The following is a 71,164-nucleotide window of genomic DNA, read 5'->3' as shown; positions in this document are numbered from 1 at the left end:
CCATTCTGCCCAATTTCTCAGCCCTGAAACAGCAGGCACTTTGAGGGGAAGCAGCAGGAAGTCAGACTCACTGAAGTCTTGGGATTCAGGCCCCTCGTTTATTTGTTTTTGTGTGTAAAGCATTTTTATTTAAACTCTTAATATAACAAGGACAACAAAAGAGCAAATGACGGAGTTTATAGTTTGGGAGTTGATGCTGGTTCATATCAGAGGAAAGTCAGCCAACTGTGGGCACAGGTTTTGAAAATTCTTCAGACCTTGAGACTCAGACACTATGCCCTTTTCATGTCCACTGGAGCCACATAGCTAAAGTGCTGTATGTTCCGTCTTTGTTTCCTTCAAATGCCTCTTCCTATCATATTCCTTGGCTCCATGACAAGCAGGTCCTGCATCCCTCCTGCCTGGGTTATTCTTTCTTTCTTTTTTTTTAAGATTTATTTATTTATTTATTTGAGAAACAGATAGAGATTGTATCCACAAATAGGAGGTAGGCAGAGGCAGAGGGAGAGAATTTTCAAGCAGACTCCCTACTGAGTGTGGGGCTAGACTCAAGACTCGATCTCAGGACCCCAAGATCATGACCTGAGCCAAAATCGCTAGTTGGACACTGAATCGACTGTTGGTCATTGAACCAGGCTGAAAGCACCCCTCCTGGGTCACTTTCTAACCAAAAACTCCAGGCTGGGTAACTTTGCCATGTGTTTCATGTCAAAATAACACAAACTTATATCCATTTATCCAGAGAAAGGGAAGGAGAGAACATTTCCAATTCAATATCTGAGGCTAGCAAACCTTGATACAAAAGCTTCACAGAGGCATTAAATAAAAGGGTAATGAAAGTCAAATCTATAATCACTAAAGAAAACATTACAAAACTATATGATATAAAATGCTATCAAAGTATCAAACAGTATTAAAGGGTAGTACAGTGTGATCAAACAGACTTATTCTAGAAAAGCAAGATTGATTTAACATTCAAAAATATACTTAAGTAATTAACCATATCTATAGAACATATGATCATGTCAGTGGAGGGAGAAACATTATTGTGTAAAATTAAAAATCCATTCATGATAAAAAGAAAAAACTATGAATAGAAGTAAATTTACTTAACCTGTTGATGTGTCTTCAAAACACTCAAACCAAACATCATGCTTGATGGTGAAGTCTAAAAAATCCTTCTCCTTGAGGTTTGGAGCAAAATACAAATGGCTGCTCACACCATCCCCATTCAATGATGGGCTGGAGATGCCACCCAGACTCAATAAGACAAGAAAGAGAAAAGTAATGAGACTGGAAAGGAGTAGATAAAGATGTCATTAGTTATTGATTACATCATATGAACACTAAAAAAATCCAAAGAAGTCTATGAGAAATGACTATGATTAATAATCAGAGTTACTGGACACAATTTTATATTTCTAAACAACAGCAACAATTGAAAAATTAATTATTAAATGACACCATTTATAATTGCTTCAAAAATACCAAACACTTAGGAAAAGATCTAATAAAGTATATGCAAAAATAAAACCCTGAGTGTTTGGAGTGCCTAGGTGGCTCAGTCAGTTAAGTGTCCAACTCTTGGGGATCCCTGGGTGGCACAGCGGTTTAGCGCCTGCCTTTGGCCAGGGCGAGATCCTGGAGACCCGGGTTCGAGTCCCACATCGGGCTCCCAGTGCATGGAGCCTGCTTCTCCCTCTGCCTATGTCTCTGCTTCTCTCTCTCTCTCTCTCTCTGTGACTATCATAAATAAATAAAAAAAAATTTAAAAAATAAGTGTCCAACTCTTGATTTTGACTCGGTCATTGATCTCAGGGTTGTGAGATGAAGCCCTATGTCAGGTTCCCTGCTCAGCACAGAGTCTGCTTAAGATTCTCACTCTCACTCTCCCTCTGCCCCTCCCTCCATCTGCACCTCTCTCTAAAACAAATAAATAAATGGATAGATGATTGTAAAACATTATTGAGAGACATAAAGAAGACCAAAATAAAGACAGATATGCCTTATCCATGGATTAGAAGACTCTATTATAGGGGAAGCCCGGGTGGCTCAGTGGTTTAATGCCACCTTCAGCCCAGGGTGTGATCCTGGAGACCCGGGATCGAGTCCCACATCAGGCTCCCTGCATGGAGTCTGCTTCTCCCTCTGCCTGTGTCTATGCCTCTTCCTCTCTCTGTGTCTCTCATGAACAAATAAATAGAATCTTTTAAAAACAAAAGACTCTATTATAAAATGTGAATTCTTCCCCCAAATTATCTATAGAATCTAACAATCCCATTCAAAATTCCAGCAGGTATTGTGGAAGTCAAGTTAATTCAAAAATTTATATGGAAATGCAAGACTAAAATAGCAAATACAATATCAAAGAAGAATAAGAAAGAAGATTTACATTACCAGATATTAAGACTTACTAATTAAAAGCTACAGAAACTCAGACAGTATGATATGAGCATATGATTAAACAAATAGATCAACAAAACAGAATAGTGTTTGGTGGGTACAACCACTTTGGAAAATTATTTAGCAGAATCAGGTAAAACTGATCATATGCAGATTCTACGCTCCACAAGTCCCCCCTCTCCTGAGCATGTAACTGTGGCAGGTGGAATGATGGCACCTCAAAGATGGCCACCTAATCCCCAGCATCTGTATATATATTCTGCTACATACAAAAAATAATTAAGGTTACAGATAGAATTAAGGTTACCTTATCAGTTGACCTTGAAATAGGGAAATTATCTGGAATTACTCAAGTGGCTCCAATCTAATGAGATGAGTCCATAGAGAAGGAAAGCAGAAGAGTCTGTGAGAAGCACTGGACTCACCATTGCTGGCACTGAAGATAGAGGAAGGTGTCACAAATCAAGACATGTGAGTGGCCTCTGGAGCTGGGAATGGGGGCACCTGGGTGGCACAGTCAGTTGAGCATCTGACTCTTGGCTTTGGCTCAGGTCATGATCTCAGGGTCATGAGGTCAAACTCCGCATTAGGCTCCACACTCAGCACAGAGTCTGCTTTGGATTCTCTCTTCCTCTCCATGTGCCCCTCCTACTTATTCTCTCTAACAAATAAATAGATGAAGAAGGAAGGAGAAGGAAGGAAGGAGGAAGGAGAAGAGAAGAAGAAGAAGAAGAAGAAGAAGAAGAAGAAGAAGAAGAAGAAGAAGAAGAAGAAGAGAGAAGAGAAGAAAAGAGAAGAAGAAAGAAGAAGGAAGAAGAAAGAAAGGAAGAAGAAGAAGAAGAAGAAGAAGAAGAAGAAGAAGAAAGAAGGAAGGAGGAGGAGGAAGAAAGAAGGGGAGGAAGAAAGAAGGAAGAAGGAGGAAGAGGAAGGAAGAAGGAGGAGGAAGGAAGAAGGAGGAGGAAGAAAGAAGGGGGAGGAAGAAAGAAGGAAGAAGGAGGAGGAGGAGGAAGGAAGAAGAAAGAAGAAGAAAGAAGAAGAAAGAAGAAAGAAGAAGAAGGAAGAAGAAGAAGAAGAAGAAGAAGAAGAAGAAGAAGAAGAAGAAGAAGAAGAAGAAGAAGAAGAAAGAAGAAGAAGAAAAGAAGAAGGGAATGGCCCTCAGCTCATAACCAGCAAGGAAATGGGACCTCAGTCCGACAACTTGTTGAATCCTGCCAACAAGCTGAATGAACAGGAAACAGCTTCTCCCCTGGAGCCTCTAGAAAGAAATACAGCCCTGCTAACCACCTTAAGTCTAGCCTGGTGAAACCTGTATTAAACCTCTGACTCCTTACAGAACTCTAAGAGAACACATTTGTGTTGTTTTAAGCCACCAAGAAATTTGTTACAACAGCCACTGACAATTAATACAACAGAGCAAGCAAAAAACATTACATATTCAACCACAGTCCACCCCCTCAGTTCCTGAGTATGCATGCAAATTTGCATACACATGTACACACACCCTTTCCCTAACTAATTATTCCAAAGACTGCACTTCTCATAATGCAACAATCCTTCTTTCAATCACAAAAAACTCCTCTTCCTTTGGAAGATGGCTCAGGCCTGGATCCAAGTAGATCATACTGCAACAAGCTAAAAACCTGGAGGTGCTGTACATGTATCATGGAAGGTGAAAATGTTCAGTTTCATGATCTTGGAACCATGGATTTAACAGTTACCCAGATATCTAACCTAATCAAGGAGGGAAAATAGAGCAATCAGAATAAAAACTCTCTTTCAGAAAAGGAAATGTAAATCCAGTCATCAGTAGTCTGAATAACACATCACGCCCCTCTGGATAGGGAGAAAGTGACGTCCTGCTCAATGGACAGCTTGGCTGGCTGGGTTCCCCCTGCACGAAGACTTGGTTTCTGCTCCCTTCTGTTCTCTGTGGCCCTACTAAAAGGGTTATTGCCTGGGGACAGCATTCTGAGGGTGGAGGTAACTATCCTGGAGGTGGCCTTGGGGACTGAACAGTAAGAGGCTCCTGCGCCAGGGCACCCTTCGCTGACACTGTCCCAAACACTATTTTGATGCCAATTGATTGATTTCCTGAGTCCTGCCATGACTATTGGTCCTATCTCTTTAGTCAGTGGCTTCTGGCCCAGCCTTCTCTCTGCCTCCAAAGCAGTGGGAACAAAGAACTAGGATGGCCAGGCGGCCCCAACCAGTTCAAGAACACTTCTCAGTCCCCAGGCCACCATCCCACCCAGATTTATGGTAGAGCCAGAGGCACAGAGGCCTTCAGCAGCAGCAGGCGTATCAAGAGTGGTTTGGGGGGCAGGATCCCCCGATCCTCCAGGCTATCACATCCCAGCTTCCAGAATACCACAGTTTGATGATCCCATCCCTAACGCTGCCATGGGCCAAATAATTCAGCTTTTGCAATTCAAGAAGGTAGACAATTGCTGAATTGTAAGTGGCCCTGGTCCTCTGCACTCTTAAATCTCGGGAGACTTTCCAGCTGGCAACTTCCTGCTGTCCAATCTGCAGGACTGAAACGAAATGCGTCAGTTGTGTACTGCCTCACTGATGGCCGCAGTAAAGAGCCAGCACGCTAACAGTGTTGGCTCCTCCCCACAGGTGCTAGGCACCAAGACCCAGTGCCCTTGCTAATAGTGAGCAGAGCATGTCCAATCATACAATGAAACACACACCCTGGTTCTTTTAGGAAGCCTATACGGTATAAGCCTATACCCTTTATCCAATTAATTATTACCAAGTTTTCCTTGTTGTAAAGTCCAAAGGGTCCAGTTTAATACTCACATTATCCACATCATCTGTTTTTTAAAAATATGCAGGGAAAAAACACTAGAGGACACCATGGACAGGGAAATTAGGCAATACCATTGAAACTCAAGTGATTCTAGGAATAAAGATGCCACTGAATTAGCAGAAGTCTTAAAAGTCTTTTTTTGAGAAAAGATTGTAAAAAGACTTAGAGACCACTTTTTCAGCCCCCATTACATTAGAGATAAAGAGGCTGTGGCGCATGGATCCCTGAACCTGCAGCACTGGCCCTTAAGTCCCAGGCTGTGAAATGTATTCCCAGATTTTGTTGGAAATGGCCTCTGCATCACCCGGGAAGAGAAGGAAGAGGGAGAGGAACCCAGGAAGGAGCGCCGTCTCTGTGGCACCACCATGACTCTCTTACTTGTCGGGGGGGGTCTCCAGCTATGGCTGTGGAGGGACTGCAAAGGCGCTGCTGGGGGGATGGGCAGGAAACGCTTCCCTTCCTCCACCTTCAGCCCGGGCCCTAGACCCCTCCGACTGCAGTTCACAGTTGGCCGGGTGCTCTTCTGACGTCTGCAAACACTTGGGGGTAAGCTGCTCTCAGGACTGGGCCCCGTGTTTCTGCCTCCACTCCTCGAATCAACTTCCTTAAACTCAAGGAAGGGGTCTGATGTGCAAAGGAAAACACCGAGATGCCTATCACGCCTCCTGGAGCATGTACAGTCGGTCACTAATGTATCGTATTACTGGTGTTTTTTAAATACCCTTGATTATTTTCATTCTATGATCAGTTAAAATAAAAGCACTCCTACATCATCCCCATACCTGAGGGGTGCGAAGCCTACTCTTCAGGAGCCTGAAGCACCTGGAGCATCACACACGCAGCGGGCACAATGGGGGAACGTTTCCTGGGCACACGCACACAAACACGCACTCACACAGGCCCCCGCTTGGGCACTCCCGGCTCCACCTGCAGCCACCGAAGAGCGGGGTACACCCTGCCGGGCGGTGTGCCTAACCATCAAAGAGCTGGGGTACACCCTGCCGGGAGGTGTCCCTAACCACCGAGGAACTGGGGTACACCCTGCCGGGAGGTGTCCTATAGCCACCGAGGAGCGGGGTACACCCTGCCAGGCGGTGTCCCTAACCACCGAGGAGTGGGGTACACCCTACCGGGCGGTGTCCCTAACCACCGAGGAGCTGGGGTACACCCTGCCGGGAGGTGTCCCTAACCACCGAGGAGCAGGATACACCCTGCCGGGAGGTGTCCCTAACCACCGAAGAGCAGGGTACACCCTACCGGGCGGTGTCCCTAACCACCGAGGAGCGGGGTACACCCTGCCGGGAGGTGTCCCTAACCACCGAGGAGCGGGGTACACCCTGCCGGGAGGTGTCCCTAACCACCGAGGAGCGGGGTACACCCTGCCGGGAGGTGTCCCTAACCACAGAGGAGCAGAGTACACCCTACCGGGAGGTGTCCCTAACCACCGAGATGCTGGGGTACACCCTGCCGGGAGTGTCCCTAACCACCGAGGAGCGGGGTACACCCTGCCGGGAGTGTCCCTAACCACCGAGGAGCGGGGTACACCCTGCCGGGAGGTGTCCCTAACCCGCAGAGCTTGGGAGACCCGCAGAGCCCGGCCGGCGTCCACAGGCTTCAGAGCGCTTCCCCAGGGATGCGGAGACCCGGAGCAGGGAGACCCGGAGCAGCCTCCAGGGGCACAGGGTTCCTTCCCAGCACCTGGAGGCAGGTTTGTGAGAAATTTCCAAAGCCTCTAGAAGTACCGATCCTAATTCTGCGTAAAGTGCCGCGATCAAGGCCATGTACAAAACAGCAAATGGCCCATGACACCATGTGTGAAATGTCCAGAATAGCTAATCCAGAAAGTAGATGAGTAGTTGCAAGGGAGTGGGAGAGGGGAGGCGACTCCTACCGGGTGAAGGGTTTCCCTGGCCTGATGGAAAAGTTCTGGAACCGGATAGTGGATATGGTTATACAGCATCCAGAGTGTACTTAATGCCACTGAATGGTTAAAATGGTAACATTTATGGTGTGTGTATTTTACCACAAATATATATATCATAAAACTTCCTGGTAGGGGCATAGGTATCCCAGAACCAGCTCATCAGAAGTTATTTTTCCAGGGCATGGAAACCAGTCATCACTGGTTAATTGAAAAAGATGTTTAAAATGGGGCGAGGGGTCCCTAAGAGTGTTACATATACTGAAAATTGTATTTTTTTTTCAAGAGTAAAAAACATCAGCATATACCAATTTGCCCATTTTGTTCTGCTGATTCAAATCCAGGTGTTGGTGGCATCATCCTGCCCTACAAACCTCCTCAGCGCTCTGTTTCAAAGCAGTTTGTGAAGATTTAACAAACGAATCTACCCAAAGTCCTTTGAACTTAGTTACATCCTCCAGTGCCCTAATTTTTTTAAATGTAAAATGAAATCGTCCACATTTCCACATAATACAGTGATGGGACACAAACTAACACTGTCAGCAAACCACACGAGGATGGCACAGGTTCTGCACCATGGCATCTGTGTTGTCATTGATCCCCAGGCAACCTAAGAGGTGGAGACTTCTGTTATCCTCTGGGTTAGGGCCGAGTCACCAAAGCTGGGTGGTGAGGGGGATGCCCAACAGAGACCCAGCCCCTGTCTGTGGCTTGTCCAAAGGGGCTGGGATCCGGCTGGAGAAGACCAGGGCAGACCTCGTGGGACAGGGTCCCCCGGTTAGCAGGCTCCAAGGAGCCTTACAGGGTGGGGGTGAGGGCTAAGCTATTGAGCCCCTCCTCACCCGCTTGGCTGGCTTGTCCCATTTGGGGCCATTATGAATAAAGTGCTATAAACAGTCCCCTGCAGACACATGTTTTCATTTCACTCCAGTGGGTAGACAGGAATGGAATTACTAGGTCATGTTTAACATTTTAAGAAACTGAAAGTTAAAAAAAAAAAAAAAAAGAAACAAAGTTTTCCGCTAATGGGCTAATGGTGATTCCAGTTACTCTAAATCCCTTCCAACACTTGGGTGTCAATCTTCTGAATTTTGGCCATTTTAATATATGTGTACAAGTAATTTACTTTAATTTGCATTTTTCTGATGAATTATGATGGTGCCTATGATCTTACATGCTTTTTGGTCATTAGCAGATTTTCTTTTTCTAAAGATTTATTTATTTATTTATTTATGATAGACAGAGAGGAGAGAGAGAGAGAGAGAGAGAGGCAGAGACACAGGAGGAGGGAGAAGCAGGCTCCATGCCGAGAGCCCGACGCGGGACTCATTCCCGGGACTCCAGGATTGCGATCTGGGCCAAAGGCAGGTGCTAAACCGCTGAGCCACCCAGGGATCCCCGCATATTTTCTTTAATGAGGTATCTATTCAAATTATTTGCCCATTTCTAATTGGTTAGTGAAAGTCCTTCATGTATTCTGGATACAATTCCTTTCTCAGCTACATGTACTGCAGGTATTGTTTCCCATTCTGTGGCTTGCCTTTTCAGTTTTTTAATTTTGGTGAAGTCCAGTTTATCAATCTTTTTCTGCTATGGTTAGTGATTTTGGTGTCCCATCTAAGGCATCTTTGCATATTGCAGGGTCACAAAGATTTTCTCCTCTCAATGTCTGTAGGATCTAGAACTATCTCCCTTTTGTCCTTGCTGTTGGTAATGTGCATTTTCTTTTTGGTGGGAACGGATTACTGTAGCTGGATGATTAACAATTTCGTTGATATTTTCAGTTTTTGGTTCATTTAGCTCCTCCATTTTCTGTTTTATTGTTCTGCCTTAACTTGATTATTTCCTTTCCTTCTACATGCTTTGGGCTTAGTTTACTCTTGTGTTTCTAGCTTCTTAAGGAGGCAACTCAAATCATTGACTGTAAAACTTCCTCCTTTACTTATATAAGATTATAATCTTCCTTCTACACAATCCTTTAACTGTACCCCACAAATTTTGGCATGTTGTCTTTCATTACCACTTAGAAATGTTTTTATTTTCCCTGTGATTTCTTCTTTGGCCCATGAGTTATTTTATAATGTATTGATTTTCATATATTTGAGGATTTTTCAGATATGTTTTAATTATTGATTCATAAATATCATTGTGGTCTGAGAACACACTCTATGATAAATGATTAAATAATTTGAATCTATTTAAATGTACTAAGACTTGTTTTATGGTCTCCCGTGGTGAATTTTTGCATGTGTATGAAAAGAATCTATATTCTGCAGTCGTTGGGTACACTGTTTTATAAATGTCAATCATACCAAGTTAGAGGATAGCGTTCATGTCTTGTATGTCCTTGATTTTCTAGCAATCTGTCCTATTAGTTACTGAGAGAATAGCGCAGAAGTCCCCAACTCTAGTTAATGGATTCGCCTGTCTCTCCTGGCAGTTATGGCAGTTCTTGCTTCACATATTTGAAACTCTGTTATTAAATGCATATATGATTGGTATGACCTTTTTATTTTTTATTTTTTTTAATTTTTTTTTTATGTATTTATGATAGTCACACAGAGAGAGAGAGAGAGGCAGAGACATAGGCAGAGGGAGAAGCAGGCTCCATACACCGGGAGCCTGACGTGGGATTCGGTTCCGGGTCTCCAGGATCGCGCCCTGGGCCAAAGGCAGGCGCTAAACCGCTGCGCCACCCAGGGATCCCGGTATGACCTTTTTAATATTATGAAAATATCTTTCTCTTTGGTGAGTCTTCTTTGTCAGCACCTCCAGATTTCCTATGTCTAATGTGTACATAGTATGTCTTTTTTCAATCTTTTCACTTTAATCTGTGTCTTTACCTTTTAACTGGGTTTCTTCCAAACACCATATATCAGGTCAGTCTGATAGCCTCTGTTTACATTTTTGTCACTATCAATAGGGTTAAGTCTGCCATCTTGCTGTTTTCTCTTTGTTCCATCTGTTCTTTGTTATTTTTCCTCTTTTCCTTACTTCCTTTGGATTTCATTCTTCTTTAGTATCTCATGTTTCTCCTCTAATAAGTACAGATTAGCTGTACTTCTGTTTTATTTTTTCAGTGGTTGCCATAAGGCATAAAATGCACATCTTAACTTATTACTGTCTACTTTCAAATAATATTGTACTACTTCATGGACGACATAAGCACCTCACAACAATATAATTCCACTTCCCATCCTTTGTGCTATTGTTTTCACAAATTCTACTTCTACATATGTTGCAAACCCCATGATGCAATACTGTTTTTATTTACACAATTACCATTTAAATAAAATCATTAAATTTTTTATTGTCTACAACATTGTTCATTCATTCGTGGAGATCCACATTTCTACCTAGTGCCATTTTTCTTCAGCTTGAAGAAATTTCTTTAATATTTTTGTAGCTCAAATCTTCTGGAGTTACAATCTTTGAATTTTTGTCTGAAAATTTCTTTAATTTGCCCTCATTTGAAGGATCATTTCTCCAGATACGAGATTCTGGGTTAACAGCTTCCTTCTTTTGGAACATTAAAGATATCACCCTGTTGTGTTTTGGTTTGCATTTTTCTGACAAGAAGTCATTTATTCTGTCTTTATTCGTCTGTATGAAATGGGTCTTTTTTCCTTCGGCTCTCCCCATCCCTGGTTTTTAACAATGTAATTATGATGTACATTGGACATGGGTATGCGCATGCAGAGAAAGAAATAGAGTGTACATGTAGATGTATGTTAATGTGTGTGTTTGTGTGTGTGTATGTAGGCTCAATTCTTAAACTATAATTTCTTAAATGGAGCTTCAGCCTTTTCGGTGTTAATTGTGGTATGCAGATTTACTCATTTAAAATTTATGTAGGGGGATCCCTGGGTGGCGCAGCGGTTTGGCACCTGCCTTTGGCCCAGGGCGCGATCCTGGAGACCCGGGATCGAATCCCACATGGGGCTCCCGGTGCATGGAGCCTGCTTCTCCCTCTGCCTGTGTCTCTGCGCCTCTCTCTCTGTGACTATCATAAATAAATAAAAATTAAAAAAAAATTACCAAAAAAAAAATAAATAAAATAAAATAAAATTTATGTAGGGATGTTGGGGCCCCTGGGTGGCTCAGGAGTTGGCCACTTGCCTTCAGCCCAGGGCGTGACCCCGGGGTCCCAGGATCGAGTCCCCCATCGGGGTCCCCGCAGGGAGCCTGCTTCCCCTCTCCCTGTGTCTCTGCCTCTGTGTCTCTCATGAATAAGTAAATAAAATGTTTTTAAAAAATGGTTGCAAACATGTCAGGCTACCAGAAAGTTGGGAGGGGATGGCCAGTCCCGGGCCCCTAGTGCCTTGAGGGCCACCAGGTCTCGCATGTGCACAGTATGAGTAGGGCCCGCCGGCCAGGAGGGCAGTGAAGACAGAACCCGAACCCGAAGGACAAGGGTCCCTGCCTCCAAGCACCAGGACCTGGGGCCAGATGGCGTCCGGCATGGCCTGGGGGCCCTGCGGGTATCTCGGGTGAAGGTATAGAGGGAGGTAGAGAATGATTGCTGCTCTCTCCCCAAGTCCTGAGCCACAGCCTCCAGAGGGAGCCAAATGCAACCCTTAGAAACAGCACCGGGACTGTCGGAATCCAGAGCTGAGCAAACTGACCACCTTGCTGCCCTTCCCCGAGGATGTGCAGCCCGGCTTGACAAGCTCTGCATCCTCAGGCTGGTCGTGGGCTACCTGAAGGTGAAGAGCTGCTTTGCAGGTAAGCGGCCGCGTGGCTCCAGATCAAGCTACGAGAGGAGCTTGCCCACAAGCTCTAAGCGCTGACCTTCTGTGAGGCAGAAGCGGCACCACAGTGTTTGGGTCCCGGATACAGGAAGAAGGCCCCACATTCAGCTCAGGTACAATAGGTGACCCAGATTGCAGGTGTGTCTCTCTGCCCAGCCTGTCATATGGACCCTGGGCTCTGCTCTCTGTGGAAGGAGACGGGCACGGGCTTCCCACCAGGCTCACAGAATGGCAGGTGCAGAGGAGAGGTCCTAGCGGATGGTCTAACTTCTTTCCTTCCTTTGCTTTATCATTTCTTGTGATAAATTAAATGTTCCTCCACCTTCCAGAGCTTTGGCTCAGAACAAAGGGCTCATTTTTCTGAAGCTATGAACTGGGCTATTTCTTATCATCTCCCGGAGCACTTGTTCTCCTAAACTTCCTTACCATGTAACGGGCACAGTCTACTCTTCCGTGTCCTACCTGCTAATCCACTGTGTCATTGCTGAGAGCTAGTCCTAACTCATTCCTGTGCTTGGGACTTGTACGCAGTAAACTGGGTGATGCAGCTGAGCACATCCCCTCCATAGCTAGTAAGCAGCCACACAGGAAGATGGCCCAAGGAAGACTCTGGGCCTGAACAACACAGGACAGACAGTTACAGCTGCTCGAAAAGAAACTCAAAGATGAAATGGGTCTAGTCAACCTTGAAAATACACTGAGAACTATGAAATTACCCAGCCTGCAGGGGTAACCGCAAAGCAGCAGCAGCTGTGGAGTCTCATACAGCAGTGCTGTGGACTGTCCATGCAGCGGTCCACTGTGACCCCAGGGGCTGGGGTCAGTGCATCGGGGAGGGCCACTAAATGGACACCGGCTTTCCTTTTGGGGGTGTGGACAGTATCTTGGATGGAGAGAGAGGTGGTGGTCTCTCAGTTTAAAATGGTTAATTTTAGGCTACATGAATCCCACAGGGGCTGGGATCCTTTGCGGGGAGGGAGGCAGGGGTCCTTTGCAGGCCTGTCAGCCCTCGAAGACCCTGAGTGGGTCCTCTGCTTGCCTCTGCCATTGTCTCCAGGCAGCCTGCCCACGTGTCGCTAGTTCGGGCCTGTCCCCACCCACTGGGCTGTGCTGCAGTCCACTGACAGTGGTAGAGACCTCAGACCCTTGCCCTCGCTCTGACCCCCTGCCCAGGATGGCCCAAGGGAAGGGGCACACATGGGCCCTGGGCTGCCCTGGAGAGCAGCTGTCTACCAGTCGTGTGCTGTGAACTGCTTTCGTGGAGAACACCTTGATCCTCAGCTGGTCCCGGCCCGGGTCTGGGCAGAGCTGGGGGCCTGAGTCCTCTGACAGTACATTAAGAAGATAATTCACCATGACCAAGTGGGATTTATCCCCAGGATGCAAGGTTGGCTTAACACTCGTAAAACAATCAATGTGATAGATCATATCAACAAGAGAAAAGACAAGAGCCATATGATCCTCTCAATAGATGCAGAGAAAGCATTTGACAAAATACAACATCTATTCCTGATCGAAACTCTTCAGAGTGTAGGGATAGAGGGAACATTCCTAAGCATCTTAAAAGCCATCTACGAAAAGCCCACAGCAAATATCATTCTCAATGGGGAAACACTGGGAGCCTTTCCCCTAAGATCAGGAACACGACAGGGATGTCCACTCTCACCACTGCTATTCGACATAGTACTAGAAGTCCTAGCCTCAGCAATCAGGCAACAAAAAAAAAAAAAAAAAAAAAAAGGCATTCGAATTGGCAAAGAAGTCGTCAAACTCTCCCTCTTTGCAGATGACATGATACTGTACATAGAAAACCCAAAAGACTCCACCCCAAGATTGTCAGAACTCATACAGCAATTTGGCAGTGTGGCAGGATACAAAATCAATGCCCGGAAATCAGTGGCATTTCTATACACTAACAATGAGACTGAGGAAACAGAAATTAAGGAGTCAACCCCATTTACAATTGCACCCAAAAGCGTAGGATACCTAGAAATAAACCTAACCAAGGAGGTAAAGGATCTATACCCTAAAAACTAAAGAACACTTAAAAGAAATTGAGTAAGACACAAAGAGATGGATAAATATTCCATGTTCGTGGATTGGAAAAATTAATATGGTGAAAATGTCTATGCTATCCAGGGCAATTTTCACGTTCAATGCAATCCCTATCAAAATGCCATGGACTTTCTTCAGGGAATTAGAACAAGTAATCTTAAGATTTGTGTGGAATCAGAAAAGACCCTGAATAGCCAGGGGAATATTGGAAAAGAAAACCAGAGTTGGGGGCATCACAATGCCATATTTCAAGTTGTACTACAAAGCTGTGGTCATCAAGACAGTGTGGTACTGGCACAAAAACAGACACACAGATCAATGGAACAGAATAGAGAACTCAGAAATGGGCCCTCAACTCTATGGTCAACCAATATTCAACAAAACAGGAAAGACCATCCACTGGAAGAAGGACAGTCTCTTCAATAAATGGTGCTGGGAAAATTGGACATCCACACGCAGCATAATGAAACTAGACCATTCTCTTATGCCAGACACAAAGATAAACTCAAAATGGATGAAAGATCTAAATGTGAGACACGATTCCATCAAAATCCTAGAAGAGAACACAGGCAACACCCTTTTTGAACTTGGCCACAGCAACTTCTTGCAAGATACATCTATGAAGGCAAAGGAAACAAAAGCAAATGAATTATTGGAACTTAATCAATGTAAAAAGCTTCTGCACAGCAAAAGAAACAGTCAACAAAGCCAAAAGACAATCTACAGAACGGGAGAAGATATTTACAAATGACATAATCAGACAAAAGGCTCATATCCAAGATCTATAAAGAACTTATTAAACTCAACACCCAAGAAACAAACAATCCAATCATGAAATGGGCAGGAGACATGAACAGAAATTTCACCAAAGACACACACATGGCCAACAAGCACATGAGAAAATGCTCCACATCACTTGCCATCAGGGAAATACAAATCAAAACCACAATGAGATCCCACCTCACACCCATGAGAATGGGGAAAATTAACAAGACAGGAAACAACAAATATTGGAGAGGATGTAGAGAAAGGGGAACCCTCTTGTACTGTTGGTGGGAATGTGAACTGGTACAGCCTCTCTGGAAAACTGTGTGGAGGTTCCTCAAAGAGTTAAAAATAGACCTGCCCTACGACCCAGCAACTGCACTGCTGGGTGTTTACCCCAAAGATACAGATGCAGTGAAACGCCGGGACACCTGCATCCCAATGTTTATAGCAGCAATGTCCACAATAGCCAAACTGTGGAAGGAGCCTCGGTGTCCATCAACAGATGAATGGATAAAGGATATGTGGACTATGTATACAATGGGATATTCCTCAGCCATTAGAAGGATGAATACCCACCATCTGCTTCAATGTGGATGGAACTGGAGGGTATTACGCTGAGTGAAGTAAGTCAATCGGAGGACAATCATCATATGGTTCCACTCATACGGGGAATATAAAAAATAGTGAACGGGATTATAGGGGAAAGGGGAGAAAATGAGTGGGAAATATCAGATAGGGTGATGGAACATGAGAGACTCCTAACTCTGGGAAGCGAACAGGGGTAGTGGAAGGGGAGGTGGGTGGGGGGATGGGGTGACTGAGTGATGGGCACTGATGGGGGGGCACTTGATGGGATGAGCACTGGATGTTATGCTATATATTGGCAAATCAAACTCCAATAAAAAAATATACCAAAAAAAAAGCTAAGCCAAAGAGGAACATTAAACATTTGCTTTCAATGACATTTTCTCTTCCTCAGCCAACCTAAAGGACAGCATTGCAGACTGCCCAGCTGACCGACCCATGAATCCAGGAGGAAGTGAGCATGCCTCTCCACAGGTCAATCTAGAACTGTTTTCTGAAGGAGACTTGCTTCTTCAGGTACTGTATGACATTTTCCAAATGTATCTCCTGTCAGTGGTTATGATAATAGCAGAATCGGGGCATCAGAGGTTTTCAAAAAACATTTCATTTCAAATCTTGTTGAATTTATCTTTAATTATCAAGTCAATTTTCTGGTTGGATAAAGTATTCTATACCTATTCCTTCCATTTTTCAGACAATTCTATAACCAAAGTGCCATGTGGGTGAGAGTCACACAGGGCAGAGTCAGAAACCCTTGATGTCCATCCCTGACAGCCACCTGCTAGTCAAAGAGCAGCCACCTCTCCCCACAAGGGTGATGCTGCATGTGTCCTATCTGTTTCAGGAGGTGTGAGACTCAGGGGGAGGGATGTATGTGTAAATCATACCATAAGCCATCAAACACAAGAAAGGAAACAAACGTACAAAGGAAAAATATCTTTTGTGTATATGGAAATATTAGCAATATTAGCATACCATATTTAATTTTAACTACCTTTGGGCACTTGAACATTTTCTTTCTCTGAAATTTTCTATCTAAACATGATATATTGGGCAGCCTGAGTGGCTCAGCGGTTAAGCGCCGCCTTCAGCCCAGGGCCTGATCCTGGAGACCCGGGATCGAGTCCCCCGTCGGGCTCCCTGCATGGAGCCTGCTTCTCCCTCTGCCTGTGTCTCTGCCTCTCTCTCTCTTTCTCATGAATAAATAAATTAAATATTTTTAATTAGTTTTTTAATTTCTTTTAATTTTTTTTTTTATGATAGTCACAGAGAGAGAAATAGAGAGAGGCAGAGACATAGGCAGAGGGAGAAGCAGGCTCCATGCACCGGGAGCCCGATGTGGGATTCGATCCCGGGTCTCCAGGATCGCGCCCTGGGCCAAAGGCAGTAAGTAAGATATATTGCTGGTACCTTAGCAAGGAATCCAGGTTCTGGGTGGCTCACATGTAACAGATCTTCACCTCCCAAACCAGAAGTACAACAGACAGTTCAGGAGGAGCATGCATCACCACTGGGTGAGTGGCCACAGAAGAGGCTGGGTCTCTTCTTTAGGAAAGAAGGGGTGGCATGAAAGATCACTGCATCTTTATTTGTATGGTAAGGGCTTATTTATCTATTGAGACAAATCACTTTTCTCAGAGTAACTTAAAAGTCAATCTGTGATCTCTCCCCACTCTCAAGCTGAAATAACTGCATTTTTAATGCTTCAGATCTTTAAAAAAAGAAAGAAAGAAAGAAAGAAAGAAAGAAAGAAAGAAAGAAAGAAAGAAAGGAAGGAAGGAAGGAAGGAAGGAAGGAAAAGAAAAAGAGGAGAGGAGGAGGGGAGGGGGAGGGAAAAACTCCAAAAGGAGTTTCGCCAGGGGCAAAAAATCTTGATCATGTGCTCTGGGCAGGGAAAGCATGGCTCCTAACGCTTGGCAGGAACCAGAGAAACAAAGATACAAGTGACTTTGTCTAGGAAATAAACACAATCCTGGGGTGGGAATAAGGACAAGGAGAACCGTGTGGGACCAAGAAAAAGCAATAAAATGTGAACGGAGGTTCACCCTTCTGGAAACACGGCAGCCAGCACAAAGCGGCGGGCGCCGACCGCAGGCCCCACCAGTTCCCACCGCACACGCGGAACAAAGGGTAGAGAATCTCAGAGAACACGCTAACCTCAGTGGTGCCGTGTTTCAACAGAAAAATCACTTACGCCCTCTCTGCATAGGCTAAATCTTGTTCATATCCTAAAAGAGGCCTCATCCACCAAGGCCGCCTCGGGTCCAGGTTCCCCAGGGTGTTTGGGGCCTCACACGCGCGTGGGCCCCAGAGCACGGCGCCCTGGGGTGGAGGCGCCTCTGCAGCAAGCCAGCGGGACCCAGACGCTGCCGCTCCCGCGCCCTCAACTGCACCCCAAGGGGGACCCCGACTCGCTCGCTACCGAAAGGCGGCGTCTCCGCTGCGTGCTGCGTCCTCGTAACTGGAACGAAACCGCCGCATAAGCCGCCCGAGCCCCACGCGGCTGCCCTCGCACTCGAACCCCTGCCGGGCACCAGAGACGCGCTTTCAGCAAACAGGGGGTCCGCGACGCCGGCACACGGGCCCCCAAGCACCCGCAGTGAGTGGAACCTGCACCGAGGGAGGGAAACCGCGGCCCACAGGACGAGGAGCGGAGGGAACGTCGAGGGGCCCGCGTGGGGTCGGGCTGCCGGGCACCGGGCGGGGCGGAGGGGGCACCTGCGGCGACCAGCGCGGACCGGGACAGACACGCGCGCGCACCGGGTCTGGGCGAGCGGCCGCGTGTCCTCCGGAGAACTCCGGGCTCCCGGGAGGTTCCCGAGGACGGGGCGGGAGGACGGGCCGGGCACGCCCCGGGCGCTGGGAGAGGGCGGGACAGCTCGGGGACACCGAGGGCGCCGCTGTGGCACCGCCACACCGCGGGGGGCCCGGGGCGGCCGACGGGGCTCCTCAGGGATCCGTGTCCGGCCTCGGCCCCAGGTCTGCGGTGACCGGTCAGGCCCTGGGCAGGCGCACGCGGGGGCGGGGCCCTTCCGGCGGCTCAGGCTGGCCCCGGCCCCCCGCAGGCGGCCCGGCGTGGTCGGCGCTGGGCACGCGGCCTCCAGCCCCGGGGGAGGCTTCGGCGGCGGCGGCGGCGGCGCAGCCAAGGGGACAAGCGCCGCCCTCGGCCGGGTGGGGCGCAGGGAGCCGCGGGGCGGGGCGGGCTGCACGGCGGGGCCTCACCCCTGCGTCCCCGATGCCGAGGCCAGGGCTTCCCCCGACGGGCCCGGCTCCGGCCCCACTCCCGGGGCTTCAAGCGCGGGCCTCGCAGGGCGCTCGGGGTCCTGAGGGCGCTGATCCCGGCGACGCGCCCGCCCTCACCCTCGGCCCAGGCCCGTGTTTCGCGGCGAGGACACGAGCCGCCCGACAGGGACGCGGAACACGACGCAGCAGCCACGGCCCGACCCACGGGGAGCCGCGGCCGCCGAGGAGCGTCGAGGTACGGGCGGCTTCGTCCCACCTGCAGGCGGCGGCGGCCGACACCGCCACAGCCGGGCACGCGGGGCCACGCGGGGGGCAGGACGTGCCGGAGCCGCGCCGCCGTCCTCGTCCTCGTCCTCGTGGGGCCCCGAGGGCCGCTGCGCCGGGGAGGGCTCCCGCGGAGGCCACGGGCGGGCACAGGGGGCGTCCGGGAGGCCGGCCGGAGGCAGACGGGGCCGCGGGATGGGCGCGCCTTGGGCTCGGCGCCCAGGTGCCTCCACCCGCACAGCTCGAGGCGGAGGCCGCGTGCTCCCCCTGCCCGCCCCGCGGCGAGGCCCCGAGCTGCTCCGCCGCCCGGCCGGAAGCCAGGGCTCCACGGGGCCTCCGCGCCTCCCCTGCTGCTGCCCCGGAGCCGGAGCCGGAGCCGAGCCGGAGCCGAGCCGAGGAGACCTCGCGGGAACTGCCGTCGGGACAGCCTCAAGCGGAAACCGGCCTCACCCGGCCCAGGGCGGCAGGAAGCGCCAAGACTTCCGGGCGGGCCGCCGCCACCGGTGGCCAAAGAGAAGCCGCCGCCACGCTCAGCCAGTGAGAAGCCACCGCCACGCTCAGCCAATGAGAAGCCACCACCATCACCTGCAGCCAATGAGAAGCCGCCGCCACGCTCAGCCAATGAGAAGCCGCCGCCACGCTCAGCCAATGAGAAGCCACCACCATCACCTGCAGCTAATGAGAAGCCGCCGCCATCACCTGCAGCTAATGAGAAGCCGCCGCCACGCTCAGCCAATGAGAAGCCGCCGCCACGCTCAGCCAATGAGAAGCCACCACCATCACCTGCAGCTAATGAGAAGCCGCCGCCATCACCTGCAGCTAATGAGAAGCCGCCGCCACGCTCAGCCAATGAGAAGCCGCCGCCACGCTCAGCCAATGAGAAGCCGCCGCCACGCTCAGCCAATGAGAAGCCACCACCATCACCTGCAGCCAATGAGAAGCCACCACCATCACCTGCAGCTAATGAGAAGCCGCCGCCACGCTCAGCCAATGAGAAGCCGCCGCCACGCTCAGCCAATGAGAAGCCACCACCATCACCTGCAGCTAATGAGAAGCCGCCGCCACGCTCAGCCAATGAGAAGCCGCCGCCACGCTCAGCCAATGAGAAGCCACCACCATCACCTGCAGCCAATGAGAAGCCACCGCCACACTCAGCCAGTGAGAAGCCGCCACCGCCCTCCAATGGGCTTTCCTTCCATACAGCCCCGCCCACCCCCCTCTATATAAAAGAGTTTCCCCGCCCGCTGCTTACAGGCTGCAGCTCCTCTGCTGCTCCTGGAGAAACGCTTTTTGCTGGTAAAATAACCGTTTTATCTTGCAAGGTCAACACTTTCCGGCCTGCGAATCCTCCAGCCCTGCCTGGGAAGCGGAGAACCCAGCTGGAAGACTTCATCTTTCCTCTCACGGATCTATGTGGCGCCCTCGCCCGAGGAGGCCGTTAACCCTGTGACCCGCCGTAAGTCACTAAAAGCCATTTTCGTGGGCTACGGGGCCCCGGAAGCAACCAGTAAGGAATTCTGTTCTTCAAAAACCATTTCTTGTTTGCTCAGAAGCCAGTTTTCATCAGATGTTGATTTGGGCTTTGCAGACTGTAACCCACGCCCTGGGTTTCCTGACAAAACACCATGTTCTAGAGGACACGAGTCCCAAGGAGTGGACCCCCCCGCCCCCGGCCGGACACCCAGGCGGCCTCGCTCTATCGAACTGTGCCGCGTGTCAGGTTGTACTTGAGAAAAGTGCAAGATATTTTTTAATATTTTCTGCGGAGTTTAATGAATATGCTTTTGCGACGACTTAATGTGAATCTTTTGTAATCTGCCAGTAATCTTAATGTGCGATCATACTATATTATCAGGTTTGTAAAATGTATGGACTATAAAAAAGAAATTCTGAAAAGATGCAAAACTAATGCTATATTCATGCATTAATTACTGAAAAGTTGCACTGGCTCATCATTCCATTGTTGAATGGAAGCACGTTCAAATTTATGAAATGACTATTCAAGACTCAAGAGTATTTTCTGGCAAGAAAAACAATTATTCATTCAACAAATATTAGTGTTAGAGGTGTTAGGGTGCATCACTGAAATTTTGCCCTGTAGAGACTTCTGTCCTAGAGCAGAGATGGGAATGCAGAAGGAACAGCTGGCTTATTAATGTAACAACTGAGGAAACAGACAAGTTTTATCTTGGATACAGAGAAAGTATAAGGTGCACTTGGAAGATGCTGAAAAGAATTTCAACAATACAATTTTACCAACACAGGGTTCCCTGGGTGGCGCAGCGTTTTGGCGCCTGCCTTTGGCCCAGGGCGCGATCCTGGAGACTCGGGATCGAATCCCACGTCGGGCTCCCGGTGCATGGAGCCTGCTTCTCCCTCTGCCTGTGTCTCTGCCTCTCTCTCTCTGTCTCTGTGACTATCATAAATAAATAAAAATTAAAAAAAAAACAAAACAATTTTACCAACACAAATTCAAATTGTTATGTAAGATTTTTTATATGGAAAATCAGCATAATGTTTTAATAGGCTTATTTATATTTATATATGTAAACATGCAAATTCTTATTATTTAATAGGTTTATTTATTGTATACTTTTATTGATGAAAACATCTACACATACACAGAATAGAGCAGTGGACTTCATACATGTCACCCAGCTTTGGCAATCATTAGCATTTTGCCATACTTGTTTCACTGATCTTCAGTTTTCTTTTTGCTGGAGTAATTTCAAAGAAAACCCCAAACACGTCATTTCACCTGGAAAACCATCAATCGCATCTCAAATAAAAAAGGCATTTTCCGGGGCTCCTGGGTGATTGTCTGACTCTTGGTTTCAGCTCAAGTCATGGTCTCAGGGTCTTGGGATTGAGGTCAGACTCTGCCCTCAGCAGGGAGTCTGCTTGTCCTTCTCCATGCCCTTCCCCATGCTCTCTCTTGCTCGCTCGCTCGCTCTGGCTGTCTCAAATAAATAAAATATTTTAAAAGAAAAGACATTTTCTTACTTGTGGCATTTTCACACCTATGAAAATTCACCATGATTTCTTTTTTTTCTTAAATATTTATTTATTTATTTGTTATTTGTTTATTTATTTATGATAGACCTAGAGAAAGAGGCAGAGACACAGGCAGAGAGGGAGAAGCAGGCTCCATGCAGGGAGCCCGACGCGTGACTTGATCCCAGGAGTCCAGGATCGCGCCCTGGGCCAAAGGCAGGCACTAAACCGCTGAGCCACCCAGGGATCCCCTCACCATGATTTCTTAACATCAGTTTGTGCCTATTTTAAATTTAAACTTGCCATTTCTGAAAAAGAAAATGTTCTTCCACAGTTGGGGTGTTGTTTTTTTTTTTTTTTTTAGTTTATTTATTCATGAGAGATACTGAGAGAGAAGCAGAGACATAGGCAGAGGGAGAGGCAGGCTTCCTGCGGGGAACCTGATACGGGACTCGATCCCAGGACCCCAGGATCATGGGCTGAGCCAAAGGCAGATGCTCAACTACTAAGCCACCCAGGGGTCCCTTGACGGTTGGTTTTATTCCCATCAGGACTCAAATGTGGTGCACACGCTGTATTTTGTTTCTGTGCCTCCTAGACCTCTCTCTCAGCCCACCCTCTCTGACTGGAGACAGGATCTGTGCTGTCACTGCCACAAGTGACTGAGCGGTGTATCCATCCCCCAGAATTCCCCAGTTGGGACCTGGCGTCTGTGGACTGTTGTTTCACTAGACCTTCTACCTGCAGAGTAGAAGTTAGCTCTAAATGTTTGACTAGATGCAGGATCTTTTTTGTTCAAGAATATTTTAAAAACCAAATATATATTTTTTTAAATGAATGACACTTGTGATGGTTAATTTTGTGCCAACTTGGCTAGGCCTATTTAGTCAAACATTGTTCTAGATTTCTCTGTGAAGGTATGTTCTAGGTGTGATTAACATTTAGATCATTAGACTTTGAGTAAAGCAGACGAGGCTCTCCAGTGTGATGAGCCTCATGCAGTCAGTTGAAGGTCTTAGTAGAGATGAGACTGACCTCCCTGAGAAAGGGGATTCTGATGGCAGACGACCTTCGGACTCAAGCTGCAGCATGACGTCTCCTGGGTCTCCAGCCTGCGGGAGAGAGGCACGATCCACATATACAGATAGTGATGAAGGATAAAGATAGAGACGCTGTAGATCGAGAGAGATGACATGGGTAGCGCACGTAAATCCTATTGGTTCTGCTTCTTAGGAGAACCCTGACAAGACAGTACTTCTTAAGGGAGAATATTTTAGGAAATACAGCTCCCCAAAATATAAAAAGGGCAACATGAAATGTCAAATTAACAAAAAGTAATGCTGAAAATATTGAAGTTATGCTTGCCTCCCATTTCTCTCTTCTGTGTTCAAACTGAACTTTGATGAATTTCAGAGGTGAGCTGTTGCTCTTGGATGGAAAAGAGTAGATTGTGGCCGGCTACAGTCACATTTTCCTAGTTAGTTTACACATCATTTAATATTAATTATGTTCTGGCACATTAAAAACAAACACATTTATTCCTGATAGGGCACCCACTCAACCTCCACTTTTATGTATTTTTTAATATGTAGCCCATTTCTTTTTTGTAAAATTGGCACTAATACCTATTTTGGGATGCTGCATAAAGCCTGGCCCAAAATAGCAATAAATGTCAATGGTCATTATCACCAGCATCACCACCATTTGCTTTGCTCTGAGTCCACGTGGAGCTCCTTGCACGGCAGAGAATGCATTTGCTTCCAGGGTGAGTTTATGAAATGATATTTTAAAAATGGGACTCATTTCCCAGGCCTCACTTAACAGTACTCCCAGCTGATACGGCCCGTCTCCCCCAAAAGCCGACCCTTTGCTTCCCCCAGAGGTCCCAGCTCCTCCCGCATTATTCACGGCCCTCTGGGCTGTGTGCAGTGGAGCAGAACAGCTCAAATGAGGTTCGTGCATTAGCGAGAAAGCTGCAGGGCAGTGAAGAAGCCTGCCCATCCCTGCCCCTTCCCAACCTACAAGGGGCCTTCTTTTAACACACCCGAAGTCACAACACATGGTCACGCCACATGGTCACAACACATGGTCACGCCAGCACCTGCCTGGCAGCTGCATGGCCTTGGGGAAACCTCTTAATCTCTTCAAGTTCCATTTATTAGTCTGTAAAAGAAGGACACTGTGATTTCGGGGCTCTGTGAGCATCTGCATGCGTGAGCATGAATGAAAGCTCAATAAAGGCAATAAATAGACAAACAGACGGATGGATGGACAGATGGCTGGCTGGCTGGAGTGTGTCTCTTGCAGATCCCAACACAGTTCCATATACCTGATCCTCGCCACATCCTTGTGATGTGAGCAGGGAAAGTAAAGTCCCCTTGCAAATGAGGCAAACGACGCAAGACCCTGGCAGGATGGAAGTGGGTGTCAGTTTTCACAGTAAAATGCAGTTTATCCTGGTTACCTCTCACCACAGTGCGAAGTTGAGGACAGGTGTCTTGTGTCAGGTCACTATTTCCTGCACGAATACTGTATGGACAATTTCTAAAGAAAAAATTTCTATCCCACTATGTCAACCTAAATTATCATACACCTTAAATATAGGTTAGTGTAAACTCCAAGCAAATGCGTAAACTGACTATCAATAGAGCCCTATGCCAGTGTCTCCGGCTGCCACCAGCGCCCAGGGCAGGGCTCCAGGGGGGACTCGCCCCGCCGCGGCCCCCCACCCCTTGCTCAGTCCAGGCCAGGCCCCAGGCTCCACTTGCTACTTTCCGTATTTCCTGTGGAAGCGGAGCGGCCAGGGAGACCAGCTGGGGCCGGGATGCAGCAGCCATCCCAGGGGGCTTCTCTCCACGCGGGGCCATCGCAAGGCCGAGGTGCTGAGCTTTGGCTCCCCAGGGGCGGTGAGCAGACAGACCGGGGCAGCCCAGCACCCAGGCGCCCGGCGCATCCGGGCCGAGCCTTGGCTCCCTCCCGCCGTCTGCTCGCCGCCCTCCCCGCTGCTGGGAGGGTGGCCCGGTGTGTGCCCAGGGCAGGGGCGCCTGCAGGCCTCTTGGGGTGCAGCAGCAGGGACAGGGTCGGGAGGCTGCGGGGCAGCAGGCCTGGCCCAGGCGCCACCCCCACCCCCCGGCCCCCCTCAGCTCCCTGGGACGCACTGGCCTCATTCCCCCTCGGTCTCCCGCTCCCGTAGCGCCTGCCACGTGCCGGACCCCGTGTTGGCCTCAGGGGGGAAGGCTGGGAACTGCTCAGAACCCAGGCTGGCCGGGCTGCGGTGGCCGGAGGCTGGAGGTCGGAGGCCAGAGGCCGGAGGCTGGAGGCCGGAGCCTACCCTTGAGGGCCCCGAAGCCGCAGCAGGGGCAGCAGGCCGCGCTGCATGCCCACGAGTCGCCCCCACCCAGTCGGCCCTGGGCGCCGCCGCACATGGGCACAACACGTTTTGTAAAAAAGCAGACAGATGCAGGTCAGTCGAGGTCTTCCTGTTGCAACGATGACCTTGCCTGAGCCTCCAGGTCCACCATGGGGTCAGCTCCGGGGTGCAGAGGGCGCGGGTCGGGCCAGGGGGTCGGCCTGGGGCTGCTCAGGGGGCTGCTCCCCCCACCCCCCCCACAGCGGGGGCAGCCCCGCTGAGCAGACACCCCTAAAGCCACCCCACCCCGAGCACAGGCCAGCTGCCAGGCCTCCAAGGGGCGCCGGGATGGGGGCTGGCAAGCTCGTGGCCCTGTGAGCAGCGCGGGGTGGGGCTGTGCCACAGGAGTGCCAGGCTCCCCCACAGGTGCCCCTGACATCCCCTGTGGCCCCCCCCATCATTCAGGGGTCCCCGACATCCCCTGCTGCCTCACCGCCCCCATCATTCAGGAGCCCCTGACATCCCCAGAGGCCCACTCCGCAGTGGGGGTTCCATCCCAGCATGGAGATGTCAGGGGTCACAGCAGGGCCCCGCAGCGTGACTGCATTGCAGGTCTGGGCCTGAAGGATGTGGGTCAAATGAGGCCGCTGAGGTGCAGCTGTGTCCTCGGAGGCCCACTCCCTCCCGTGGTGGCTGCCTGAGGGGACGAGAAGGCGCAAGTGGCCGAAGCATCGGGGCCGAGTGAGCAACACGCTATACGGCTGGCCGAGCCGACCCCTCGACGTGGTGGCCTCTGCATCATCCGACAGCATGACACACATTCAAGTCCTTGTGACCTCAGGGGAGTGAGATCACTCAGGTCGACCTCTGAGCACAGTGACATTCAGTCAGAGATTAATAAGAAAAAATACCTAGAAAATTCCACCTTTGGAAATTAAGCCACAATTTCTAAATAGCCCTGGGACAGCAGAAGAACTCATAATGGGAATTAGAAAATACTAGGAACCGGGAGGTACTGAAAATAAATCAAAACATGCTGTTGCCGCCACAGCAGCTCTAGAGGAGAAAGCAAGGGTGCGCGCAGCAGGAGAGGAAAGAAGCTACAACTCCACCGCCGGAGCAGCCACCCCCGTGGACGCGAATCCCGAGCCCGCCCAGACGGCCCGAGAGAAACCGAGGCTGGGGGTGCTGAGCTGTGCGCCAGGGCGACCGACAGAGCCGTAAACGGAGAGCAGGTTCCTTCCACCGGACGCAGCAAGTGTAACCTTAAGGAAAATAATGTCGAATCGGACAAAATAAAACTTAAGAACTTCCGTTTATCAAAATAGAGAGAAGACTAAGCCACGGAGCAGGTGTTCGCAGAACAAGCCTATGAAGGGCTTCGAGCCGGGCCCGCCAAGGACGTCGAGCTGAGGACCCTGGCTCCGGGAGCCCCACGGCGGCTGTGCACCCAAGGGGAACGTGTGGGCCCACATGCACCACCTGGCGCACCTGCTGGGGCTGGCCCGGGAGGCCACCCGCTGGCCACCCGCTGACCACCGGTGGGGCAGGACGTGGCGGGAACCCGCGGCAACACGGGGTCGGGGCTCACAGGTGCCCGTGAGCTGAGCGACGCCCACAGTGAGGGACAGGGCCCAGATGGCACCGGCCCGGCGGCTTCAACGGCCCCAGGGCTGGATGTCCCCCAGCCCAGCGGCCTCCCCCCTGGGACCTGGAGACCCGGCCCAGTCCCCGGGCAGCCGCCTTCTGCGGGGCTCTTCCCCGGAAGGGTGCAAGTCCGTCCTGGGGCCCCCCTCGAGGCCTAAGCACCTCCCAAACACCTGCTCCTAACGGCCCCCCGCCGGGAGCCTCAGCCTAGGAGTGTGGGCGGCACAAGCTTTGGGCTCCAGAGGCGGCCTGTGTGCCCCACCGGCCCCAGGAAGCTGCGTCACCGGGGGCACCACCCTTGGAGGCACTGCGTGCCGGGCACTTGGGGCGGCCGCTCGCGGCTGACGGTCTCGCTTGAGTGCTTGTTACAGGAGATGCACACCTGCACACCTGTCACGTGGTTGGGATATACCGTTCATATTGCAATGTAAAGTCAACTAAAAATCAAAACAATACTCACCAAAAGACGTAGACCTGGACCTACAGGCAGGGACGTTCCTTCACACCAGGTGAGAAAGGCTACAAAGCAGCACACACGGTAGGACCCGCTTGCCAACACAGCACATGCGCATGGAAACGGGATACACGCCAACACTCATTTCTTTAAAAATATTTATTGAGTATGTGCTATGCGCCAACACATAATTTACGTGGAAGACATCTCTACGACTGTACTATCCATGCAGAGTCCCGTCACATGCATCGCCGCCTCCAGGCCCTGCACGGCTTTGGGGCGCCCACCTTCGCACGACAGGGAGGGACCCGGGCAGCAAGGACACCATGACACATGATGCGTGAACAGCCACTTTCACAGGAGTACAAGGTTGATGCGCGTGTGCCCTACGAGTTGAGATCTAGACCTAGCTTAGGGACACGGTGCCACCGACTCGGCCACGAGCCAGACTGTGGACACCTGGGGACATAGCCTACTTCTAGAGCACAGACACGGGCAGTGACAGGGGTGACGGGTCCCCGCCGAGCCCCACGCGGCGCCTGTGGAGGCCCCGAGGAAGGGAGCGCACACGCACACGGGTGTCCCGCCGCCGGGCAGGGGAGCTCGCGGGCCACAGGAACACGGGCTCACATCCAAGCGCGTCTCCGCCCGGCTCGTTCCTGCAGCACCTGCTTCCCACAACTTCGACCATCATCTCCAGATGGGAAAGACCTTCTCTCCAACCTGAAAACAGACAAAGCAAATCAGTCCTAATAAACCGCTTGAGTGTGACTCACACGCAGCACCTCCTGATGACGACTCAGGATCGCACCAAAGAGCTTCAGGTGGAGAAGTTTTCTTAATGACCAACATTAAGACTTTGACATAAAATTGGCACAAAACAGGTAGGAGACCAGAGGAGAACCGTCGTGTCCCCTCTGCCGTCCTGCACCAGGTGTGGGAACGGCGGCCCGGCCCGCTCTCCACCGGGGCCTCCTGCACACGGGAAGGGTGCCCCTGGGCTGGGCCCCTGCCCTCAGACTCACCTTCCTGCCCCCATTTCCTGTTCTACCAATAACAGCACCCACTTCCCGTGAGGAGGATGAGAAAGCAGCGCAGGCGCGCGAGGCCGAGGCTGTGGCACCGCGACCGCCAGGCCCGTCTCCCAGCACCAGCGCCCAGCACCCACCCTGCGGCACGAGCCTTACTTTCTGCGATGTGGGGTCTTGTGTGGAAGTGACGGACCAGCTGAGCGCCACGGACATGTGCCTCCTCCACACAGGGTTTCTCTGCAACACAACCGAGCCTGTGACCACATCTCCCGAGAGCACGGACACGGGCTCGTCCATCATAAACAGCACCTGCTTCCAGTGGGTGGTTCTGCAAGAAACGGGGCACGTGTCACCTCTGTGGGGCGGACCCCCAGGCTCCCCCTGCGGGGCAGACGCACCAGGCCCACAGCGAGGCCTCTGTGGGCGCCAGGGACTGGGCCGCAGCCCAGCGAGCATGCAGCTCTAGGTGCTCCCAGGCCCCCGCACCCTGGCACGGGGCGTCTACCACGTCCCTGCCCGGTCCCTAGGCTGCCAACGCCGAGTTCTAGTTTCCGCAGTGCAGGAAGGCCGCTGCCCCTGGGAGTCGGGCTGGAGGGGGTGTGGCAAGTGCGACATCTGGGACAAACGGTCATGCTCCGTGCTCTCCGGGTTCTGCAGGCCCTGAGGACACAGCTCCACGGCCTCGTGGTCATGCTCAGGCCTCACGTCCCTCCGGCCCCAGGCACCATGAGGGCCCCTGTCCCCACGTCCCAGAGCGCTGCCGGGGCTCGGCATCTGCCTGCCCCACCCCACCGTGTGCGGGCGCACGACCCCGGGGCCTGAGTTCCCGCCCTCGACTGGCGACAGCTCACATCTGTGCGCCGGGACCGGGAAGGGCGGCCGGAGGCCTGGCCCCGCCACCTCCACGGATGCTCCGGCCAACAGCCTGGCTCCTGTGGTGCGGACGGACGTGAGGCCCCGAGGACCCCCGCTGCAGCCAGTGTTGACCCGAGCAGCGGGCACCTACCGCACAGGCCCACGGAGGCCCCATGAAGGCAGCGCTGCGCCGGGCTGCTGGGTCCAGCTCCGAGGCCGACCGCAGCGCCCGGCACGCCCGAGCAGCGAGCAGCGCCAAGATGCTACTGCACAGAAGTGTCCCAGGGGCGGCTGGGGGCTCAGTCGGGGGAGCGTCTGCCTTCGGCTCACGGATGACCCCGGGGCCTGGGATCGAGTCCCGCATCGGGCTCCCTGCTCAGCGGGGCGTCTGCCTCTCCCTCCCCTACCCCTGCCCTCTGCTCATGTGCTCTCTCGCCCACTCTCTCCCTCAAATAAAATCTTTTAAAAAAATTTGTCTCAAGAAACACTGACCTTCCTCAAGAAAGTCTTGGGGAGTTAAAAGCCCCTACAATTCCACGGGTTGTGCTTGTATTAGACCATGAGAAGCTGAAGCAGCGTCCAGGGCAACTGAGGCAGGCAAAGTGCGCTCCGCCCGTTCATGCAGGGGTCAGAGGGCAAGCAGGGCAGCCCAGGGCAGGGGCGGGTGGGGCACAGTCCCGGTCCCCCACCCACCGCCCGCACACGCTGCTGCCTCCCCGACGGCAGTGTGGCAGGGGACCTGCACCCGCTCCTCCCGGGGCAGTGGAGCCCCTGCGGGTGCTGCACACTTACGGGTGAAATGGGCCTGTGCTCAGCACCAGCTGCGGCTCGTCCTCCTCCAGGCTCTGGAACCGGACACTGAACCAGGCCGTGAATCCATGCAGCGTGCCGGCCTTCCTGATCTCAAAGTGCAGCTCGCCTTTCATGGTCTGTTCAGGCAACGATAAGGAAGGGACGCAGCTCCTGTGAGCACGTGACAGCAGGCGGCGAGGGCTCCGGGGCAGGAACTAGCAGCTGTCCCCGCCAGCCCTGCTCAGATGCCGCTGCACTGCCCGGCCCCATGTCTAGTCCAGTAACTGTGGATGCAACTTGCTAGTGTCGCCAAACACAGCAAACCTGCTCCTAGGGAAAGAACTGCTAAAGCTGGCAGCACAAATTCACATGCGGCAGATAATCAGAAAAGGTTTCAAGTAACGTGGGCCTCATTTGCCTCATTTTCTGGCCCCATATTTGAGTGGAATCCTATTTCTTCTCAACTCTTGGCATAAAGAACCGGGCCTCTATACTGCGAAACTAAGTGCAGAGCCAACAGCTCAGCTCCCGGCTGAGCTCCAGGGGGTTCCAGGGACCTGCTCCCAAGCTCTGCACCTCCGAGCACACCCTTAAAATGAGACCCTCCTGAATGCACACGCACCACCTCGTGGCAACAGGGGGAATGTAAGAGTAAGAATTAAAAATTTTGTCATCCAGGGCAGCACAACTTAGAAAAAAAATTTTAACTTGAAATCCTTGAAGAAACTAGATATAATTTATTAGAATCTCAAGATGCTGAAAATATTAAACATAAATATAAAAATGACTGATGATGTTAAAGAGGTCCGTGAAAAAATAGTGTAAAAATACAAAATCAGAGCATAAAAAAGACAAGACTCAGGGAAAATCAAAGGCAAGGTTCCTCAATCTGTGTATTTTCACAGAGTCTGGTACGTGCGCCGCCCACTTAGCCTCCGGCGCTCTCACCTCCAGGTCAGCGATCTGCACGGTTCTCATGTCCAGCTGCAGGATGGTGCACGGTTCAGACAGACAGTCTTCTGGCTTCAAAATGTGGTTGTACTTGGGCTTCGAAAAAAACTCCTTAATCGCTAAAGATCTAGGGAAAAAGTCAAAGGAGTTGCTCAGAGGCGTGAACCAACAGCTCAGGTTCTGACACACGCACCCGCTTTGTCTCCAGCGTGAGCAGGAATTCCACGCCACCGTGTGCGGCACGAGGGCCCCAAGGCAGGGCCGGGGGTCCCTGGGGCGGCCCGCTGAGCGTGCGCTGTGTACGAGCACACCTACACCCTCCTGGTGGGGCCTGAACACACCAACACCCTTCCCACGCAGGCTGCCCGGCCCACCCCACCACCGTGGCTCCGGTCACCGCGGCCCCCTCCCGACACGCGGACAGGAGGTCTGTGGGAGCTGAGCGCCGGGTCACCGCGCAGACACTTGGTCGTCTCACGGCACAAGCAGGGTGAGGACGGTGAGATGTGCACACACGGCCCTGTCTAGGAGGCTCCGTAGGAAATGCTCTGAAGCGGCAGGACTGCGGGCCATGGGCCGATCAGGGCAGCCCTCCCCTGCGCCGGGCGTCCTCCCGCCGTCACCTGCGCTGCTGAGCGCTGTGCCTGCCACAGCCACCTAGTGGCTCCCACGGAAATGCTTCCAAAACTAAGCACAGCAGTGACTTACGAAATGGCAATTAAATGTCAACAACTTAATAAAGATTCCACAGTAGGTACAAATTTTTAATATTTTTCTGATAAAAATAATTGCGCATGTATAAGGAATTGGGAAAATACAGAAAAGTACAAAGAAAAACCTCGAACCCCCTGCCCTGCGTCGGCACCCATCTGTGGTCATATATTCATACGTAGCTTTAGGCAAAGTCGAGGCCATTGTGTACACATGGTTTGGGCATCTCCTGCCCGGGAGGACACACGGCCATGGACGCGGCTTCCCACGTGCGGTACAGGGGCTGGACGGGGGTGGCCTGGACAGTGCGGGCCGCCCACTGCACTCGGCTCCTCCGTCACACCTCAGCCAGACACCACGAACCGCTGTTTTAATTTCATCTTGTTCACTTGGCAAAAACGGCATTTACCCTAATTTGTATTTCAATCACTAATGTTGCAATTTTTTCAAATATTTATTGGTGATTTTATTTAGTTCTGTGACTTGCCTTTTCCTGTGACTTGCCTCTAATTTCACCGGATAGTCCTCGTCTCCTGACTCTAGGGTCTGTCACCTGTCACCTGGCGCCTTGCTCCAAGCACTCGCTGCCCTTTTCAGTCACGTGTGCTGCCGCCACGCGGATGCTGACAACTCCCAGACTCAGGCCAGGGCCGCCTTCTCTCTGTGAACTTCCCGTCTGACCCCGACACACGGGCCCCACAGATCCTGTCGCTGATGCGGATGTTCTCACACACAACTCCTCAATCCACATAGGGTTACACTTCAATGCACAGCGTGAGAGGAGACATTTCGAGGGCTCACCAAGGGCCACGACCCCTATGCCACTGCTGCTTTCCTGCCTCGGGGCCACCGTGACCCCATCTCCGCGGCTCTGCCCGATACCTGGCCCGTGGCAGCCTCCTGACTGCTCGATGGTAGCCCTTCCCGGCCCTTCCTGCCCGCTCTCCCCGGACCAGCGGCTCTGCCGGGGCCTCTCCTCCTCCCTCGCGGTTCAGAGTGCAGCCCTTACCTTTGTGTTACTAGGTCTTGTTTTGAATCAACAAAAATCAAAAAGGCCCAGAGGCGCCCGCCTTGCTGCCAACTCCCCACGTGGGCATCCAGCAGGTGCCGCGGCCCCCTGCCCTCGCGGTGTGGGACAGGCCTCCCCAAGTTCCTGACAGCGGGGCCCTCCCCTCGCTGCCGGGGCTGACAGCACCACGGCACACCGGCCTGTCCCCATGCCCTAGAAGGGGCGACACGGGAATGAGGAGAGCAGCCACTCTGGAGCACTGCCTCCTTCGCAAACTGCCAGCAGTGGCTTCACAGATACATCTTCTGATCCTTTAAAAACGTACAGCTCTTAGTAGGAACAGACATTTGCGGGCTGGCAAGGGCCCCGTGTTTAACCACGGCCACACTTTCCCTCCAGACTTGAGAACTCAGACTGCAAAAGGCGCGTCAGTGCCCGTCCCATGCGTCACCGTCACCGGTGCGAAGCACGAAGGCCACCACGCGAGGTTCCCAGGCCCAGGAGGGAGGGAGGGTGGGAGGGTGGTGACCGGGTCACAGGGAGCCCGCGGCCGCACTCACTTGAGGGCGCTGAGGTTGAACTCGTAGGCGTTGTCCCAGAACAGGACCTTGCTGCGGTAGTCCCGGTCGGCGCTGCAGGGCACCAGGTGCAGGGCGGCCGTGGTTGGCCAGATGATGCCGTCCTCCTTCAGCCACACGTCCCGGGCATACAGGATCGACTCAATCATGAACTCAAACTGCACAGGAGGAGACACAGGGGGACAAGGTGACCGAGGCCCGCGTCTGACAGGCAACCTGGGAGGGCAGATCTCGGACCCGCACGCCAGTGGGGGCGCCAGTCCCCTCCACGGCCCGGGGTGCAGTCACGCGAGCTCCCCCCTGGACCCGGCAGCAGCCAGGAGAGCCCGCACCCTCGCCCCCTCCCTCGCCCCGAAGTGCTGCAGGGTTTTAACTGTCAAACCATGCAAGTTTGGCCTGGGGTACTCTCAGAATTTTCATGAGTCGGTAAGTTGACTGACATCACTTCTTAAAAACATGAAACATTAAAGCAGGAGTGCCACGGAGGTTCACCTGGTACCTAAGTCAGAAGAGCAGCCCAACACCGCCTCACACCCCTTGGAATGCACCGGACAGACGGGGATCGGGGCTGTTCACAGCCCCGAGGAGCCAGCCTTCGTGTCTGAACCAGTGTGCCGGGGAGTACGGCTCAGGCCAGAGGCACTTCATCCTGCAGCTGATGGGAAGCCCCAAGAGGGGTTTTTTCTTTAATTTAGAAGTAATTCAGTATGAAAAGATTTAGAAAACTCAGAAAAGCACAAAAATAAAAGTCATGCATAAACTCAGCACCCAAATGGAACCACTGTTTGGCAGTTTATCCTCAAGGACTCTTCTTCACCTACACATACATGCACTCATAGGAAAATTACATACATATAATTTTTATTTTTTTTAATTATCACTAATAAATCAGTTAGTCTATAAATTTTATAAATTTTAATGCTTGGGGATCCCTGGGTGGCTCAGCAGTTTGGCGCCTGCCTTTGGCCCAGGGCGTGGTCCTGGAGTCCCAGGATCAAGTCCCGCATTGGGCTCTTGCATGGAGCCTGCTTCTCCCTCTGCCTGTGTCTCTGCCTCTCTCTCTCTCTCTCTGTGTGTCTCTCTCTAATGAATACATAAATAAAATCTTTTTTAAAAAATTAAAAAAATAAATTTTAATGCTTGTATGGCTCTGAGTAACCAGAAGCAAAATCAGGATACAGAACAGGAACCCCAAAACACTCCTCGTGATTGCTTCTGTGGTCGCCTCTTCCCACCACCTCCAACCTCTGGAAACCACTAACAGGCCTCCCTGTGGTTTTGTCTTGAGAATGCGGCATAAATAGAATCATATAATATGTAATCTTTTGAGACTGGCTTCTTTCACTCATAATATCAACTTTTTCATAGGCTAAAAGGTTCTGTCCTGTGCTTTCTATCCTGTTCAGTTTACCTGTCTTTCCTTGTTACAGTATCACAGTGTTTTAACTCTCTATGTAACTTTAATTATGCCAGTCTAATGTCTCTGGGGTTTGTCCATGATATCTGTATATCAATAGTTCATTCCTTATTGCCCGGTAGTATTCCACTTGTGTGTGGACCACAGTTGTTTATCCAATCACCTGTTGAAGGACACTTGGGTTGTTTCCAGTTTTTGGCAATCATAATTAGAGCTAGTATAAATATTCACATACAGGTTTTTGTGTGAGCACAGCTTGTGTTTCTCCAGTGTAAATACTCAGAAGTGTAATAACTGGGTCATATTGTAAATGTACCCATAAATTTATAAGAAACTGCCAAACTCTCTTCCAGAGTGGCTGTGTGATTACTATGGGTTTTAATTGCTCCATAGCACCTGGTGTTATTGTTTAAAAGTTTAGCCATTTCATTTTAATTTGTATTTCCCTTATGGCTAATAATGTTTAATGTCTTTTCACATGCTTATTTCTCATCCATATATACACTCTGGTAAAGTATCTGTTCAAGTCTTTTGCCCATTTTTCACTCAGGCTTGTTTACTTTCTTGTTGAATTTTGAGAGTTCTTTGTATATTCAGTATACACATTAGATATGCAATTTGCAAGTATTTTCTTCTAATCTTATCATGCCTTTTCATTTTATTTTACAGAGCGACACTTTTAATATTGATTAAGTCTGGCATATCAACTTTTTCTTTAATGGATCATGCTTCAAAAATCAACTAAAAAGGGCAGCCTAGGTGGCTCAGCGGTTAGGCACCTGCCTTCGGCCCAGGGCGTGATCCTGGAGAGCTGGGACTGAGTCCCATGTCGGGCTCCCTGCGTGGAGCCTGCTTCTCCCTCTGCCTGTGTCTCTGATTCTCTCTTTCTCTCTCTCTGTGTGTCTCTCATGAATAGATGAAATCTTAAAAAAAAAAAAAAAAAAAGGAATCAACTAAAAACTCCTTGCCTAACCCATGAAGATTTTCTCCCAATATTCCTTCTGAAAGTTTTATAGTCTATGCAATTAGATCTAGAATCAATTTTGAATTAATTTTTTGGTAGAAGGTATGAGGCTTAAAAATGAAGTTCATTCATTTCTTTTTTCTTTCTTTCCTTTTTTCTTTTGTATATGGATGGCCAAATATACCAATATCTTCTAATGAAAAAAAAAATCTTTCCTCCATTAAATTGCTTTTGTTTCCCTGTTAAAAATCAACTGACTCTATTTTTAGAAATCTATTTCTCTATTTTGTTCCACTAAATGTGTCCATCCTTTCACGAATATCACACTGTCTTGACTACTATAGCTTTATGATAAGTTTTACAGTGAAGCATGTAATTCTTCCAATTTTATTCTTTTAAAAACTGTATCCGTTGGGGCACTGAGGTGACTGAGTTGGTTAAGTGTCTGCCTTTGGCTCAGGTCACGATCCCAGGGTCCTGCGATGGAGCACCAAGTCGGGCTCTCTGCTCAGCGGAGAGTCTGCTTCTCCCTCTCCCTCTGCTCCTCCCCCTCTCTCAAATAAATAAATAAATAAATAAAATCTTTTAAAAATCCTATCAGCTATTCTAGTTTCCTTCTACACAGATTTTTACAATGAGCTTGTCTATACTGACAAAAACAATCCTGCTTAGACTTGGATTAGAACTGTATTACAGCTACAGATCAGTTGGAGAAGAGACTCTTTACTAGGTTGTCTTCCAGTCCATGAACACCATGTTTCTCCATTTATATGGGTTTTCTGTGACTTCTTTCATCAGCATCTTATGGTTTTTGGCATACAAAAACTGTATGTGTCTTGCTACCTAACTGTTTCATGTTTGGGGGCCTACTCCAAATGCTTCTCTGTACATTGTAGCATATGAAAATATGACTGCCTTAAAAAATAAAAAAAATTAATTAAAAATATGATGCCTTTTGAATGTTAACCGTACACTCTGTGATCTTCTTAATTTGCCTTTCAGCTCAAGGAAATATTTTGGAGATTCCTTGGAACTTTCTACAAAGACAATCATGTGGTCTGAGGATAGGGATGGTTTATTTCTTTGTTTTCAATCTGTGTGCCTTTTATTTCTTTCATTTTTGCACTGGTTAGGATTTCCAGTACAATGTTGAACAGGAATTGTAGTCATCCCACCTTTTCCTGCTCTTATGGGGAAAGCACTGATCTTTTTTTTTTTTTTAATTTTATTTATTTATGAGAGAGACAGAGAGAGAGAGGCAGAAACACAGGCAGAGGAAGAAGCAGGATCCCTGCAGGGAGCCTGACCTGGGACTCAATCCCGGGTCTCCAGGACCACGCCCTGGGCCGATGGCAGCGCGAAACAGCTTAGCCACCTGGGCTGCCTGGCCCTGATACTTTCACCATTAAGTGGCCATATGTTTTTTGTAGATGCCCTTTACCAGATTGAGTAAATTCCTTTCCTCTTTCAAGTTTGTTGAGAATTATGAAGTGAAGCTGAATTTTCCAGCCCAACATACAAGAAGCTTAGAGGTTGTCATTCTGTCCTAACAAGTAAAAAGCAAATGAAAAATCAAGAACTCTTCTTAGACATGTAAGAGGTATTAGGTCACAGTACAATCTGCTCCCTCCAAAATGAGAGAATTAAACAGGCTTATATAGAGAATCACAAATTACTAGAGCAGAAACCTCCCCTGGAACCACACCAACTGTAATTGATGAATTGCTGGAGGTTTGGTGTGGACAACTCTAAGTGTTACACACTCCAGGCAGGCTCAGTCATAAGGGCACCCCCACATGTTTGTGAGTTTTCCCTCCTGGACCTCTACCAGGTTCCCACAGTAAATATCAGAGAAAAATCCCCTGACACTTCTGACAGGACATTGGGAAAGAAACCATTGTGAAATATGCTAGAGTATTCTGTTCTTCCTAATAGGCTCTGTCCTTCGGGGAAACTAGGTAATCAGAGCCTAACCTAACTGAGCTGGGAAAAGGGAAATACTCAACTCCAGACCCCTGTAGCCATCCTGTCCCACCTAAAAGGGTGAAAAGAAACTAAGAAACATTTTTGAAGCTCACGGTTTAGAGCCATAAGTTCACTGAAGGACTGAGACCTAATCATAGGACCAGAGGATGTTTCCACATGCTCCATACTTCACCACCACATTACTAAAAGCCTGTTTAAAGCAGTTCCTTGGGCAGCCCTGGTGGCGCAGTGGTTTAGCGCCGCCTGCAGCCCAGGGTGTGATCCTGGAGACCCTGGATTGAGTCCCGCGTTGGGCTCCCTGCATGGAGCCTGCTTCTCCCTCTGCCTGTGTCTCTGCCCGCCCCCCCGCCCCGTCTCTCATGAATAAATAAATAAAATCTTTAAAAAAATAAAAAATAAAATAAATAAAAAATGAAGGAAAATAGATTTTCTTAGATAAAGAGAAACTGAGGGAATTTGTTGTCAGGAGACCTGCCTTCCAAGAAACGTTAAAAAGAAGTTCTTTAGAGGGAAGGACATGATACAGACTGAAATATATAAAATTATAAACGAAGAGACATTGCAACTGATATCACACAAATACAAAGGATTGCAATAGACTACTATGAACAATTATATGCCAATAAACTGGATAATCCAGTAGATAAATTCCTAAAAAAACATACAAACTACCACAACAGAATCATGAAAAAACAGAAAACCTGAACAGACCAATTACTAGTAAGGAGATTGAATTAGTAATCAAAAAATTCTCGACCAACAAAAGTCCACAATCAGAGAGCTTCACAGGAGAATTCCACCAAATATTTGAAGATCAATACCAAATCTTCTCAAGCTCTTCTAAAACACCAAAGAGGATGGAACACTTGCAAACTCATTTTACAAGACCAGCATTACCCTGATACCAAAGCCAGATGAGGACACTTTACAAGGAAATTATAGACCAATATCCCTGATGAATATAGATGGAAAAATCCTTAAATAAAAATTAGCAAACTGAATTCAACAGTACATTGAAAGGACCATATGCCTTGATCAAGTGGGATTTATTCCTGGGATGCAAACACACTTCAACATAGTAAATCCATAAATGTGATATACCACATTAACAAAATGAAGAATAAAAATCATATAATTACCTCAATATATGCAGAAAAAATATCTGATAAAATTCAACTACATTCTGTGATAAAAAAATTTAAAAAACTGAGTATTAGGAAAACATACCACAATAATACCACATAACATAATAAAAGCCATATATGTCATGCCTAGAACTAACACCATACTCAAAAAGCAGAAAGCAAAAAAATAAATAAATAAATAAATAAATAAAAGGCAGAAAGCTTTCCTGTAAGATCAGGTGAAAGACAAGGATGCCCACTCTCACCACTTTTATTCAACATAGTACTAAAGTCCTAGCCACAGCAATCAGGCAAGAAACAGAAATTTAAAAAGCATTCAAATCAGAAGGAAAGAAGTAAAACTGTATTTGCAGATGACATGACATTATATATAGAAAATCCTAAAGACTCCACCAAAAAAATTGTTAGAACAAACAAATTCAATAAACGTGCAGAATATGACATCAATATACAAAAATCAGTTGCGTTTCTATACACTAACAATGAACTATCAAGAATTAAGAAAATAATCCCATTTACAGTTGCATCAAAAATAATAAAATACCTCAAAATAAATTTAACCAAGGAGGTAAAAGACAATGAAGAAAGAAATTAAAGAAGACACTAATAAATAGAAAGACACCCCCTGTTCATAGATAGGAAGAATTAAAATTGTTTACATGTCCATACTACTCAAAGCAATCTACAGGTTCAATTCAATTCCCATCAAAATTTCAAGGGCATTTTTCACATAAATAAGAAAAGCAATCCAAAGGCTCCAAATAAACATAGCCTCTTCAGAAAGAACAAAGCTTCCTGACATCACGCTTCCTGATTTCAAACTATATTACAAAGCTATCGTATTTAAAACAATATGGTACTGCCATAAAAACAGGCACCTAGATCAATGGAACACGACAGAGTCCAGAAATCAGCCCATGCATACATAATCAATTAATTTTCAACAAAGAAGCCAAAAATATATAATGGGGGGAGGAGAACACCTTCAAAGTGGTGTTGGGAGGGACGCCTGGGTGGCTCAGCAGCTGGGAGTCTGCCTTCGGCTCAGGGCGTGATCCAGGAGTCCCGGGATCAAGTCCTGCATTGGGCTCCCTTTGGGGAGCCTGCTTCTCCCTCTGCCTGTGTCTGTGCCTCTCTCCTTTTTTTTTTTCATGAATAAATAAATAAAATCTTTTTTAAAATGGTATTGGGAAAACTGGATTACTGCATACACAAGAGTGAAACTGGACCCCTATCTGACAACACACACAAAAATCAAGTCAAAATAGATTAAAGACTTGAACTTAAAACCATAAAATTCCTAGAAGAAAACACCGATCTTGCCAATAATTTTTTGGATTAGACACCAAAAGCAAGGGCAACAAAAGCAAAAATGAACATGTGGGACTACATCAAACTAAAAAGGCTCTGCACAGCAAAGGAAACCATCAACAAAAAGATAAACTATGGAATGGGAGAAAGTATTTGCAAACTATATAACCAATAAGGGGCAAAAACCCAAAATATACAAGGAACTCCTACAACTCAATAGAAAAAATATTGTTCTAATTGGGCAAAGGTACATTTTTTTTTCCAAAGGAGATATACAATGGGCAGTAGGTACATGAAAAGGTGCTCAATATCACTATCGGGGAATGCAAATCAAAACCACAATGAGGTATCACATCATACCTGTTATCTCTATTATCAAAAAAACAAAAAGTGGGACGCCTGGGTGATGGAGTCGGTTGGGCACCCCACTCTTGGTTTCAGCTCAGGTCGCGATCTCAGGGTGGTGGGACTGAGCCCCATGTCAGGATCTGTGTGCAGCAGGGAGTCTGTTTCTCTCTCTCTCTCTCTCTCTCCCCCTCTCCCCCCTCCGCCGCTCCCACATGCTTTCTCTAAAATAAAAAACAAATCTTAAAAAAAAAGACAAAAGGTAATAAATGCTGGCAAGAATATGGAGAAAAGAGAACCCCTCAACATTGTTAGTGGGAATGTAAACTAGCACAGCCACTATGAAAAATAGTAAAGAGGTTCCTCAGGAAATTAAAACTAGAAAATACCATGTGATGGGCAGCCTGGGTGGCTCAGTGGTTTAGCTCCGCCTTCAGCCCAGGGCGTGATCCTGGGGTCCCGGGATCGAGTCCCACGTCAGGCTCCCTGCATGGAGCCTCCTTCTCTCTCTGCCTGTGTCTCTGCCTCTCTCTCTCTGTGCTTCTCATGAATAAATAAATAAAATATTTTTAAAAAAAAAACCACTGAATTTTATTAAAAAAAAAAAAAAAGAAAATACCATGTGATCCAGCAATCCTACTTCTGGGTTTACATCCATAGAAAACACAATCATTATCTCAAAGAGATCTGTACTCCCATGTTCACTGAAGCATTATTCACTATTACCAAGATATGGAAACAACCTAAGTGTCCACTAACAGATGAATAAAGAAAATGTGAAAAAAAAAGAAAATGTGAGAGATATATACATGTACAATACCATAAGATATATAACTATAGATACACACAATGGATTACTCAGCCATGAGAAAGAAGGAAATCCTGCCATCTGCAACAACATGAAATAAGCCACAGAGAGATGCATAAAAACTGCATCATATTGCTTATATGTGAAATCTTAAAAAAAAAAAAAAAAGTTTTAAGTTGAACTCATAGAAACAGAGTAGAAAAGTGGTTACCAGGAGCTCAGGGGTGAGGAAAATAGAAGACACTGGTAAAAGGGTACAAACTGTCAATTATAAAATGAATAAAATCTTAACTGTGGTGACTACAGTTGACAACACTGTCATTGTGAGGTGACAGATGTGTTAACTCAACGGGGGGAAGCTGTCAATAATGTATACAGATATCAAATCATCATACTACATACTTTAAGTATCTGACAATTTTATAATTACACCTCAATGCAAATGAAGGTAGATGACAGATGGATGGATAAATAGATTATAGATGAAGAAGTGAGCTTCAAGAAAGATTACAATTGAGGACTATTTTTAGTTCTCAATTTGGAAAAAGTTGGAAATGATCTACAAAGTGAATATAACATCAATTATGAAAATATGAATCTTAAGTTCAAATCATCAAAGCGTGTTCATGTGAGGTTCTAAACCAACATGCCTTTGAGCATTAAATTAATTTACCCTTAATTTATGCTCACTAAATTCCCTAATTTTATTTGCTTAAAAAAAATATATTTTTTAAAAAGTGGAGGAAAAACCAGGAACAAAGAACAAACGGAACACGGCAACAAATGTGGTAGATACATTAATCCAACTACGTTAATAATCACTCTGAATGTCGATTGTCTAAATATACCAATTACAAGACAGAGATTATCAGAGTGGATCAAAAACTAAGATGCAATGAGGTGCTGCCTACAGGAAATCCACTATAAATGTACAGACGAGGGGCGCACGGCGGCTGGCTCAGTCAGAGGAGCGTGCAAGTCCTGATCTCAGGGTCATAAGGTTGAGCCCCACATGAGGTGCAGAGATGACTTGAAGAAATTTTTTAAAAAAAGAAAACTTAAAAAGGTAAAACAAATAAATAAATATACTGACACATATAAAAGTAAATGGATGGGGAAAGATCTCTGCTGCTAACACTAATCAAAAGAAAGCAGCAGTTAATTTCAGACAGAGCAGACATCAGAGGAAGGAAGTTATCAGAGATAAAGGGGGCAAACATAGTGATAAAGGGGTCAATTCTATAGAAGACATTAGGCCCGTAACAACCGAGGATCACTGTGAAAGGCAAAACAAACAGAGCTGTAAGGAGAAACAGATGACTCAGGAAAGGGCAGGATCCAGCGGAGAGAAAGTCTGCAAGGACACAGCTGACTCAACACCACCCTCTATCCACTGGACCTAAAGCACATCTACAGATGTCTTCATCCAACACCACATGCCTCCTTCCCAAGCCCACACCAGGAGAGACACATTCTGGGCCATAAGACACATCTTAACCAATTTGAAAAATAGAAACTATACAATGTCTCCTCTCAGACCACAAAAGAATTAAACTAGAAATCAGTAACAGAAAGTTAGCTGGAAAATAAAAAAAAAAACCTTGAGAGATTAAACAACATTTCGGGGGGGGGGGGGGGTAAAAACACACGGATCAAAGAAGAAATCTCTTAAAAATATATATATATTTTTTTTATGATAGTCATACAGAGAGAGAGGCAGAGACACAGGCAGAGGGAGAAGAAGCAGGCTCCATGCATCGGGAGCCCGACGTGGGATTCGATCCCGGGTCTCCAGGATCGCGCCCTGGGCCAAAGGCAGGCGCCAAACCGCTGCGCCACCCAGGGATCCCTCTTAAAAATATTTTGAATGGGATCCCTGGGTGGCGCAGCGGTTTAGTGCCTGCCTTTGGCCCGGGGCGTGATCCTGGAGACCCGGGATCGGATGTCACGTCGGGCTCCCTGCATGGAGCCTGCTTCTCCCTCTGCCCGTGTCTCTGCCTCTCTCTGTGTGATTATCATGAATAAATAAATAAAATCTTTAAAAAAAATATTTTGAATGTTGCCAAACTTCTTGTGCATTAATTGACAGTCATGTAGACTACAAACATAGGTTACATAGACTTATTTCTGAATACTGAACCATCCTTGAATTCCAAAAATAATCTCTTCTTTGTTGTGACGTTATTCCCTATATGCCCTGCAGGACTACATCTGCTAGTATGTCTGAGGAGTTCTGCATTTATGAACATGAGTTATCGGTCTGTAGTTTTTGGTTTGGATTTGGTAACCCCAAAGAGCTGAGAAGTCTATCCTCTTCGGTTTTCTGAAAGCCATTGTTCTGATCTGGTGTTGTTTCTTCCTTAAATGTGTTCGTACATTTTACCAGTGAAATAATTTGGGCCTACAGATTTCTCTTCAGAAAGTTTTCAACTATAAATTCAGTATCTTTATTAGTTATTTGATTATTCAGGTTATCTACTTCACTGTGGGTTAGTTGTGTGAAAGTCTGCTGTTTTCAAAAGAATGGATCTTTTTCATCTAAATTACTGAAGCTATGTATGGAGGGAACCAGAGGAGGAGTAACAACGCACTCAAGACCAGGTCAGTAGGGGCCCCTGGGGGCTCAGTGGCTGAGCATCTGCCTTTGGCTCAGGTCATGACCTGGGGTCCTGGGATCAGGTCCTGCATCGGGCTCCCTGTGCCCACTTCTCCCTCTGCCTGTGTCTCTGCCTCTCTCTGTGTCTCTCATGAATAGATAAATAAAATCTTAAAAAAAAAAAAAAAGAGATGAGGTCAGTATACCTCAAACTCCAGTCTTCTTTCCCGAGCTTCCTGCTACCGTATGCTTCTCAAAGTCCTCAAGGAGTGTCTCCCGCACCCTGTCCTGGACCTATTGCTGCATTACCTGGGGGAGACACAGTGGAGTGTGTTTACTCTGCCTTACCTGGAACTGAAGAGAGATCATTTCTATGTATGATTTTTATTTTGAAGATTTACATGTTTGAGAGAGAGCGTGAATGGACAGTGGGGAGGGGCAGAGGGGGAGAGAGCTAAGGCAGACTCGGTGCTCAGTACAGACCCCAATGTGGGGCTTGATCTCATGACTCTGAAATCATGACCTGAGCCAAAACCAAGAGTCGGACACTATCTGACTATGCCACCCACACATCTCGCTATGTATGATTTTTTAAAACAAAACTGGAATCATATCGTACATGATTTTTTGTGCTTTTTCTAAAAAATCCAACCTATGGTTTTCCTCTAAGATTATTACAAGTTTAAGGTGTACAGCCTGGGGATTTGGTTTGTATGTACTGTGAAATGACCACAATAGGTTTAGTTCACATCTATCACCTCATATTGACACATTAAAAAGAAAAAAAGGGGACGCCTGGGTGGCTCAGCGGTTTAGCTCCTGCCTTCAGCCCAGGGCGTGATCCTGGAGACCCGGGATCGAGTCCCACGTCAGGGTTCCTGCAGGGAGCCTGTTTCTCCCTGCCTGGGTCTCTGCCTCTCTCTCTGTGTCGCTCATGAATAAATAGATAAAAAAGAAGAAGAAGAAGAAAAAGGAAGAAGGAAGAAGGAAGAAGGAAGAAGGAAGAAGGAAGAAGAAGAAGAAAGAAGGAAGGAGGAAGGAAGGAAGGAAGGAAGGAAGGAAGGAAGGAAGAAGGAGGGGAGGGGGAGGGGGAGGGGAGGGGGAGGGGGAGGGGGGAGGGGAGGAGGGGAGGAGGGGGAGGAGGGGGAGGAGGGGGGAGGAGGGAGGAGGAGGGAGGAGGAGGAGGAGGAGGCGGAGGGAGGAGAAGAGGAGAAGGAGGAGAAGGAGGAGAAGAGGAGAAGGAAGGAGCAGAGGAGAGGAGGAGAAGGAGGAGAAGGAGGAGAAGGAGGAGAAGAAGGAGAAGGAGGAGAAGGAGCAGGAGAAGGAGGAGAAGGAGGAGAAGGAGGAGGAGAGAAGGAGAAGGAGAAGGAGAAGGAGAAGAAGAAGGAGAGAAGAAGGAGAAGAAGAAGGAGAAGAAGAAGGAGAAGAAGAAGGAGAAGAAGAAGGAGAAGAAGAAGGAGAAGAAGAAGGAGAAGAAGAAGGAGAAGAAGAAGGAGAAGAAAGAAGAAGAAGAAGAAGAGAAGAAGAAGAAGAAGAAGAAGAAGAAGAAGAGAAGAAGAAGAGAAGAAGAAGAAGAAGAAGAAGAAGAAGAAGAAGAAGAAAGGGGATGCCTAGGTGGCTCAGAGGTTGAGCATCTGCCTTCAGCTCAGGGTGTGACCCCAGGGTCCCGGGATCGAATCCCACATCGGGCTCCCTGCAGGGAGCCTGCTTCTCCCTCTGTCTGTGTCTCTGCCTCTATCTGTGTCTCTTCATGAATAAATAAAATCTTTTTTAAAAAATAGAAGAAAATGAAAGAAAAAGAAAAAGAAAAAGAAAAAAAAAAAAAACAACTAAGCCTTGTGGTAGAAACTCTCAGATCTACGGGCTGACCTTTGAACAAGCAGGGACTAGGGCACTGACACTCCATGCAGTCAAAAATCCACCCATAACTTTTGACTCCCCCAAAACTTGATTACTAATAGGCTGCTGGCGTCCTGTAGCCTTACTGGTAACACAAATAGTCAATCAACATGTATTTTATGTTATTTGTATTGTATACTGTGCTCTCACAATAAAGCAAGCTAGAGAAAAAAAAATGTTAAGGAAATCATAAAGAAAATCCACTTACTATACTGCCCCATATTTATCAAGAAAATCCCACATCTAAGTGGACCCACATGGTTCAAACCCGCGCTGTTCAAGGGTCGACTGGACTCTCGAGATGACTGGCCCGGACGTTACACAGCAGTATTGCTGCAGTCACCAGGCTGCACCTGACGGCCCGGGGCCCGCCTCTCTTGTACCCGGCAGTCTGTACCTATGACAAACGGCCTTCCAGTCCTTTCTCCCCTCAGCCTCCCTTCCCCTGCCAACCGCAAATTTCATCTCTTTTCCTAGTTCACGCTGGTATTTTAGGTACCACATATAAGTGAGATCACACACCATGTCTGACTTATTCTACTTGGCATAATGTCTTCAAGGTCCATCCGTGCTGTCACAAATGGTAGGAACTGCCGGCCTCACAGCTGTCCTACCCCAAACAGATGTCAGAACCAGGTGGTTTCACCTCACCGTGACAGCCATAGCTCTCCCCAGACCCTCTGCTCACAACAGCCCCTCTGGGCCCCATCCACACCCCCTTCCTTGGCACAATCCACAGCCATTCCAAGTGTCCCGGCGTCCGTTACCAGCAGACAGGTCCCCATCCACTCGGACACCAGCACGTCCACCTTCTCCGGCAGCACCACATCCTCCACCTTCTGCTGGAACACAGTGATGATGTCGGCAAAGCCATTCTGCATGACCAGCTGCCCTGTGTGCTGGGCCATCTCACTGGCCTCCACCGCATACACCTGCACGTCACAGAAGGATCATCAGTGTGCGGCCCACCCACAGAGCAGCCTGTCACCTGCCCTGGGCCCGTCACTCCAGCCAAGTCAGAACCAGCCTCAGGGAAAACAGCGACAGAAGGGACTGGGGGTGCGCAGCGGGGCAGCCGGGCCTCGCTGTGCTACTTCCAACAGTGGAGCCCTGACCAGGGAGCTACCTCTAATCCTAACTCCACCTTCTGCCTAAAATCAACAGGGGGCTGCAGGTGGAGAGAAAGCTCTGCACCTGCGCCGGGCGCCCACTGCAGGGGCCCTCCTGGGTCAGACCCAGCGGCAGGGGTCCCCTTCGCACAGCAACATACCCCGTAACCCCGATGCCTAAGAGCAATCGGACCTTAAGGGTACCAGTGGCTGAGACGATTTCAAGCCCAGGTGGCCAGAGGAAGGTCCTGCGCACTATATCGTGGTTCTGACAGCCGCTGAACTCCAGTGGTCACTGTCCTGCAGCTTCACTTGCAAACTAGGAATTTCAACCACCTGCGTCGGGGGCCATCGTGGGGCTTCAACTCTGGGAGCCCCACACTTGCTTTAAAGGGATCTACACGACACATGGACACATGTGTTTCTCTATTTAACTGAAATAAACATTTTACAAAACATATCCCGCCACACGCAACCCACTCCGTTCTCTATTGTGTCCTACTCTACTCTGTGCGGTCTGTGACTTATCCCACCGATGTCACAACCCCCGACAGGCTCAGGCTGCAAGAACACAGCGCCCGTCCCCCTGACGTGGAGCCTCTGCACATGAAGGACGCTTCACTGGGACCCAGCCCAGGAGCCGCTGAAGGGAGAGCCATTTCTCACTCACTGCTTTGGGCTGCGCATAATGTGCGCAAAACAGGCTGATGATCCCAGTCCCACAGCCGACGTCCAGGATCACTTTATCTTTCAGGGACTCTTTATTCTGCAGGATAACATGGTGGTATTTAGTAGTTCGCGGCTGGTCTGCCAACATCTCCAAGTGAAGTTTCTAGAGGAAATACACATTAGGAATCATTGCTTGTAATCTGAGCTATGCTGATCCCTGGTTTAAGAAGGAAGATCAGAGACTAAGCTATAACCCCTTGACCCCACCATCCCACACCTAAAAATATGAGCAATAAAGAGGGGAAAAAAAAAGCAAAAAAATTGAAAGGCCTAAATATGCCAGTAGGTAAAAATACAACAGTGAAGGAATGGAATGGAAGTTTTTGGAATCCTTCCAGGCAGCGTGATGCTGTCTGCAGCTTCTCCCTGCAGCTCCCCGAGAGCCAGGTGAACAGAGAGGAGGGGACCACTCAGGAGGTGGTGCAGACACCGCCCTCCTGACCACTGTTCCCATCCAATTCCCCATCAGTATCCATCAGGATACTTGGCCAAGTATCCACCAAGAGAGAATGTGGACAAGCCACCAGGAGAGATGCCAGAGGAGGCGCACAAGCCCCACAGGAAACTAGCTCTGGAGGGTAGGTGACAACCCCACTGACCCTCAGGGGGAGCTCGAGGGCCCCAGCCACGTCCAGAGGGAGAAAAACATGAAACCTGAAATAACATAGCACCCATGGTAATCACACCAACCTCCAGGAAACAGAGAAAGGCTCCTCCAAATGGTTCATGAAGCCACAGGTGGCAGTCAGAGCCTGGAAAGGCCGCACGCACAGCACCGTCCCCCGCACGTCACTCCTCAGGTCTCACGCTGCAGAAAACCCAGCCTACACACGCAGGGCTGTGAGGCAGACACTGAAGCTACCCAGACACGTCAGCACAGACAGGAAGTCAGCGTGGCACCCTCACAAGCCCATCCGGGCTCCTCACAAACCACTGAGGACTGAGAAACAAAGAGACTGAGGATCAGAGTGGACACAATCGAGACTTGGCCACCTCGCCTAGACTAGTCCACCTTAACAGAAGGTCAGAACTGGGGTACTGAGGTGCACCGTGCTGCCACCAGGGGAAGAAAGCCCAGTGGTGGCATTATCACCACGTAAAATATGCTTCAGATCAAAGAATAGTCCCTGCGAAGAACAGGGTCAGGTCATAGTAACAGAGGAATCACTTCAGCAAAAGCGCATAATGATTCTAAACATTTTTGTACCTAATAACAAAGCTTCAAAACACACGAAGCAAAAACCAATAGATACGCAACAAGAAATAGACAAATTCACAGTTATAGTCAGAGACTCCAACACCCTTATCTCAGTAACCAACAGAAAAGTAGAAAGAAAATCAGTAAGGACACAGACTTGAACAATCTATCAACCAATTTAATCCAATGCTTATAGAACACTGTACCCAACCACATAAACCAGTAATACACAAAAAACATCAAGGAATAGATTTAACAAGACATATACAGCACCCTATGTCAAAACCTTAAAACTGAGAGACGTAGAGTAAGGCGGAAGAAATGAGGACAGTCAGTGCAATGTTATAAACATGTCACTTCTCCCTAAGTTAATGGAGACTTTCCCTGCAATACCAATTAAAACACCAGCCAATTTGGCATGGGGAATGGTGCATAACACATGGTAACAAAATTAGCTTCAAAAAATTAGATGATAGATAAGCCTAGCCATAAAAGTACTAAAAAATAGGAGGACTTCTAGAGGCCCAGTTCTCCCAGATGTTCAAAAGCTTCAATAATGAACATCTGGAACTGCAGAAGAAATGAACAGACTAACAAAACAGAACAGAGATTACTTCTGTAATCTTCTGTAAAGATCCTAGAAATTAAATATATGATAAACATGCATTTCCCGTAATCAGGAAAAGGAGGATCATCCAATAACTGATGCTGGAACAGCTGGATATTTGGGGGAAATTAAGTTCTAATTTTACCTTATTCTTTACAACGAGCAAATTCCAGATTGATTTAAATATTTCATTGTCAAAAATGGTGCCACAGGGCAGCCCTGGTGGCGCAGCGGTTTAGCACCGCCTGAAGCCCAGGGTGTGATCCTGGAGACCCGGGATAGAGTCCCACGTCAGGATCCCTGCATGGAGCCTGCTTCTCCCTCTGCCTGTGTCTCTGCCTCTCTCTCTCTGTGTGTCTCTCATGAATAAATAAATAAAATTCTTAAAAAAAAAAAATGGTGTCACAAAAGTGCAAAAAAGAAAGCATGGATGTTTATAATCTTGGAGTAAAGAAAGCGTTCAAATTAGGACAGAAAACCCAGAAGCCACAAAGAAAAAAAAAAAGGACAAATCAGACCACAGAAAGGTAAAAAGTTCCCTGGGAAACAAGAGAGGCAAGTGGTAAGTGTAATACATACCATAGGTACAGGCTAACTTGCTAATTAAACATATAAATTGACAGAAATAAAAAGAAAAACATGCAAAGTATGTGAAAGCTTACCCAAACAAAAGAAGAAACAGAAAAGGCCAACAAAATATAGAAGATGACCAACCTGACTTTAGAAAATGGAAATCAAGATCAGGAAATATCATATTCCACCTTCAAGATCAGGAATCTTTTTTGCTTTGGTGATATGTGGTTATGAACGAGCGTTCACATGATTGGTAAGCGTACAAGACCCACCACAGTAAAAACACGCATACGCACATCTTACAAATTTACCCAATAGAAATTCTAGCAGCAGTTTAGCAAGACTCTTGTAAGAGGAAGCCCATTACATCACCGCTTGTCACGGTGCAAAGCTGTTAGGTAAGTAAATCACCAACGTGGTGCTTTCGAAACCAACAAAATTCTCTTTCTTAATAGTTTGAAAGCTCTAATCATGTACATACATCAGGGCGCTTTCATTTATTATAACGTTTAAATTATGAAACAGGACCTACCTCCTAGCAAGTGCCTTACAGTTTGTCAATGTAGCAAACAGGCATGCAACCAACACCAGAACACGGCCAGCACCCCAGGCCTTCCCACCCCGGCCTTGCGGACAGGAAAGCTGGGAAAGAAAACCTCACCTGAAGTGCAAAGGGGACACCCTGAGGGGTGCATACTCAACAACTACCACTCCACCACAGCAAACGCCAAAGGAACAGGGCTACTTTCCCTTACCCAGCAGGAGGAAGATTTTCTGCTGGCCTAGCAACAGCCCAGCCAACGAGAAGCCGCCACACAGCCCGCCCACCCCCTTCCCTGTAACAAAGTCCCCCCACCTGAGTCCCCTGCCTTGGGTCCCCAGACTGGCCCATGCTTCCCCACACTGAGCGGGTTCCAGACTGCAGTTCCTCTGCTGCTCCTGAAGAAACCCATTTTGCTGGTGTAACAATTATTTTATTTTAATAAAATATTTAATAAAACAATGGTGGACACCATCACAGACCCCCTGGTAACAGTAACCACCATCCTGATTCTCAGGGAACCAGCTCCCTGATCATTTACATTCATCTTTTAACACTGTTTTCAACCTTATATAACTGAATCAAAAGTTATTCTTTGATGTCTTGTTTCTTTCACTCAACATTACGTCTGCAGTGTTTATTCCGCAGGCATCTGTTTTTACCTAGCTTTAAGATATAAACGGGCTGTCTGGATCATAAGGTTATGAGTCTTTATCCAAACTGGAAAAAAATAAAACTAGTAAGTTAGTGATTTAGAGGTATTATTGTTGACTTGTATAACGTTTTTGTATTTTATTTTTAAAATAAAATTTGTTACTATTTTGTAAATGCTGAGAAAAGTTCATAATCCCATTGCTCCGAAAACATCCTTAAACCACCATGGGCCAATCCAGCCCACCTGCTTTTGTAGGGCCTGCAAGCTAAGAATGGCTTTACATTTTTTTAATGGTTTTTAAAAATCAGAAGAACATGCCACGCTCATTTCTTGTGGCTTTATGGCCTCTTTTGCACTACAATGGTAATGCTGAGTAGTCACATGGCCTGTGAAGCCGAACAAGAGCTCTGCAAACCCTGCTCTAAACCAATGAAGAGAAGCAGCCCAGGTGAAGCTACCTTTACACTAGACAGAGGAAACCACCACCCAGCCCATAGAACAGGGAGTCTGGGAAGCAGTACCAGGGTCCCGTAGCTGCCGAAGTACTCTTCATCCTGCCACGTGTCTTCAGGGTCACACTCCTCCAGGTGCTTCCCAAGGTGGTTTGCAGGTATGTACCCACAGCAGCCGGCACGCTCGCCCCACCACCAGTCAGCAGTTGTCTGTCTCAGGATGAGAATTTTTTCTCCCCTTAAAAAACTGAGCTGGAAAAAAAAACCATACATACAAGTCAAAATTTAGAGAAACCCATAGTTGGTATTTCAATCGTGGCTTAGTGATAAATTCCCCCATCTTGGGGCCCAAATCACAGCTATTTCAAAAAGGACTCAATGGGTAATTATACAAACTCACAATTTCTAAAAATGACATCAAGATTTAGAGACTTTTGTGGAACATCTACATGAAAGAAAAGCACAGCTTAATAGATATTTTTTAAAAGAAAGGGTAAACATTTTTGAATGGCTTAAGACAGAATTTCTCTATAGCCTCTTCACTGTAACTGAGCTATGTGGTAGCTGATTCATTTACTAGAGTAGAAAAAGCAACATTCAAGTCAATATATTTTTTTAAAGATTTATTTATTTACTTGAGGAAGAGAGTGCAAGCAGGGGGAAGGGCAGGGGAAGGAGAGAGAACCTCCAGTAGACTCCCCGCTGAGCCCAATGTGGGACTCGATCTCACAACCCTGAGACCACAACCTGAGCCAAAATCAAGAAGCAGATGCTTAACCAACTGAGCCACCCAGGCATCCCTCAAGTCGGTATTTTTATTTTACAGCCTTTTTTTTTTTCATTAACTAGAATAGGTTCTAAACCCAGGTTTCCAAACAGAAACTGAACAGGTGCTCCTTTCCCCATTCCTTACCCAAGTATCTCTTGCCTAAAGCCTGGCATCAGAATTTGTTAGGCTGGGAAGAAAAGGGTTACTCTCGGGTCTCATTTGGCTCTAAACATCTGAATATTTCTTAATTCTGGTATGGCTTCTTCAAAATTTACATCTAATTCATCATTTAGCACACTAAACCCATAAAACATGGACCCAGGCCTCACGGCCCCTAAATGTGAGCAAGCGCACAGGGTTACCTGCGTCTGGTCAGTGGCAGAGTAGTCTGCGATGGCCACAAACTCTTCCGGGTGCACAAGCTCCTGGAGATGCTCCTGGTCACCGCACTCCACGTGATCTTCTCCCTCCTGCTCAAAGCCAAGGAAACAATAGGGGATGACTATGGGCTTCTCTCTCTCTCTCCATCTTAATAACCAAGAGGCTACAGGTTATTAGGATGATTTCGAATGAAGATTCACATGACCACCTTTAATCCCATAGTTTGGATCATCTTCACTAGCAGGATCGAGGGATCTGGATCCCTCCTTGCATTTTTATCTCTAGTACAAAATTATTTGCATCCAAAAAACATCAGAGAAAGAAATAAGAAAGAGGCACTTTTAGTGTCTACGTGGTGACTGACCCTGATCACCAGCAACTCATTCTGAAAGTGGGGACCAGCGCCAAGAGAAAGAACCTAATTCTGGGCGTCATGCTCTTAGGACCTCATCACACCCGAGGACAGAGCTGGGCAGGTCTCAGGAAGGTGACAGTGAGCTGGCATGACCCTCCCGGCCTTACTTGGACTGCACTGCTGCTGACACATGCTGCTCAGGACCACACACTTTCTATCAGAACAGGCTTTTCTGGAAGACGTCCCCTGGACGTGGTAGAGACTCCAACCACAGCTTGCAGCTCAGCGAAGCATCCCTGTCCCCATGTATACGCCTTAAACAAATTCCCTAAACATACATGTAACTCGTGTTCCTTTGAAGATGTGTGAAGGCACAAGCATACACAGAGGAAAGTTAAAACCATCTGTAATCTCGCCCACTGGTTAGAAATAATAATGGTTAACACATTAACATTCATATTTTTCCAGGTTTTTTAAAAAAAGATTTCTTTATCTGAGAGGGAGAGGGAGACCTTGAGTAGAGGGGGAGAGGGAGAGAGAATCTTAAAGAGACTCCCCATTGAGGGGTGCCCGGGGGTCTCAGCAGTTGGGTGTCTCCCTTCGGCCCAGGCTGTGACCCCAGGGTCCTGGGATCAAGTCCCACATCTGGCTCCCTGCAGGGAGCCTGCTTCTCCCTCTGCCTGTGTCTCTGCCTCTCTCTGTGTCTCTCATGAAGAGATAAATAAAATCTTTAAAAAAAAAAAAAGGAGACTCCCCACTGAGTGCAGAGCCCAATATGGGGCTCAATCTCACGACCCTGAGATCATGATGTGAGCTAAAATCAAGGGTCAGATGCTCAACTGACTGCACCACCCAGATGCCCCCAGGCTCCTTTTTAGGTGTACATACAGCCTGTGTGTACAGGGTGTTTACTGGGATCATATAATTCTGCCTTGTGAAATGTTTCCCACTTACTAAATTCTGAATATTTTTCCTCATTAAATTACTCCTAATGCTACATTTCTAATATCTGATAGTATTCTGTCCTATGAATTATCATAACTCATTTATCCAGTCTCCTAGTCGTGTACCCTTAAACTCTTTACAGTTTATATTATTACAAATTATGTTAAGACGAGCTTTTTTAAACACGTATCATTTGGTCTACCCATGACAATTTTCTTAGGATAAATTCCTGACTGGGAAACTGGCAGTTTAAGATGCCATGTACTTTCATAACTTTGGATATCATCACCAAATACCCTCCAGAATGGTGGTCCCTCCGACCTACATGTGAGTAACCGAATGATTTGCCCACACCCTGATCAACCGTGGGCATGCGACGTCACTCAAATCTCTGTCAATATGATGTGGAGACCCTGTCTGTCTTGGTCAGTTCCATTTGTCTTCAATTATTAGTGAGACCACACATGTGTTTCAAGTACTTACTGGTCATCTTTTTTGTTAGTTGCCTATTTTCCTACTACAGTAACCTGATTAGTTCCATGCAGCATCATTTCTTTTTAGCTCACCCTCCATGCCCTGTCCCTGCTCCACCCACACCATAACCCTCTCACCACCACCCCTAATCCTTACCTGGTGTCATACTCAACTGGCATGCACCCCGCCGTGCCCTCTCGGAGCTCGGGTTGCACACACACACGTGCACACTCACACATACTCATACACATGCAGTTTTTCTTTTGACACACTATTCTGTGAAGGATGTCACAAACCCTTTTCCTATTTTGGTTCTTTTACTCACATAATACCTTGTGAAAAACACCCCAAATCTTAGAACTGTAACTTATCATTTTCAATGACTGTAGAATATTCCACGGTAGGAATTCTTCCTGAGTCTTCCACCATCCTTGATTAGCGGACTTGCTCTTGGTGTCCAATTTTCCACCACATGCAGCCACAACACCTACACACATTTATCCTTATGTAATGACATTTGACTTCTATGGAACAGATTATCAGGACTGAGAAATACGCATGGTTTTCACTCATGCATTTGCCATTCTTTCCATAAAGGGTGTTGCACTTATGCTTCATCATCAAAGCAGAGAGTACCCTCTGCTTGAATATTCACCAGCAACAGGCATTACATGGTCTTTCATTTTTGCCAGAGTGATAGGTGTAGAAACACCAGGAAAAGTGGGGAAACAAGACTATTTTTTATACTCTCATGAAAGACTGTTAGTAGTATATATAAGGAGACACTAATAATTGACCGTGGGGTTCATGGCATATATAGAAGTAAAATATGTTACAACAATAGCACAAATAGCACAAAAATGGTGCCTAGTAAATGAAACTAATTTGGAGGATTCTTACATTGTGAAGTGGTCAAAACAAAAACTGGGATACATTAAAGATGAATATCACAATTTGCTGGGTAGCCACCAAAGTATTAGTAAAAGATACAGGTGAGAAGCCAACATAAGAGAGAATGTGGAATTATAAACAATATTACATTAATCCAAAAGGAGGCAAGAAAGGTGCAAAGATGAAAGAGAAAACAAATAGCAAGATGTTCAACTTGATTGTATCCATCACTACATTAAATGTTAATGGATTAAATACTCAAACTAAAGAGCAGAAATTACCTGACAGGGAAAAAGGACCTGCCTACAGGCTCTTTACAAGAGAAAAGCTTTTTTTTTTTTTTTTTTTTTTTTTTTTTTTTAAAGAGAAAAGTTTTTAATATAAGGACTTAGATTCAAAATAGAGGTGTCTGTATACCATGCTGTACACCAAGCTGGCACAGCTATATTAATATGAGACAAAATAGATGCAAGCCGGGAAATATAGGTAAAAAGAAAGACTTCATAAAAATAAAAGTCAATTAGTTGAGAAAATGAAAACTATCCTAAATGTATGTGCTAAGTAACAGATGTAAAATATGTGAAGCAAAAAGTGAACAGTCAAAAGGAAATTAAAAAAATAGACAAATCTACAATCATAGTGGAAATTTTTAAAAAATATTTATCTACCTATTTTAGAGACAGAGAGCAAGTGCCTAGGCGAGTGTGGGGAGGAGCAGAGAGAGAGAATCCCAAGCAGACTCCCTGCCAAGTGCAGAGGACAACATGGGGCTTGATCCCAGGACCCTGAGATCATGACCTGAGCCAAAAACAAGAGTCTGGCTGCTTAACTGACTAAGCCACATAGGCGCCCCCACAGTGGAAATTTTCGAAGCTCATCTCTCTCAGTAATTGACACAACAAATGGGCAAAAAGTCAAAAAGGACACAAAGATTTGAACAATATTAATAACCTATTTGATCTTAACAACCATTTACAGAAAACCACCAACTACAGAAAACATATTCTTTGCAAGTACATGTAGAACATTCACCAAAACAGCCCATCTGACTAGGCCACAAAGCAAAACTGAATAAATTTCCAAAAACTGAAATTTTACAGAGTATATTTTCTGACCAAACATTATCAAACCAAAATTAAATAACAAGATAAATAAAAATTCCTAAATGTCTGGAAATAGGTAGCACACTTCTGAAGAGCCTAGAAATTTTCTAATTCCCATTGTGACATAAAATATTTTAACTGATCAACAATGAAAATACAATGTATTAAGTGGATGACAGACAGCAAACTGATGATCAGAGGAAGAGTTACAGCTTTAAAAATATATATTAGAGAAGAAAGGTTTAAATCAGTGATACAAACTTTCATCACAAGATGCTACAAAAAGAAAAAATTAAACCCAGAGAATAAAAGAAATAAAGATAAAAGCAGAAATCAATAAAAAGAAAGCAGATGAACAAAGATAAAGTCAACAAAGACAAAACCAGTTCTTTGAAAAGATAAAACTGATAAAACCCTAAACCTAAAGTATGGTTATTGAAATACAACCATGACTGACTCACAAATAATTGAGTAAAGTAAAATAATAAGATACCACGTCTAATTCATCAGGCTGAGCAAACTTTAAGAGTCTGATGTTCTCCTGCCCTATGACCCGGCAATTGCACTACTGGGTATTTACCCCACAGGTCAGAGGCGGTGAGCTGCAGGGGCACCTGCACCCCCGCGTTCCCAGCGGCCGTGTCCACGGGGGCTGCGCTGTGGGAAGAGCCTCGATGTCCATGGACAGATGCTGGAGGGAGGAGACGTGGTCCCTGCGCACCCCGGGTGTCACTCGGCCATTTACAACAATGTGGATGGAACTGGAGGGTGTGATGCTGAGTGAGATAAGTCAGCCAGGGAGAGACAGTTATCACACAATCTCACTCATACGTGGAATAGAGGAAACAGCACAGAGGGGCACGGAGAAGGGAGGGGAAACAAAACAAGACGAAATCTGAGAGGGAGACGAACCCTGAGAGACTCTTATCACAGGAGACAAACTGAGGGTCGCTGGAGGAGAAGGGGTGGGGGACAGGGTCACTGGGGACAGGCACTGAGGAGGGCACAGGATGTCACGAGCACTGGGTGTTACAAACAACTGATGAGTCACTGACCTCTGCCTCTGACACTCATAATACACTATGGTAATTAATTGAATTTAAACAAAGATTAAGAAAAAAAGGAATCTGATGCTCTCACGTGTTAGCAAGTACTATATAAGCTACTGGCAGACCCGTAAACTGGAGAACAATTGATCGTTATCTAAATACACAGTCCCTTCCACGCTGCGATGCCATTACTAGGTGTGTGCCCTAGCCCACATGCTCAAGGAGACGTGTAGAAGGGTACGGACTCCAGCACTGTTTGAAACAGAGAAAAACTGGAAATGACATTACGTGTCCGAGAGAAATAAATAAAACGTGCCATACACACCTACTACACAACCGCAAGACTGCAACAGACCCCCACACAAATGTGACGTTTGTCTGAGGAGCACGCTACAGAAGCATCCTATAGGACTGAACTACCTCAACACACACTCAAGGGCAAACCCCTGGAAGTAGTATTAGTAGAAAAGACAGGTTGCAGATAACACAGAATATGATGCCACTTAGACAAGGAAAGAAGAAGAGGACAGGAAGAAGAATGGGGCTGAAGTTAGGGAAAACATCACCTATGAAAAAAAAAACAACAACAAAAAAAACATCACCTATGGTTTCCTCCAGAATACGTACATATACGTACACACATACATCCTAAGGCATACGACAAAATGTCACAAATTTTCACTTCTCTGTGATATGTACTTGATGTTTACAATATATTTTGTAAATGTTGAAATATTTTTTAAATTTCTGAAGGGAAGAATAGGGCAACCATGGAATTTAAAAGTTTTATGATTGATTTTAAGAAAAAGATTAATGAAATGACCCAACTATGTATCAAATTCCTATGAATAAAAACCCAAATCAAACAAACACTGGAAGGATAGAGGGAAAAAATGTTAAAATTTACATCACAGATATGAAAATGTTTGATTTTTTTAAAAACAATATTTGTTAAGACTATGCATCTGGTTTTTAATTTTATATAATCCAAAATCCTTGAAATTTAGTATAATTTTTTTTTTTTTTTTTTTTTTTTTTTTTTTTTTTTACTGATAACCTGAAGGAAACTAGATATGTGTCTCAGGCAGAAAAAAAAGTACAAATAAATAAATCATTTCTAATGTGTCCAGGCTGCTTTTAAGCTACTATGCCTGGGACTTCATTAAGCAACTTCAACAGCGTGCTTGCCTGAGCAGCACAGGTACCAAAGGCAGACTGGTGGCAGGCGTTCCCAGCCCGGTGCGCAAAGTCACGGAGCTCTCACAAACGCTGCATTTCCTCCATCTAACGTCCCCGGGCTGGTGGCTGAGCCGTGCCCTCTGCAACGTCCGTGGTCTTTACATTCAGGTTCCTACACATTAGAACTAAAATTACCTGCGGTTCATCTCGGGGGCAGTCACCTGGTGTTGCCATGGTTCTCTTAGGATCTGCCGCATAGCTGCCACTTTTAATACTTCATTTTCCCCTCCATTTCTACTTTTAAAGAGAGAGAGAATGAGAAAATACTTTGTTATATTCACTTTACTTCTAAAGTCCATAATAAAGATCCTACATCAAATGGAACTAAAACCAGTGTTTAAAGAATGAAATAGAAATAAAATTAAAAAATATAATTCTTTACAGAAACAATGGAAAGTGTTTAAAATTTATGAACTGATAGTGTGTGTTTTCTTCATTAGTCTACAAAAGTGTTGGTCTTATTTGCTGAATGAACACCCTGAGTTTCTGTTAGATTACTGGATTGATTTAAAACAACAAACCAATATCACATCTCTTCTTGGAACCCTGGTAGCTTTCTTTCCAATTAAAATCCCTACTATGGGGCAGCCCTAGCTCGGCGGTGGAGCGCCACCTTCAGCCCAGGGCCGGATCCTGGAGTCCTGGGATCGAGTCCCACGTCGGGCTCCCTGCGTGGAGCCTGCTTCTCCCTCTGCCTGTGTCTCTGCTTCTCTCTCTCTGTGTCTCTCATGAACAAATAAATAAAATCTTTAAAAAAAAAAAAAAAAAAGGAAACCTCATTTGAAATGGAGTCAGGAGGCCAGCAGGGGGCGCGCTGACACCCTCCAATCCTTCCAGATCCAACAGGGGAAAAGCTCATTTTACTACAGGGCAGGAAGACCATCTCCTACCCAGGCAACAGTCCAGCCAAAGGTCACAGTGTCACAGCCTAGCCAGGGAGACTGTCACAGCCCAGCTAGGGAGACCATCACAGTGTCACAGTCCAGCCAGGGAGACTGTCACGGTGCTACAGTCCATTGGAGAGTCATGGCAGGCATTTACAGCCCAATGCGGAATGTCACGCAGCTCTTACAAACACTGCATTTCCTCCATCTAAGAGTCCCGGGGCTGGTGGTTGAGCCGTGCTCTCTGCAATGTCCGTGGTCTTTACATACAGGTCACAGTCCAGCCAGGAAGACTGTCACAGTGTCACAGTCCAGCCAGGGAGACTGTCACCACCCCACACTCACTTTCCTCCAATGGATTTTCCTTCCAAGCGGCTCCTTCCACCTTTCTCCTTTTTCTCTGTAAAGTAACCTTCCTCTCCCTACATTAGCCAGACTTGCCTTCAATTTTGCGTATCTGACACGGCAATTCCTGTCATTTCTGGAAAAACCCATTTTGTTGGTAAAATAACTGGCTGCTTTATTCCCCAGGTCAAGACCATCTGGGGCTTCCGAGTGTTTCCAGTAATGGGCACCGAAGTGCACATCTTGCAGAGGCTTCTCGCCTCTCGTTCTCAGTTCTCATTTTTTCCCCAAGGACAGTGCAATCCATACTGTGCTCCAAGATGAACGTGTTTTTATCACACAAACGATTCTGTTTGAAATGCATGCCTCACTGATGGAGACTTAATACTCACTTCTGGGACAGCTGTAACTACAACATAAAAGTCAAGAGAAGAGCGTCGTTTAGGACGGAGGCGGGAGTCGGGCTGGGGAGCTGCGCGCACACCCAGCGGGCGGAGGCCGAGCCGCGGGGGAAGGAAGGTTTTCCTCCTGCCCGGCAACAGCCCGGCCAATGGGCGGCCACCACGCGCGGCCCCTGCCAGTCTTGAATAGACCCGGTTCTGCAGGCAAAACACCCAGCGGGGGTTATCAAGGTCAGCCGCAAACGCTACACGTGCACAGAGCATCCTCCTAGGCGCGCGCGGGGACGGGGGCGGGGGCGGGGGCGGGGGCGGGGGCGGGGGCGGGGGCGGGGGCGGGGGTGGGCGGAGCCCGAGCCGGGCTTCGGGGGCCAATGGGAGGAGGGAGCCTGGGCCGGGCTGGGGGCCCGGGGGTGCGTGGGCCGAGGGGGGTTGGGGGGCCCGGGGCGGGGAGGAGGGAGACTGGGCCGGGCTGGGGCCGTGGGGGGTGGCGGAGGTAGTAGGTACGGAGCCCGGGCCAGGCCTGGGGGCCAACGGGAGGAGGGAGGCCGGGCCGGGAGGGGGGGGCGGCCGAGGGGGGACGGGGCCGGGCTGGGGGCGCGGGCAGGGCGGGCCAGGCCAGCCAGGTCAGCCGCCCGCGGGGGAGGATCACCGGGACACCCGGGGACTAGCGGCGGGGCGGGAAGCCTGGGGGGCAGGGGCGCGGCGGGCGGGCGGGCGGGGGCGCGGCTCGGGGAGGGCGTGGCCGGGGAGAGGCGCGGCGCCGCGGGGCGGGGCGGGGGCGGGGCCGGAGGGCGGGGCGGGGCCGGGAGGGGCGTGGCCGGCGGTCCCGGAGCCCGCGGTCAGCCGCCGCAGCGCCCGGCTCGCAGGCGGGAGGCTGGGGGTCTTCCCGGGGCCGCGGCCTGGGGCGCCGGCAGCGCACACGCCCAGGAAGCGCTCGCTCGGCACGTCCCGCCCCAGCGCGGTGCAGCCGCCGAGCGGCCCGCGGGAAACCTACCTCAGCCGCCTTCTCGCCGGGGCGCACGGGCGGACAGCGCCGACCAGCAGCCCGAGCCGCCGCCCTCGGCCCGCGCAGGCGCAGTACGGGCCGGCCGGCCGCGGACGCAGCCCCTCCCTGGGCCCCGCGCCCCGCGCCTGCGCAGTCGTACTGGCTCCTTCGTCGGGAGAACGGAACCACCGCCTTCGGCCGCACGCAGGCGCAGTCACTCAGGCCCGTCTCGGCAAAGGCCCTGGCTTGGGGACCAGCGCCCCGCGCAGGCGCAGTCCACGGGCCCGCCTTCGTGCGCGCCGACGCTGCGGTTCGGGCGGGGCCGGGTGGAGGAGGCAGCGGGGCGGGGCCGGGGCAGAGGGGCGGGGCCTGAGGGGCAGGTGGGCGGGGCCTGGGGTGGGCGGGGCCCGCAGGGTGGGGGCGCGGGGCCGGCCCACCCTAGCGTGAGGATCGTGGGTGACATTGTGGGTGGCTCCAGGGTTCTGGAGCAGGACCTACTTCTGCTTTTCGGTAATAATTCAATCTTCCCGTCTCTGCTGTGCAGTGAGAACTACTTGGTCATCTGCTCCCGTGACAACTGGAGGCCGCGGTGACGTCATTTCGCCCAGAGGAGGCTGAGGTTGAGATGGGGTGACGTCAGCGTCGCCCCCGCGGGCCGCCCGGGGCTGCAGGTGGGGGCGCTGCGGTCCCGGGAGAGCAGGTCGGGGTCACCGTGCAGACCAGCAGGGCACCAGGGGACAGTGAGGGTCGGGCTTTCTTTTTTTTTTTTTTTTTTAATAATCAATTTATTTTTTATTGGTGTTCAATTTGCCAACATACAGAATAACACCCAGTGCTCATCCCGTCAAGCTGCAAAGGGGGCACCCGGGGGCTCGGGTGGCTCAGCCTCTGCCTTGGGCCCAGGTCGTGACCCTCGGGCCCTGGGATGAGCCCCCCACGTCGGCTCCTAGCCCCATCTTCCGCTCTCTCTGTCTCAAATAAATAAAATATTAAAAAAAAAAAAAAAGCAGATGTTTCCACTTTCACTACTTGTACTCAACATTTTTTAGGGAATCCCGGCCAGCACAGTAGTAGGCTAGTGAAGCAGTAACTAAGAGGAATAACTGTCAGAACAAAATTGTGTGCCTTCACAGCTGAGCAGGTTGTTTGCACAAAACAGCCTAAGGAATCACGGAACGATTAGAATACATAGGTGCATTTAGCAAGATTGTAGGATAAAGATCGACATAGGAAAATAAGTGTATTTCTTTAGAGGCGCCTGGTGGCTCAGCCTGTTGAACATCTGACTCTCGGTGTCAGCTCAGGTCCTGATCTCAGGGTCACGGGATCAAGCCCTGTGTCCGGCTCTATGCTCAGTGTGGAGTCTGCTTCAGATTCTCTCTCTCTGTCTCCCTCCTCACTGTCTCTCTCTCAAATAAATAAAATCATAAAGAAAAAGAAGTGTATTGTTTTTTGGCTAGGAGCAAAACATTAGAAATGAACTTGTTAAAAAACCCGTGTAGGGTGACTGGTCGGCTTGGTCAGCTGGGTGTTTTCGGCTCAGGTCATGATGTCAGGGTTGTAGGATCAAGCCCCACATGAGGCTCTGCACTCAAGGTGGAGTCTGCTTGTCCCTTGCCCACTGCCTCCCCCTTCCCGCTTGCTCTCCCTATCTCTAAAATAAAATCTTTAAAATATATAGACACATATATATAGTTAAAACCCACGTATAGTGTTGTAATTACCTTTTTATAATGTAATTTTTATAATGTAAGCTTTTGATTGCCAAGGCATCGCTTCACAGACATCCATCCCTAGGAAACACATTGCCAGCTACACACCAGATGAGAAGCCATGAGGCCACCCACGCATGAATTTCTTTTTAAAAAAGCACTAGTTGACCTGAACTTTTGATCACTTCGTTTCCTTTCCTGCAATTAATTCCTACTTTCATGCTTCAAATTCACCAGTAAAGATTGAACCCTTGAAACCCTAGGCCACAAGCCTTGACCCCAATAAAGGCAGACCCACAGGCCCACACTCTGTCCTCTCCTCCCTGCCCCCGCCCCACGGCCTCACTGTGCAGCCCTGGGCACGTGCCCTCCAAGAATTGTGGGTAATAAACATTGTTAATCCTTGGAGAAATGAAAATTAAAACCCCAGTGCGAAACTTTTAAACAGAACAGCTAAAATTAAAAACACTCACACCCAAATGTTGGCATGAACGTGGCAACCAGAATTACCATGCATTGCTGAGGAAGTATAAAATAGTACAGCCAGTATGGAAAAATGTTTGGCCCCTGCTTTTTTTTTTAAGATTTTATTTATTTATTCATGAGACACACACAGAGAGAGAGAGAGAGAGAGAGAGAGACAGGAAGAGGGAGAAGCAGGCTCCATGCTGGAAGCCTGACGTGGGACTCGATCCCAGGACCCCGGGGTCACGGCCTGGACCCAAGGCAGCACTAAACCATTGAGCCACCCGGATGCCCTGTTGGGCCCCTTCTTAAAAAGGTTAGCAGACTATAGAACTGTGCTCTGGCTGCCGGGACGAAACAGCGCGACTAGTTGGCCTCCAGCAGACGTTTCCCTGTGAGAGCTCCGGAAACAGCTAACCAGGATCAAGGTGCCGGCGACTTCAGGTTCTGGGGAGAGCTCTCCGCCCGGCCAGTGGATGGCTACGTTCTCCGCGTCCTCACGGGACGGAGTTTAGCCTCCCTTCCTCTTCTCATAAAGTTCGCCAGTTCTATAGGATTGGGGCCCCACGCTTATGAGCTCATCAGCCTTAATTACGGCCCACGTAGGCCGGGCTCCGAATAGTCCCACTGGGGGTTGGAGCTCCGACTTACGAGTGTTGACGGCTTACACACAGGCACCCTGCGGCCCAGGAGGAGAGCTTTGTCCAAGAGAAATGAAAACATACATCAAAAAAATGCCTCATCCAAGAATGTTCGTAGCAACTTTATTTACAACAGCAAAAACGTGGCAAGTGCCAGTCAACAGGAGGAGGGATATACAGATGGCAGCGCACGCACAGAGTGGACCCTTCTCGGGAAATTCATGTCGGCACAAACAGCACCGGCTTGGAGCAAAAGGGACTGAGATAGCTCAAAATGCAGTAAGAGCTGTCTGGGGACCCCGTTCCTGTGGGCAACTGTCGTGCTGAGGCCACTGAGCAGCAAACATGAGCCGCTCCTTCTGGGGAAGAGACCAGTGGGCTGGGGGCCCCTCCCAGGGGGACACTGGGTGTCCTCCCAGGAGGACGCTGCATCCGTGGGCCCCTTGCAAGGAGCAGAACCAGGCTCCAATCAAAGTGGATGCACTGCCCTGGACAGGGAATGGGACCACCACCCCGCGGGCTTCAGGCCGCGGCGAGCCAGCAATGCATCCGTGCTTCGTAGTCCACGCCTGCCGGGTGGAGCGTCCGCTGGGTCACCCCCGTCTCCCTAGCACATGCTGGGTGTGTGCGCAGGGAGGCACAGGTGACTTGTCCCACTGCACAGACCTCTGCGACAAGAGCCGAACCTGCAGATCATGAGATCCTGGGCTTCGGGCTTGAATGAGACACGGTGAGCAATGCCTAGTGTTTGAGGAGTCGAAGTATTTTGTGGGAGATTCCCCCAATGGCCATTATGCTCTGCAGCTTCTTCCAGAAGGGCTGGGCCTCTGAACCGTGGCCTGGCCTGGTGACGGACCTGTGGAAGTAGCAAGAGTGATCTTGTTTCGTTTCCAAGTTCAGGGGTCGAGAGGTCATTCAGCCTCCATGCTCACCCTCTGGACCGAGTCCCACGTGCACACAACCAGCCTCCTCCGTCCTCCATCAGCAGAACCACCTAGATGGCCAATCACAACTACAGCTGAGTGAGGCCAGGTGAGGCCAGGTGAGGCCAGGTGAGGCCAGCGTTAGGACCGTCCAGCTGGGGGCCCTGGGCGGCCCGTCGCTTGAGCACCTGACTCGTGATCTCAGCTCGGGTCATGATCTCAGGGTCATGGGGTTGAGCCCCATGTCAGGCTCCGTGCTGGGTGTGCAGCCTGCTTAGGATTCTCTCTCTCTGTCTCCCTCTGCTCCACGCTCCCCTTCTCTGCCTCTCTTTCTAAAGAAAGAAAACAGAATTGCCCAAATGAACAAATTCCAAACAGCCAATGCACAGATTCATGAGCTAAATAAACGATTGTCGTTCTAGAACACTAAATGCTGGGACACCTCGGTGTGCAGCAAACATAATTGACACATCAGGGGATGCAATGAAAACCACGGGGAGGGACGCCCGGGTGGAGCGTCTGCCTTGGGCTCAGGGCGTGACCCCAGGGTCCCGATCGAGTCCCGCATCGGGCTCCCTGCAGGGAGCCGGCCTCTCCCTCTGCTTGTGTCTCTGCCTCTCTCTGTGTCTCATGAATAAATGAATTAAATCTTAAAAAAAAAAAAAGGCCACGAGGAGATGTCCGCACACACTCGTCAGAATGGATGAGCTCTCAAGGACCAAACATGCTTGGTGCTGGTGAGTACGTTGGGCGGTTAGTTCTCCTCTCTCACTGGGGGCGTGCAAACTGGTGTAAGTGTGTCAGAAAGCTGTGCGGAAGCTCCGAGTAAACTAAGCAGGCGCCTATCCCGTAGTTCAGTGACCGTCTCACAGGCGTGCACCGTCTTGGAAAAATGCGTCTCTCCATCGAGGGCCGAGTACGAGGAGGGCGCCTAGCGAAGGGCGGGGGCAGAAGGGGCTTCTGGGATGCTGGAATGTTCCGTATCCCTAAAGGATAGCATCGGTGTGCTACACGCAACTCGCACAATGTGGAGTGTCGCTCAACTGAACGGAACCTCCACGACGCCCTCGCTGAGGCGTGTGCCCTCCACCGCGTGTGGACGCCCCGGCTGCGGGCTGTGCAGCCGCCCAAGTGGCTGGGAGTTGACACCCTCCCCAGCGAGACACAGGCCCGGGGCCCCCGTGCTCGGAGCCGGAGCAGGTGGGCTCGCTGTGCTCGCCCGGAGCCCGGGGAGCAGTCACGGGGGGGCGGCATGGCCCGGGGAGGGGGGTGCGGCCGACTAGCGCTGCGGAGCCCGGCTCAGATCGTGTCTCGGCAGCCGCACAGGCCACCGAGGAGGCGCAGCGAGCCCGCCTGTCACCCCGCCTGGGGTGTTCCTACTGCCAGCCGGGGCCCCACGCCCCGCACCCAAGGCAGAGCGCTCCAGCTGGGCGGGGTGAGCACCTGCCGCAGGCACTGCCATGGCTGCTGTGGCATGGGCTCGGGTGGGGCTCGGGGTCAGGGTGGGGGTCAGGGAGGGGTCAGGGCTCAGGGTGCAGTCGGGATGGGGTCGGGGCTTGGGGCTCGTGGGTCAGGGTCGGGGGTCAGGGTCTGGATTGGGGTTGAGCTCAGGGTCAGGGCCGGGGTCAGGGCTCTGGGGTCAGGGCTCAGGGTCAGGGTGGGGGTTGGGGCTCAAGGTCAAGGCCGGGGTCAGGGCTCGGGGCTTAGGGCTCAGGATTGAGGTAGGGTCAGGGCTCGGGGTCAGGCTCGGGCTGAGGGCTCAGGGGCCGGGTCGGGGTCGGGGTCAAGGCTCATGATCGGGCTCGGGCTCGGCCGGGGGGAGCTGCGGGGCAGCCGCGGAGCCCACGGCGTGAGGGTGGGCAGGGCTCCGAGGGGCCGCTGCAGGTCCCGGCGAGGAGCCGAGGGCAGCTTGCCAGGCACAGCGAGTCGGGGGCAGGGGCGCGGGCGGCCTCGGGGGCAGCCCAGGGGACAGGCGTCCCGCCTGATGTCCAGGGCCGCGGCCTCTCCCGGCAGGAGACTCGGCAAGAGGAGCCTCAGGGTGAAGGCAGGTCCCCGCGGCTGGGCCGCCAAGGCTGGGGACACCCGCCTCTGGGGCTCAGGCCCACACGGGGGGACCGCGGCCTCCGTGGGCCCTGTGCACCCGCCTCGCCCCGCAGCCATCGGGCTCTGTGGCCGTGGGCCACGGCAGTCTCGCGGCTGGAGAGCAAGGGGTTCGGGGGGCCGGGGACCCCGGGGTCAGCACCCACAGCACACGGTGGGACGAGGCCGGGGGCCACACACTAAGCGACCACTCAGGGGCAAGCAGGGTGGCTCCTTATGGGAAGGGAAAGGGAAGGATGGAGCCAAGGTCCCTGCCTCGGAGGACACTCCCAGGCCTGCCCGAGGCCCTGGGGACGCGGGCGCAGGTGGGCTTCAGAACTGCTTCGGCAGCGCCCACCCTGCTCCCCGTTCCCCACTTTGAATAGCAGAGACGCCCCCCCGCCCCCCAGGAAGGGCGCGGATTCCGACCTCGCGGCTCCTCCTGAGACATCAGTCACCCTCAAGGAGGCTCGCCTGCGGCCCCTCGCGGGTGGACACCCTGGCGCTACCCGCACGGTGGGGGAGGCCTTGGTGGTCCCGGGCGGTGCAGGTGCATGGGGCGCAGGCACAGGGGGGCCGGCGCGAGCTCTCCCTTCCCACGTGGTCTTCTCCGGTCCCCTCTCCCCGCGAGGTCAGGTCTAAACCCCTCCCCGTGGTTCTGGGCTGCCTTCCTCCCGCCCGTAACCAACGGAAGGTGCTGAGTCACCCACACGACGTCCGACCAGGTCAAGAGTCCACGCAACGTCCACCCGGCCCTCGATGCCCCCCTGGAGAAAGGCAGCCCCGTGTGGGAAGCTGACCGCGCTGGAACCGCCCTGGGGAGACCACGTTCGGCGCCAGTGTGGACTCAGCCCAGCCTTGCACTCGTCTCCAAGGCCCCAGACGTGTGAGCGAGGCCACCCGGCCCAGCTCGGGGGCCAGCCAAAGGCCAGCGACGACCTCAATGGACACCACGTGGGGCAAAGAGTAGCTCCAGGCGCAGCCCAAGTCCTGAGCTACCAAACGGGTAGGATCTGGTAAACGGGGGTTCCCTGAGCCCCCAAGCTTTGGGGCAGTTTGCTTTCCAGCAACAGCAAACGGGATGCCCTGGCCCCTGAGGAAGCGTCTTTCCCACATGAATGATCCAGGAGGGTCTCGTTCACGGGCGATGCAGGTCTAGCCACTTCTTCATAAAGCCTTTGGCTGTTGTGGGTAGAAACACCCAGTACTTTCTAAATGATGGATTTCTGATTGGTTTTTATTTACAAGGAAACACACAAGTTTGGTAATTCGGGTTTGCCTACGAAACTCTTCCTATGGCATTGCTTTTAGAAATGCTCGGGAAAATAAAGATGGAAGAATCAAATATACTCATTTCTTCCCCAAAGACTTACTTAAAAAAAAAACAAAAGATACTGAATTTGCAAAAAGAAATACCTGCCTCCTAAATATTGCAGAGAAAATGTGTCTCTCTTGCTTGTCTGAAGAGCAGGCATTTCCACATGCGGTCCTGCGTGAAGGCGGCGTTGCAACCCCGTCAGAGCTTGGACCCTGACGACAGACCTGGGGTCAGACCCAGGCTTTGCCACTGAGCGGTGACCTGACCTGCGCAGTCTCTGCCTCCACTGAGCCCCAGTTTCTTCTGAGGATGCAGAAAGCTGACAAGGCTGAGAAGGCTCCTCCCCGGTCTGGAGGTGTCGTCGGCAGGCGGGTACAGCCCGGTCCCTGGTGGGTCTCTGCCCACGCACCCCCCGTGTCCGGGGCAAGCCCTGGGGCTGCGCCTTCCAGACCGTCACCTGAGGAGCCCAGGGCCCACCCTCTTAAGCAGCTCCTGGGCCACCAGAGCATGCTCGCGTCCGGGACCTGCTGAGGGACCTGCCCAGGGGGAGAACTCACCGTGGGGGGTGCGGTTGTCACTCCACGGGGGCGTCTGTCCCAGCGGGAGCCACCGTGAGTCCCCAGGGCCTCTGCTGGCTGCAGGACCCTCTTGACCCAACATGTGTTGGGGCTTCTCCTCCTTCTCCTGGTTTCCAGGTAGCGAGAAGGGCAGTGCGCCGGGTGGGGGCGGGGGCCAGGGGGACCCAGCACCCGCGAACCCCCTTCCACTCCTGGGCACCTAGTTTTGCGTTTTAGAAGCTGTGCTATGCGCACTGTCCTCTCCGCCTCTGCGTCCCACGGTCCTAGTTGGAGGGAGGTGGGAGGCAACCAGCGTGCGTCCGGGGGGCCCTGCAGGTGGAGGGACCCCCGCGCTGGACCCAGACCTTCCCGCAACAGCCTTCCTCTTGCAATCCTTAAAAAAGTTTCAGCATATTAAGAATTCATCAGTTAAAAAAAAAACAAAACAAAACAAAAAAAAATTAAAAAAAAAAAAAAAGAATTCATCAGTTAAGCTACGGATACAAACATATTACCTAAGTCACATTTAAAGGCCAAGAGGTCGTTTTAGGTGCATAACAAATTTAATGTTCATATACACGGAATCAGCTTTGCGCAGTGGCAGTATCGTAGCCAATGAGGTTTATCCGAGGCGCGATTATTGCTAATTGATACACACGGAATCATATCATTTATTCAATACCTACCACGTTAGGTTTTAATCCAAGTGTTGTCTACCTTTCCTATGAGTTCATCTGAGTGCCCTTTACATTCGTTTATATCAGCCCCCGTCGGAGCTATTAGATAATAAGTCTACACGGGGGTGTATTTCAGGCCTATGAAAACAGTGAATGTAGCAGTGACTCTTTACAGCATCTTCAACTTAAAGTTTGTTTCTGGAAAACAAAAACCCGTGTTGTCCCGCAGTAGGAAACTGCCAGGAACTGGGCTTCTGGAGTCCCACATCCCTGTCCTTCACCTTCCGGAGTGTTCCCGGGTTGGCTCGGGAGCCCGGCGGCACCTGCGGCCCGCGGCGCACACATCCTCACAGAGAAGCTTGTTGCTCGGCGGCTCGCGGTGGCCACTGCTGCCACTGCTGCGTTGCTCCGGCCACAGCGACACAAAGCCCAGGAATGTGTGATGCACGTAGAGCAGTGAGGCTAAAAAGTGTCCCCATTGAGCAAAAAACAAATAGGCTGATACAGTGATTTTTTTGAACTTTAAACCTGACACGAGTTTATGGCAAATGTCCAAAATTCCAAGAGCCCCTAAAATCCATAAACAGTGCGATCACATACGAGGCTGTCGTGGAGTCCTGCGCAAGGGGCGGGCGGTCAGTTCTGGGCTGGGGTCTGGCCGCTGCTCCGCCGGGCAGCTCGGGGCCTCCGCGTGACCCGCCCCGCACGCGCGAGCAAGGCCGGGCCTCGCGGGGGCACGCCCGCTGTGCTGCAGCCTCCAGGCCTGCTCCACAGTGACAAAGAACGTTGAAAAACAGAAACAAGAACAAAGGCCTGTTGTTCGCTGGGTCTCCCGGTGCCGCAGCCCCATGGCAAATCCCGGGCGGGCAGAGGGGCCAGAGGAACGCTGATGCTGCGGCGACCGCTTAGAAACCAAATGGGTTCACGGAATCCGATGTGGGGTAAAAACAATAAAATGTGATGCCCGGGGACGCAGGGACGCAGGGACGCCGCCAGAACCCGCCTGGGCCTCTGGGCCTGGCAGCACCTGTTGGCCGGCGACCTCCTGTTCCGAGTCCCCGACCCACGGGCTCAGCAGGCAGCGCCGGGAGCCTTCCACGGAGGACGGCGGGGACTTTGTGGCGGCCCGGTCCCCGGGCACCGACGGCCTCTGCATGGCGCACACGTGTGAACCCGTATCTGTGCAATCCCCTCGGGCACAACCGCCTCCCCCTTCACTGAGGCTCACACAGGTGAAGTGCGGCCTCCACGATGGCAGGATTCGAACCCGGCTCCGGGATCGCCCCCCCCACCCCCGGTTGCGTTCTTCAGAACAGGGAGGGCGATTCATTCTCACTGTCTTGAGACTCGCACTCGCCACAACAAAGTCTTTGTCCCCTCTCCCACGTCCCTCCGGACACAGGCGCCCCTTTCTCCCCGTGGACGCGGTCACTGTCAGGGCCCCGTGAGCAGCTTGGTGG

General features: G+C 49.4%; 1 protein-coding gene, 1 long non-coding RNA gene and 1 other non-coding gene across 4 annotated transcripts; 2 read left to right on the top strand and 1 right to left on the bottom strand.

Moving 5' to 3' along the window:
• Nucleotides 1-27,393: 27,393 nt before the first annotated feature.
• Nucleotides 27,394-61,481, bottom strand: PRMT2 (protein arginine methyltransferase 2). Of its 2 annotated transcripts, none has more exons than XM_025462220.3 (11): nucleotides 61,342-61,481; nucleotides 58,853-58,951; nucleotides 52,643-52,750; nucleotides 51,581-51,763; nucleotides 47,427-47,588; nucleotides 46,415-46,579; nucleotides 33,159-33,334; nucleotides 30,876-31,005; nucleotides 29,928-30,064; nucleotides 28,437-28,608; nucleotides 27,394-27,972 (listed from the first exon to the last, which is right to left on the bottom strand). In XM_025462220.3, the coding sequence occupies exons 2-11, from the start codon at nucleotides 58,889-58,891 to the stop codon at nucleotides 27,940-27,942; spliced, it is 1,305 nt and encodes a 434-aa protein (XP_025318005.2). In that variant the 5' UTR covers nucleotides 58,892-58,951; nucleotides 61,342-61,481; the 3' UTR covers nucleotides 27,394-27,939. The 2 variants fall into 2 exon arrangements, with proteins under 2 accessions (XP_025318005.2, XP_035565181.1); XM_035709288.2 differs by lacking the exon at nucleotides 61,342-61,481 and adding an exon at nucleotides 60,339-60,545.
• A 19-nt stretch (nucleotides 61,482-61,500) lies between these two features.
• LOC112669251 (uncharacterized) lies at nucleotides 61,501-62,770 on the top strand. Its single transcript, XR_003142137.3, has 3 exons — nucleotides 61,501-61,642; nucleotides 61,877-62,032; nucleotides 62,154-62,770. It is a non-coding gene; the product is annotated as an uncharacterized LOC112669251 (long non-coding RNA).
• A 6,843-nt stretch (nucleotides 62,771-69,613) lies between these two features.
• On the top strand, nucleotides 69,614-69,755 carry LOC112669277 (U4 spliceosomal RNA). The gene has a single exon (XR_003142141.1). It is a non-coding gene; the product is annotated as a U4 spliceosomal RNA (small nuclear RNA).
• The last annotated feature ends 1,409 nt before the right edge of the window (nucleotides 69,756-71,164 follow it).

Source organism: Canis lupus, chromosome 31 (assembly GCF_003254725.2).
Source record: "Canis lupus dingo isolate Sandy chromosome 31, ASM325472v2, whole genome shotgun sequence".
NCBI classification, from domain to species: Eukaryota; Metazoa; Chordata; class Mammalia; order Carnivora; family Canidae; genus Canis; species Canis lupus.
The sequence above is the reverse complement of the archived record's forward strand: the minus strand, read 5'-3'. Positions and strand labels throughout refer to the sequence as shown.

What these genes read in the sequence shown, in the direction of transcription:
- PRMT2 (XM_025462220.3), bottom strand. Translation starts at nt 58,891, where the DNA reads ATGGCAACACCAGGTGACTGCCCCCGAGATGAACCGCAG. An exon ending in GCCCCCGAGATGAACCGCAG is followed by an intron (nt 52,751 to 58,852) that starts GTAATTTTAGTT and finishes GGCTTTGAGCAG; the next exon opens with GAGGGAGAAGATCACGTGGA. An exon ending in AGCACAGGCCCATTTCACCC is followed by an intron (nt 28,609 to 29,927) that starts GTAAGTGTGCAG and finishes CGTTTCTTGCAG; the next exon opens with AACCACCCACTGGAAGCAGG.